This window comes from Myzus persicae, unplaced genomic scaffold (assembly GCF_001856785.1).
Source record: "Myzus persicae strain clone G006 unplaced genomic scaffold, MPER_G0061.0, whole genome shotgun sequence".
In the NCBI taxonomy this organism is placed as follows: Eukaryota; Metazoa; Arthropoda; class Insecta; order Hemiptera; family Aphididae; genus Myzus; species Myzus persicae.
The window spans coordinates 807422-879510 of NW_019103922.1; the positions used below are offsets into that span (position 1 = coordinate 807422).

Consider the following 72089-nt stretch of genomic DNA (forward strand, 5'->3'; position numbering starts at 1 on the left):
AAACCATCCGTCATCGTTACCGGGTCGTGACATTTCCGTGGTTTCGGCAACATCTTTTGCGTTACGCGCAGTGTCGTGCCGCGTTGGAGGTAACCGTGCGCCATCGACGTTGGAGGTTACCGGTGCGCCGTCGTTATTGGATATTACCGACGTCAGTTGTGGTTGCCTGCTGCTCCGTGAGCGTTTGTTTATTTATCTGTATTATCGTTTTATCACATATTGCATATCGTTTTTGTTGATATTATTATTTATTTATTATTTTGGGGCGTCTTATATCTATACCTAGTTGTGTGGTTGTATTTTGTTATTATTTATAATACATCTGTGTACTGTGCATTGCGTAGTACCTAAAATTTATTTATTGGTTTTTTTTAATAATCTACCTTATCGTCGTCGAGCATGACGCAAGCATACTGCGAGACATGATAGCGAACTGCGAAATTTGCAAGAGCCGTCTCGGCAGTTGGCGATTACATTGTGTTTTCGTCTGTATCAGAAATATTTGAAAAGTGCATGACATGTCTCATCATCTTTTAATGTAGATACATTATATCTGACTTGGGATTTGAGAAAAAATTAGTAGGGTGTCTCAAGTTGTACAAGTACAACTGTCACAAGTCACACACAATGATGACGATCAATATAAGTGATTAAAGGTGTTATTATAAAGGCATTATTTGTTTAATAGCCTTAAAATAATCAGGACAAATTATTTTATAAGGATATTATTTAGAATTAAAAATGTTTAAAAAATGAACTGATTTAAATACATTTTTTTATTCAGACTTTAAAAAAATTAAAATTTTGAAATTATAATAACTTGTTTTAGAATTTAAATGTAAAATAAAATTATGTGGTGCTCTAAATAATATTCCATGGTATAAATTCGAAAGATAGAAAATTCTTCTAATATTAAAAGTAAATGAGTAAAATATTATTATTCTGAACATAAAATGTACTGTTGTGCGTTATCAAGACTGAGACATTAAATGTTGGTATGATGTTCTCTTGATAGGTTATGAATAGACAATTTAAACCACATCGATTAAGATAACAAAATATAAAATAAATCTATCAAATGGTAACTATTTAAAAATTGTTTACTTACTGAGTACTTCCTTGATTACGACTTATATAGTTAATAACCCTTTTACATATATAAAAGAACAGGCCTTTTTTATGTACCAATTTTGTGACGACGCTATTTAACTTTTTTCCAATTTTTTTTCACAAAGTTGTTCCAAATACCTTCTTGAGTGTCAGCACTTCGCACGATTTTCAAAATTTAGATTTTAAAGGGTTGAAATCGATCAAAATAAATTGTTTACGTGCAAATTGTTTATCTATATATATATTTTACAGTTTGACGACCTGTGGGTTTCCATAGCGACATGCAACCATAACTTTTTGTTCTTCTAACTTTGTGTTTGATCGGCATGTAAATATAAATTGTTCCAAGAAGTAAAATTCCTGACCCAATACAAGATCCAATTTTACACGAAATGGTTAGAAAAAATATGATACATAGTTCATGTGGTACTTTAATGGAAACAGCAAATGCATGTCTAATGGGAAATGCACAAAAAAATTTCCAAAACATTTTATCACTACAACTATAACTGGAGAAGGTGGTTAAGAACTTATGACTAAAGCCATATTAAAATTAAGCAACTACGTATCATTTGTAAATATTCATAAAAAAAGTTATATATAATTATAGAAACATTTTTTAATAACAATATGTGTATAGAATCATTAGAATCATTAGTACCTATCATTTTTAACTACTATTATTATTATTTTTGTTGTATTTATAATTCTTTAAAACCCAACAATTTGTGTTGATTTAAGAATTTAATTTTGATAAAACAAAAACTACACACGGGCAAAGCCGGGTAATTCAGCTAGTAAATTATAAAATAATATCATATAATAGGCTTAAAGCACATTATGTTTTGTTTAAAAAAATAAAAAATCTACATTTTTAAGTATAATATTTGTATTACCTTAAAGATAACAAAAAGTAAGGGGTTAGAGATTTTAGGTTGTGTGCCTATTAGCTTACTTATAAAAATATTCATGACCATACAACATTTGAGTACTTAAGCCATCCATGTAAGACAACTCACTGCCTATCAGTTTGAATGTACTATGTATGTATGTATGACATGATTAACGATAATAGAATATCCAAGGCTGGGCATCAACGAGTTACAAAGTTAAAGCTAAGTTACTTTAACCAAGTCAATTAACGAGTTACTTTTTTTTGAGAAGTAACTTATAACTTAATGAATTACTTTTGTTCCCATATTACTTAGTAACTCATAAGTTAATTAATTTTATTTTCATGTTAAGTTAAATTTTTTCCTAAACCAGGGGCTTAAAATTCATTCAATTTGGAAAAATTAATTTTATAAAATAAAATCCGAAATATTAAATATGTCAATTAGAAAATAATAATTTATAATAATAATCTTATAATTTGTTTTATGTGGCCCTGTTAGTAGAATGCGCCAAATAATCAAAATAATAAATAAATCAATCCAAGATAGGAATCAAAGTCCCCTTTCAATATTATTAAAATATCTAGTCTAGTACTTAAATTATTCAGAATATTTTCAAAAATTATAAAAAATGTTAACAGATTAGGTAATAGATATAAGTTAGGTATAATGATTTTCAAATTATCTTTGCTCTTATTTTGTTATCCTATACCCACGTAACTATGGCTATCTTTTATTACAATTATTAGGAAATTTATTGTTTGAATTCTTATTTATCAACAATACAACATTCATCAACTCTAAAAAAAAAATCATCTGCTTCTATTCCTACTTGAAAAAATTGATTTGTACCGACACAATACGTTCCTTAAATGGAATAAATCATTCTAGCAGTCATAATGTGTTGAAATGCATAACTTAAGGGAAAATGGGGGCGATCATCATGCTTAGTGAATTACTGTATATTATTCTAACATTATATAAATGTTTTTAAAATCTTAGTAACTTAAAATCATTAAAATAGTATTTATAATTTACCGTTGAATAAGAATCAAGGATCATTTGTCTAACAGAATGTTACATAAGTATATTAGAACACAATAAATATTTAAATGTCAGTAACTATAATGATATGAAACAATAAAACAATTATAATTGGTTTGTCAAAACGAAAAAAAATCAATGTTACTAACATAAATTAAGAAAAATATTATAGTATTACATACATTTATAAAGACATTTGATTATCGAAATGCTTATTCATCCATTCACGAATTGATGAGTCAGCATACATCATTTCATAAATATGATTAACATGATAGCACAGAGATTCAATATTCTTATCCCAGGTTAGTATGGTATTGGCTTCAATTTGAGCTAAATACAAAAAATATTAATGAATAATAGAACATGAAATACTTGTGATACAAAAGCTTCACATACATTTAAAGTGAATAAAACCGTCAATCTGGTCAATTGAACCTTTCATGCGTTCTTCAGAAATCATTTTTGCTGCTATTCTTTCGGCTTTATACTGGTCAACTTTCAATAAACTCGCAAGTGACTTAATTTTTATATTTTTATATATTTTGCTGATCGATAACATGTTATGCTCAATTATAGCATCAGTCAATAAAGATGTATCTGTGAAATATTTAAGCATCTAACATATATTCAAAAATTGAATGTATACTACTGTAAATATTACTATATTTTGTTTTGGCCTTCTGATGTGGTAAAAGCATTGATTCTATTTGGTCAACTTCGTTTGGCTTAATAATACGACATAGGTACAATTTTTCAAGAATTGAAAATCTCATCAAGGTTTTACATCTTTCGTCTTTATACAACGTTGTCAACATCCGGAATCGTGGGGGACCTAAGAATAAGTACATGTATTGAATAAAAGACAGTACATCAACCATATTTTTCATATATCTTACCAGCAGGGGATAATATTGTACATACAATAGCGCTTTTTAATGCTGTTGTGCGTTCACTTTCATTAATATCTAGGCTGAGCGAACATTCATTATATTTATGTGCAGCCTCATTAAACCTGTGATGATAATCTAATACACGTGCATGTGTAAATTTGAAAGAAGTCATTTGAGTTTCATTTGTTATCATACTCTGGAAAAATAAAAACAATTACTATTTTGAAAGTATTATTGAATTTAACAACTGTAAATATATGGTCTACATAAAAAGTTACGTTCCACTAATGTAAGTATACAACAAATTTTACATTAAATTTAGTGATATAGCTAGATAGTTCAAACCTCTTGGCCATTTTTTTATGGATGCCATTAAGTTTGTTTTAATTATTTGATTGTATTGCATAATATTGTGTCGAGTTCATAAAATAATAAAAATCATTAGTAACTTTAGATTGCATGTACATAATTAGCTACAAGGCATGATTTTTTCATTTCTCTTGAGAATGAAATCAAAATATTATAATTTTTAATTAAAAAAATAATAATTAGGCTATTAATTTACTAGTATACAGTGGCAGAATAAAATCAGTTATACTATTTTGTGCATACCCACATCCAGAGACAGTTGTTAGAGGTTAAATAATTATATTAAAATTAATACAAACTGTGATACTATAAAAATATTGTAAAAAATAAAAATGTTTGACAAGTAACGACCCACCACCACTATAGATAAATGAAGCAACAACTTCAAAATTGATCATATCAGCGTGCCAATTCAACCTATATTCTATATTTCTATATTTTTGTTTTAAATAAAACAGTGATAGACCACATATTGTATAGGGATGCAAAATTTATTTGAATAAATCTTACTTTCAACATTGAAGCTCTATTAATATATGACTGCGCTTGCAATGCATCGTTATCTTCTAAGTACATACGTGCTATTCTAATGCATATTTCAAATCTGTGTTCAATTGTATGCATTCTAAAAGGTATATACAAATTAATACAAATTGCAATAATTAATAAACTAATTAAAGTTAAACAAAACTTAATAAACATAAGATACTTTTGTTCTGAATCGGTGGTACTTGCGATTAGCACAAGGACTGCATCTTTCCAATTTTTATCAGTCTCAAAAATGGTAGCTAAATGCATACGTATGTTGCACATTTGAGTTTCAAAACTGTCTGTCCTAGGATCCATCTTAACAGTAATTGAACAAAATAATAATTTTTACAAAAACTAAACACAAGGTAAAAAAAAAAGGTTTTACTTTATCCAGTATGAAGAGAGCCAGCTGTTTGGATTGTTCTTTTATCATATTAGGTAAGACTTCTGTGCTAAAATCATTAAATATCTGGCGAGAAATCCCCAAACTTACATTTTTATCAACAGCTGAAATCAATGACAGGCCAGCAGTTAGTTTGCACGACGAGACTAGTAAAGAGAAATATAACAATAGGTAGGTAGGTTTATTAATACTTACAGATTTCGATCATTACTTTCAACATCTCAATCACATCAGAACTGACTGGATTGTCTGAAAGCGACATGATGTCTTTCAACACAATCTGAAACCTGCAACAACCCATGTGAGATAGGAAATCAATTGACGAACGACAATATTATTATGGATATAATATTGTAGACAGAATTTTAAACGGTACGTATCTAGAGAGGATTTGACCGAATTTAAACTAGCAATCTGGTCAAAACGTCAAGGATGGTACCCAACTTAAGTGGTAAATATATTGGCTATAAATTAATCATTGACATCACTCACGCCTCTAATTGATCGTTGGTATTCATATGCGAACTGTCGATGATGTGCCTTAGCCGTTGATGAACTTGAGCGACTGTAAGAGACATGTTTTTCAGATAACTGAGAGGACGCGAGAAAGAATCCACAAAAAAATACGGAATTTTTTTTTATTTAAAGTTTTCTTGACATAGTCATCTAACTTATTGATTACAGTTTTTTGTTTTTAAAAAATACGGAATCAAAATCGGAAACGAATAGTACAATATATGTTGTTAATTACGTGCACTGACGACGGGCCTTGGACTAAAAACCACGAGCGTTCAACAGTATGATTGCCTTATATGATATTATTTATTACGCATCTTAATATTTCGTCTTATCAATAATGATTATTGGGGGCTGGATGTGGGGATCGCAGCTGCAGTAGTATAGTTGGTGGTCTGTCGATCATCGATGGGCTGCGCTTGTGGGCTGGGCGTGGGAGTGCGGGACAACAACCGGTGGTTTGTGAGACATCGCTTACAATATCAGCTGTTTGTGGACGTGTGACCAGGCACGCTACAAATCTGAATTTTTGTGTTGAGTTAGGTCAGGCACTGTCTCTATATTGTTGCTCGTCTAGCGGCGCGAGTGTTTTTCGTAAATATTTCGCGTGTAGACGAATAATAATAATAATAATAATAATAATAATAATATCACAATATTATTTACCATTTAAAAACTGGTACGTAGAACGCCATCTATGCGTGGTTTATTACTCGACCGGGTCGAACCTTGAAAGTTGAAATATCACGGCAGATGTCGACAGAATGACAGAATATAAAACAATAATATTTCGTGTGTTCCTAAATAAATTCGTTACCAATCCAGCGGATTGATGGAGAGTTTACTGTTTAGGAATACTAGCGGTGGGGCCGAAGTAGTTAAAATATACTGTGACATCAAGGACATCCTCCAATCTCCATTATTCTTCCCTTTTTTTTTTAATCGAACAATTAGTTGCAAATCAAAGCACACTGCACGCAATACAATGTATAATCATTTGTTTTTAGTTTTTAGCTGAAAAAATATTAATTATACATATCTTATGATTAATTATGATTCGAAACGCAACGATGAATGTATTGATTTTACAATGATGTTTTAAAATATTTGTGTCTGTTTACACAAAAAATAGTAGAAAATACTTTGATTATATACTCTGAGATTGGTTTCTGATAGAAAATAGGTTGTAGATAGGTAGAGGATATAACCTTAGTTTATATTAATGAGAACTTAAAAATGAAAACTTGGATGTTGAGAGAATACAAAAACTCTGCGATTTTATCATTTTCAATTTTGAACATATACAAAAAATATGGTTTCTAAGAGTTAAAAAATAACATAATTTCATAGTCAATAATAGCCAAATTTTATTTTTACTTATTTAATAATAATAATATAAGTAATACAAATAATAAAGTTAAAGCATCCATACTTGCTGATTTGAAATTGATAATAATTACAAATTAAATTGATATACCTACCTTGATATCTGCTTTCAAGTTGGCTTGAATAAAATAGTAGAGATTTCGTATTCTTACTATTTGAATATTGGTAGAATGTTTTTATTTTTAAAATTCTAGTTTTTTCGATAAGATTCTGAACAAAGCTGGGCTCGCCTCACAGCTTATAGTTCATTTAAGTTTGATATCCGTATAATTAGTGTAATAATAATTGAAAATAATAAACAAAAACAACATTTTGGCAACTTGGCATAAAATATTCTACGCTCAATCGTGTTGCTAAAAAGGTATATGCACGATAGTTTTGTTCTCAATTGTGCTTTATTGGTCTTAGGTAGTAATTAGGACAGGTAAGTAGGTGCCTACCTAACAGTCTTATTTTTGTTTTATTACATTTTAACATATTGAGATCAGACGACAATTTCAAGTAACATACTAAGTAAAATAAATTATAGTTTATTGCATAAAATGGTACTTAGTGACGATTTTGGTAGCACAGTCTTGTAAAAAAAACAATATGATACGTAATAAAAAAAAAATTTGCGATTAATTACTCGGATAATTTTCAATTCTATCTTAATTATTTTTCTTATTTGCATTTCAGAAAGCTCCAGCTAAAATTTGTAATGACTTTGGTATGAAAGTCCATCAATCATAATTTGCTGCAGCGACATTTTAAACTTCAAATGATTTTCTCTGCAGGTATCTATATTTTATAAATTATTATATACAATCTTCAATCATACTGATATACATTTTCATAATTATTGTTACAATTAAGAAATCAATACAATTTGTGGCTAATGTGGCCATGTGGCTTATACATGGTACTGATTTTGTAACATGAATATATTTCAGTATTACAGGCATTAATCATCATATGTATTTTTTTGAATGTGTGATGTTTATGGCCCTCCCCAAAATCAAACCCTAGAGTCGCCACTGTCATAAACTCAGCTTTGGTGTACTAAACAATATAATAATTATAATATTTAAGCCAACAATTAAATATTTGATTTATAAATTATAAATAATGATAATCAGTAGACAATGGCTATGGTAAATGTTAAGAATGTTTAAGGTCATCACTTTCTGAGATACGATGTGTAGTACACGAGTACTTCATATTTATATCTAGACAATAAATATCTAATAGCAAATAGTATATAGTATATGGGTACCTCTTACAGCCGTGCCTATAAAATTCAATTTAGGTATCTTATAGCTCAGTAAACACCTTTTTACTGGTTTCATCATCACTAGGCAAGTCATTCGGAAGTACATGGTCTTGTATTCCCGAGCATAATATTACAAGCGGGGAATCGTTATCATGTTCGGATGATGTGGATGGTTGCTGTTTACATTCTCCGTTGTATCCATTCAGATGCTGGCCCGAAGAAATTACTGCAAACGATGATGTTGGTTGTTCCATGTTGCTTGTCTGGAATCGGATTTAAAGTTTCAACCAAAATATAAAATAGAATAAAATAATGTACTAACCATTGTTGGCTTTACAATTTTGAACATCTCTGAACGGATTTCATTCATCGCCTCGTCGTATTCACTCAAGTAAACGAAGCATCCATTCTCATGTTCTCTAACTGAAGTCAATACAGTCGATCCTATTGAGGTACCCTTTCTTGACTTATCAAAAAATAACATATGAAAATTATTATAACTACACGAGAATGTGGACAAAAATGATTTTTAAATATTAATAGACTTAGATGTACTCTAGTAATTATTAAATAAGAATGATACTCACTACTGAGTTTATATTTTCATAGTCGTGGAAGTGAAACGTATTGAAATGTTCTGTGGTGCCAATGTTATCTCTATTATCCGAATAATACTTATTCGGCTCACAAGAATTACATTCGATAACGTTGGTTGTATAACTGCGGCAGGTGGTGAACTATAAATCAGGATTAGAATATTTTCCGATTGGTTTACGTATATAAATATACATTATTATATATCATATAGTAGAAGGTTTCTTCTATTGCCGTGTTTGAAATTTAACTTATTAAACCAGCGTTTTTCATAGTGGTAAAGCTCATAGATAGTGTGCTAAAAGAATCTCATTTTATAAAAAGAATGAGATGGGTCATTATTAACGTTAAATATATTTGGTTTATTTGATATTAGGTAATAATAATATAAATAATAATTGAACATATTTCATTTTATTTTTGACTTTTAAATGTTTATGTTATCATAATTTTGTAGTTTCTCAAATTCAGTAAATGTAAAATAAACTATACCTACACTTTTAATAAGCAAAGAAATGACTATTTGGTCAAATGCTACATGAAAATGTTCAAAATTTATAGGTTGAGAACCGCTGTATTAAATCAATAAAATATATTTATGAATCGACCTGTACAATTTAATACTTTAGTTTTTATATTAATATAACGAAATTTAAGGGTATATTTATGTATTAAACAGGCAGTGCAGAATTTGTGACATGAATATACACTCACATTTGAACTTGAATTATTTATCTCTCCATGGTTTTTGGTCTGGTAATAGTCACACACACTATCCTGCCGGCTAATTGGAGTAATTGTAGTCGATAACTCTGACCTCGCCTAATTACAATTTAAAGTTTCAAAGTTCAAAAAAAAAATATAGTTGGTAATTATTCTAACACGATGGAATATGGACAGATATCATATTTTAAATATTCATGGGTTAGGTTTTTTACAAACCATTATTAAGAGTGTTTTTAAATTTTTATCATATAAATATAAGTACTACAGTGTGTCATTTAAAATATTGGGACAAAACAAATATTTAACTTGTGATATGCTATATAGGTAGTAGGTACACTTACATTTGAACGAGACTTATTTATCTCCTCGTTGTCATTGGTCTGGTAATAGTCATAGCCAATATCCTGTTGTCTAAACGATGCGATTGCAGTCGATGACTCTGAGATAATCTAATAAAAAATGAAATTTAAAAAAAAAATGTATATAATTAATAATTATAACAACACTAAAGAATGTGGATAAATATAATACTTTCAATATTCAAATAGTTATACACATTTGTTTTTGAATAAGAATAATACGCACGGTGTTTATTTCATCATCGCTGTATTGAAACATATTGGTATGTTCGGTGGTGCTAAAGTTATCTGCAGTCCGTAATCCATTATCCGAATTATATTTATTGGGATCACCACAATCACATATACCGTTGATCGTATAACTGCAAGTGTTTTTTAACTATAAAAGTATAAACACGTTTGGGAAAATTCTGGTTAGTTAAAGTATATAAATATTTATAAATCATATACTTTAAAGTTTCTTCCATTATCATGTTTGAAATCTAACTTATTAAGCTAATAAAATATATTTATGAATCGAATTATATGTACGATTAAATACTTAAGTTTTCTTATTTATAATCAGTGCTTAAATGTCTGCAAGTAACTGGCCTATTTCATATGATAGTAGTATACTTTAAGTTATAAAAAAACCACTTCAAAGAGGGGGGGGGATGTCTAACTTGTTTTATATTTTAAATTATTCATTTTTTTTAACTAAAGCGAACCTACCACACACTTGCTATTTGTTACCTGTTATCTTCAATTTTTTTCTATATTTTATGGTATTTTTTAAAAATTGTTCAGTCATTATTATGCCATTAATTAACATACTTTATTATATTTATTATGTAAATTATACAATTAAACCATAAATTTACAAATTATTTTTATTGGATTAAAGAAATTAAAACAAAAGTTATCAAAAATTAGAATTTGTGAAAGGAAATATCGTATAACCCTAAAACTATCGTACCTATTTACTACAGTTTTTAATACTCTATAGAATAACTAAACCTATTTTCAAATTAAAAAAAAAACAGGCGGTAATTATTACAACACTAAAAAATATTGACAAAAAACAGTACGCACAGTGTTTATTTCATCATCACAAGCTCGGAACATATTGGTATGTTTGGTGGTGCTAAAGTTATCTGCAGTTCGTAGTACATTATCCGAATAATATTTATTTCGATCATCACAATTACATATCCCGTTGATCGTATAACTGCAGGTGGTTTCAAACTATTAACACGTTTAGAATATTTCCAATTAGTTTACGTATATAAATATTTAAACATCATATATTACAAGATTTCTACCATTTTCATGTTTGAAATCAAAGTTTTTCTGTTAATAAAACTTATGTATTTTGTATAGCATTTAGAAATATATAAAAGAAACAAGTCTAATCAAATTTGAAATTAAAAAAAAAAAAGACATAATAATTAATACAGCACTATAGAACAAGGGCCACTAACTAGCGGACCGTGGTCCGGATACTAACCCCGGACATTATTTTTATGAACTATTATCCGGAGTAGTTTTTAAATTGTTATTATATAAATATAAATACCACAAGTGTGTCATTTAAAATATTGGGACAAAAAAAATATTTATCTTGTGATATGCTATATAGGTGCACTCACATTTAAACGAGAGTTATTTATCTCCTCGTCGTTATTGATCTGGTAATAATCATCGTCATTATCCTGCTGGCTATCCAAAGTAATTGTTGTTGAGCACTCTGAGGTAGTCTAATCAAATTTGAAATTAAACAAAAATATATATGTATGTTTAGTAATTATAACAACACTAAAGAGTAAAGAATGTGGACAAATATAATATTTTAAATATTCATGTATTAATACACTTATTATTGTTATGAAATAGGGACACACTGTTCTTATTTCATCATCGCGGCGTTTAAAACCTGTTAGAATATTTCCGATTAGTTTACGAATATAAATATTTCTACATTATATATTATATAGTTTCTTCCATTTCTATGTTTTAAAATAAACATATGACACTAATAAAATATGTTTATGAATGGATTTACACGATTTAATACTTAAGTTTTTCTAGAAAGGTGGCTGGAGTTTGACGTGTTTTAATGAGCAATATTTAGGCATTTATAGCAATTATATTTGTTCTGTGTTACTTTATGAGAGGTAAATTAATGATGTTGCGTGGATTTCTTGAAATTCGTTATTGAGTACCGGACACCGATGGCTTATCGCCTGTATATATATTTCAAGCACATGTCAAATATACAGATTTTATGAAATATACTCCATGCTATTTAAATGATAAAATGCCAAAAAGTTAGACAAAATTGAAGGACTTGGATTTGATGGATTTTAATTTTGAAAATGGTTATTAATGAGTCATTGTGTTAGTTTGGGAGTGACCGAATGCATTTTATTTATTCAAATTCTTCTTTTGAAAAATAAGAATTTTGGTATTGTATATACTTAAGCACTCCATTCATTTTCGTTATAGTGATAAAATTCTACTGTTATACTGTAGTAGAGTTGTTGAAGATTTAAATTAGTTTTCAAAATTAATATCCGTCAAATTCAAGTTGCACAGTTTTGTGTACCTTTTGATCTGTTTTACGTGATTCTATGTACCTGCTCCAGACCCCTTTATACAACGTATTAAGCAATTACAAATATATTTATATTTAATAAAACAGGTAGGTAGTGCAAAATTTGTGGTATGCAATATACACTCACCTTTGTACGATAGTAATTTATCTCCTCGTCGTTTTCGGTCTGGTAATAGTCATAGCTATTATCTTGCTGGCTAACCGAAGAAATTGCAGTTGAGAACTCTGAGCTATCCTAATCAAATTTTAAATTAAAAAAGAGACATAATAATTATTACAACAATATATAACAGGGGTCACCAACTGGCGGACCGTGGCCTGGATACGGATCCCGAACACTATTTTCACCGAATTTTATCTGAAGTAATTTTTAAATTTTTCTAATATAAATATAAAAACTATAAGTGTGTCTAATATTGTATATAAGGCGGATAAACATAATATTTTAAATATTTATACCCGTATATACACGTTTAATTTCAAATATAAAATATTACTTACGGTGCTTAATTCATCATCGCTGTACTGAAACTCATTGGGATGCTTGGTGGTGTCGATGTCATCCATTAATGTACGTATTTCATTATCGGGATAATAATCACTGGGATCATAATTACAGATGACATCGTTGGTTGAATAATTGGAAGTGGGAACCTATAAATCACGCGTAGAGTATTTTTTAAATCTTATGAGTATAAAATATAATGCGATTACTAATGGCAATACAAAAATAACATATGTGACAAAATAGTGAACAATTTGTAGATTTTCAATGTACAAGGTTTAACCAGACAGACCTGGCAAATTAAATCTCTTTTTTTATTTTGTTTAAAATTATTTTTTTTTCGTGCATTTTATAATTTACAAACATTTACGCTACAAAGTACAGTTCAATATTTTTACTTTGTTTTAATAAGTACTGAAAAAAAATTGTATTAGTTTTTTTAATTATTTTATAATTATTTTTTGAAATAAGCAATTTTTAAACTGTTAAACACATTTTGATGGTTGAAACTCTATTTATGTCAAATAATTTTTAATTTTTTAAAATATCATTAATTTTTTGGTATAAATGAATTTGAAACAACAACTTTTTGCAAAATATTCTTTTTTTTTGAATTTACTGACATAATTATTATATTTATTATTCATATAAGTTTCATAATTTTAGTCTTACGTTTACCTAGCATCAAGTTTTTATTTGTATTGTTAAGTTTGTCACTCCTTGCTTAACGTTGAACTGGTGTCGTCCACCGACCAGCACGTTGCTTAAGGGGAACCATGAAGTGCCTGACCCACCCAAAGTATTCAGTGGAGGGCATTATCATACGGCGGCTTTCAATTTATGTTAACCACTTAAAAATGATCTAACCTTTGAACATGAATTAAGATAAACTTAATTCGTTTATCTAAATTTGTGCTCCTGTAATCTAGGGTCTTGCATTGGGATATAAATTATAAATTGATAACTACCTTTTACCTATAGTGAATTTTAAAATAATGAATGTTTAATGTTATTATTTTAATTATTAAAAGCATCTGTATTTGATTTGTATCTATACATTTAATTATTTATGTTTTTTGGTATTTTTTTAATTACATTTATTGGCGAAATTATAAAATGTGGTATTATTTATGAGGTTATATATTTGTAGTAATGATGTGCTGATAACTATTTTTTTATAATATAATAAATGTCGGGAAGAAAGCCCACCTAATCCGGGGGGGGGGGCACTTACCATTGGTCCAACTAATGAATATTTTCTAGCTACGTAACTGACATCGCCACATTAACCCAAGTAATGTAATATTATACATAGTTATATACATTGTCCTGCTAATTACAGTCGATCTATTTTATGAGTTAGAGCTATTCTAATCAAATTTAAAATGTTAACAAAAATATAATCATTTAAATTAAACTAATAAAATATATTTTTGAATTCAATGCCGTGATTCAATACTATTATGGGTAGTTCAATAGAACATAACCTAACGTCGCAACCCCTAAACCAGTACAGCCATATTTACTTCGACTATTGCGTTGTTGTCGAACCATGCGCTTGGCACGCCATTGATTTGTTCCTGCAGATTGGCCATATTTAGAACAATCGTAGGCAATGTGACCCGATGACTATCGGGCAAATAAGCTGACGATGTACCGTGAGTATATTCTGCAGAACAACATTAAGTAACAATTAATATAATAATATACATTACATTATTGATTATAAATACTAATCAATAGTTATGTCTTAATTAGCAGCACTAGTATCGACGTGTTTATATAAATCGACATTTCGTTATTATGTATCAGACATTAACTAAAACTCAAAGCTGTTTTTTCTGTCATATTCGTGATGACAGATGAACATAATACATTGTGTTTAATTAGTATGATCGATGTAAACTAAATTCTCGATTGACTTGAACAAAATTTCGACGGTTTAGAATTATCTAAGTATGAGCTATTACTGTACAGTTTATCAGATCGTAAAAATTGACTTGTACCTGTACCAGAGTTAGATTTTTTCGACTTCGTTCTGGCGTCGTCATAATTTGCTGAATGCTTACGTTTATTGTCCATTTCATAGGAACTCAGGAAACTTGCAACTGTAAGAGCATAATATTTTAACTATTAAGTAACTATTAAGCTACAGTCGATTTGTATAGGTAAGTGCATGTAAAGAAAACAAAAATGTAGAGTTATAATAAATATAATATGAAGTATGAACATTATACTGTTATGAAGTACATTTGTTTAGGTAGGTATGTAGAAAGTAACTAGTATTTACTCGTGATAGAAATTTTTCAGTGATTCTGAGTAGGGCCATGAATACATTTTTTTTACAATTAAAGTTAGTTTTTCTTTTGTTTGTTGACTGACGCCTACAATAGTTATTAGTAGGTCGCCGTAATGTATATGTAAAATTTGAATTCAATAACATATCACTCACCATTGTAACTACCTATATAATTATTTAAATTTGTCGTGTCGGGGACGGACCCAGGGAGGTACTTACAAAGTACCCTTTGTATAGGACCCAGCTGCCCCCCCTGCATATTATTTCCCAAATTTAATAATTCTACAGATTCCGATATTACTATATTTCAAATAACATGTATGTCTATCTTAGTTCATGGTGGACAGTGATTCCAATTTTTTAATTTTACATTAACAACATATTGTGGGCCCCACCCAGATCTTTGCTCTGGATCCGTACCTGTGTCGTATACACCGTAAAATATTTTGAGGGTAGACTGTCAGCCTATATTTATAAAAGAATATTTTATTATAGATTTATATTGTCATTAATAATTCATGTATATAATAGTTAAATATTACGGTACACCGAAATACCGTAGAACGGTGTGAACGGCTTCACTGTCTGAATGTACCATCCACTTTATGAATCTAAGTATATTAAGTCAGTAGTGGACTGAACAAAAATATGATGTGTCACGGGGTTTCACCAAAGCCACCACCTGAGCTACGTCAAAATTGATCCCTTCAGCTCGCCACTGTATTAAGTCCTATACTATTAATATTTTTTTAATTTCAACAAAACAACTACAATTGATATTATTGTATAATAATGACCTAATGACGTAAAATTTCTATTTCAATAGTTCAATATTTCGTAATAAATATATTATGTGACTAGTAAAATTATTTTTAATTCTTAGTAAAAATAACGTTTGAGTTATATTCTATTTAATCGTCAAACCTAGGTGTTAAAATAAAATATTGTATGCATTTTGAACTTTTGAACTATAAAATAAATAATAATCTTCATATTTTTTGATTTTGAAAAAAAAATTTGAAAATTATAACTCTAAACGTTTAAAATAAAAATCTTCTACGTTGTGACTATATTTTTGATATCCTAATTACTTTAAGAATATAATACGTTTATTCATTTTTGAATTGCAACAAAAGTAACATTTTGAAAATAGTACACCCCCCCATTCCCAAAGTACCAACTGGATCCAATTTTCCAGCAGAAATCACCCTCAAAATTGTATTTTTACTGATTTCTGCTGGTGATTTCAGTTAAAAACTAAAAAAAAACACCCATTAGTTAAATAAATAGGTACTTTTAATCACATATACGCTCAGAATCTATAGCACTATATAATATAGATAAGAAAATAAAAAAGGGTGTATGATAATTCATCAAATAAATAAATAAATTTCTATAAACTAATAATCTGAAATTCAAATAATTGATTAATAAATAAAATACCACATCGAGCGGCATCCATGCCCGGTCACCGGTCACTTGATGACGCCCCACCCGCATGATGTGTTATCTGCATTGACAAACACCCGTGTAACAGAATATAGAATATCTACGTATATCAGATTCTGACTAAGGTTTTTTGTAAATGTTAATATTAGAACAAATTATTTGCAAATTATCAAACTCACAAATAAAAATATAAACTGTGCCTATATTTTTTTCATATATTTATTTTAAAATAAGCAATAATAAGTGTTCAAATAATTATTTTTAAAATCATATACGACTCGTTTTATAACTGTAGTTATAACTGAAGTGATGGGTCAAATAACTGACTTATTTTACAAGGTTCCTCATAGGTTTTTTTTTCTCATACCAATTATATTATAATATCGAAATACTAGTAGTTATAAGTCATAACATTTTTTGATAAGCGTTTAAAGTTAGAATTTAGACGAAATCCGTCAAGACCTCAAGAGTTTGAGAAAATTATTTTGTAGTTAATTATTCATAAAATTTAAAAATTCAATATAAGATTTCTTATCAGCTTGTCTATCTTTATCAAAAAAATGTTTAACCAAAACGTTAAATTAAATTTTTTATGAGCGTTTTAAGTTGACATTTCTACAACATTGGATATTCAGTCGATTTTTCTTGAAATAATTTTCTTATTTTGTTGTGATTCAAATACAAATTTCTCTAGACATTTGAAATGTACACCATATGTTCATTTTATTAATTCATATGGGTGATATATTTTTTTTAAATATTTTGACTAGTTTTCAATTTTCATTCTTAAGAATTTTATTTTTTTCTATAAATGTCAATTAAATTTTATTGGTTTGGTTAATAAGCATGAAAATTTAATACAAGACTATTAAAATATTGTTAAACAGCAATTAAAAAATATTAAAAATATATGGCCATGTTTTTTTTATAAGCATTTAAAGTTGAAATGTTGACAATATTTATCTAATTGAAAATTGAAAATGATTTTGTAGTTAAAAATGTATAACATTTTCAATTTTTATAGCTAAGAATTGAACATTTAAACCAAGGCTCCACTTAACATTTTTTTCAGTAACTAAAAAAATCTATGACATTTATAAATACAGTTATTTTTTACAGACATTTTAAGTTCAAATTTGGACAATATTGTAATTAACATAAAGAATAATGTTTATCATTTTATTGTTATTCAGTTCCAAGGCAGCCCTTTTTGACATAAGTATATTTAATATTTTTCTAGCATCACTGATAATTTAAGAATAATATTAATTCAACTTACCGGCTACCATATTAATAATAAGTAATAAGAATATACAGAATACTCCGCTTAGAATCGTTTATCAGGTTTATCTTATAGAATGATATCATATCATTGAATTCAAATTTAATACCATCCATTACAGCGACCTCCTAGACACCTTATGTACAGCGGAGCGACTTTCAATTACCCGCCTTTTTTTTACTGGAATTAAAAAATAAAGCTTAACGTAATTTCAAAAATATGTCTTATGAGAATCTGAAGTTTGAATTTTGATTAAATTACTTAGTAATATAAGTCATATCATATAATTCATGATCGTCTTCGCTCAGAATCGTCTTTATGTGCCATGATTTAGCACTGGATTCAATTTTAACACATACATTACACTGACTTACTAAATGTCTATGTACACTCGAAAACTAATTAAGAGCAGAGCGGGTAAGAAAATGATCTGCGTTCTTACGGAGGATTTTTTACGATGATTACATTTTGAAGCAAGATAAGAGCATTTTCAAATCGTTACATTTTATGTGTTAATAAGTTGCATAAAAATTTGAATAATATCGTAAAAATTTCAATAAGCGAGAACATAAAAACTGTTCTTAACTTCAAGTTTGATACTAGGTCAATTTACGCTATACGCCTATACCTAATACTAAAGCTAAAAACACAAGGGTGGTTTTGTTGAACACAATTTTGATTAGTTTTTTGTGGGTCAGAGAGAAAACAAATAGTACCCGAAGACGTCTTGCACCTGAATTTGTTGTCTCCGTCCATCAAGTGCGTAACATAGCATATATTTACGATTTGCAGTTTTTGAGTTATCGTTAACTGTTTAGCATCGTTAGTTTAAAATTTATTGTGAATCATAATTTTATTAAATGTTGTGGTTAAACTCTATGACCATTTTTAAATTGCGCTATTGTATACGTGAAAAACTCGCTAAAGAGTTTAATGATCGTGAAAAACCGACGTATAAACCCAGCAGACAATGTTCTTACCGTTAAGTTTCATAACATAGGTGGATTCACTATAATTTGTAACCCAACGAAGCTGATTGTAAATTTGACATATTACGCACTTGTAACACGACGACAACAAATGTGGGTGTAGCGCGTCCACTCAATATTATGTTATTTAATTATTTAAAACCGCGAGTATTCGATTTTAATCGATTATATTGCGGGATGTTTTACTATTTAATTATTAGTTTAAATAACGTATACGTATCCCCATAATATAAGACTTAATTAATAGTAACTGTTAGGTAATTGTTTGGTGTACAATTCTAAATACTTATCAATGAAAACATCTACTGTTTACTTCTGTAATGTATATATATTATATACTATTCAAAATTGCAATAAGTATAATGTTTTGCATTTTTTCATCATAATCTATAAAGTATAATATAATAACTGTAGATCAATAGAACCAGCCTTGTGTCGTACGCTATAGTATTAGAGTACACTAATCTACTATGAAATATAAAATTAAGAAAACAATTTGGGTTTTTATGCAAGATTTTTTACGATAGTTAAATTTTAAAGCAAGATAAAAGCATTTTTAAATTGAATCAAACGTTTTACATATTCATATAACATTTAATAAAATGCTATTACATGAGCATTTGTTGTTTCAGTCTTAGGCAAGTGCGCAACGTGTAGCACATTTAAGCTATGCAGTTAACGTTTAGCTTTGTTAGACTAAAAATTTTAATGAATCAACTTATCAACCTATTATAAAATGTAAAGTTAAGACATGTATCTTTGTTCTTACTCTGGCATTTTTACGATGGTTAAATTTTAAAGCTAGGTAAGAGCATTTTTAAATTGTAACATTTTACATATTATAAAAAATTGCATACAAATTTGAAAAATATAGTAAAAAGCCAATACGCAAGAACACAAAAATGTGCTGAACTTCAAGTTTCACATTAGGTCACTCTATACCTAATGCTAAAGCTGCAAACACAAAGTTGGTTCTACCGAACACACATTTGTCATGTAGCGTGTGTGTCAGACAGAGAAAACAAAAAATACACTAGGACGCCACCCGCATATTATGTTTCCTAAAAAGTGAGTAACAAACCAAATTTACGTTTATTAGTTTATTGTTAGTTTAAAAACTTTAGTGAAACAACTTATTATAAAACTTAATAGTAAAAACATAATCCGTGTTCTAGTGTCGGTATTTTACGATAGTTCAGTCAGTAAGCGAGCCATGACCATTTTTAAATTGTGCCATTTTATAAGTTCAAAACTCGCTAAAAAATTGAATGATCGTAAAAAACCGCTGAACACAGCAGACAATGTTCTTACCATTAAGTTTCATATCATAGGTTGATTTGTTATAATTTTTTAACTAATGAACCTATAAGTGAACTGCTGATTGTAAATTTACCATATTACCCCTTTTTAACACGGAGACAACAAATGGGCATAGCGCGTCCTCTCAATATTGTGTTATTTAATTATTTAAAATCATGGGTATACGATTTTAATCGATTATATTGCGAACAACTTTATTATATGATTATTACTTATTAGTGGAAATACTATATAGGTATCCCCATAATATAAGATTTAATCAATAATAAATGTTAGGTTATAGTTAAGTGTTTATTTCTAAATACCTATCATTTAACATGTATACTGTTTACTTCTGTAATGTATTTATTATTCAAAATTACAGCAAGTATAATTATATGTTTTGCTTTTATTTTATCATGATCTATAAAGTATAATATAATAACGATAATAATAAGAGTACGTAATACGTACTTACAACTAAAGTCCAAATGATTTCTTCTTCTGTGTGCTGGCGTTACGATCAGATCTGGAGAGCTGGACTGAATGCCGCCGACCGGCCCTCACTGTGAATGTAAAATACGTGCTACTCCCACCTCCTGGTGTAGGTATATATTCTGTGCTATGTGCATAATATACAGACACCCTGTTTAACGTTTGGAATATTTGAAAATGGTACCACCTGCACAGTGTTAATCGGTAATTAATATTACTCTTGGAATTTATATTCTATATTTTACAATTAATAGGTACTATACGCTGTACATGATAGTTTATCTACATGACGCAACGGCGTTGGTCAAAGTTATAAAACGGTCGTCGGTCACGCCGGAGGTCATAGCCCATAGGATAGGTCGGTAAAACGGTTATGTACCTACTGGTCTGTAAAATAAAAATATATTATGAGCAGATCTGATAATGTGTTTTCGGATTGTTATTTTTTTAAATTGTATATATTTTTATTTGAGATAACCCTTGGAGTCCATTATGAGGATGGATTTACCTGCATATTAAAATATTAATTTTGATACCTAGAAATGGATTTTTTTTTGTTATCTATATATGTTGATTTTTTTTTAAAAACCCGTTTCTCATTACTACTGCACGTATAAATCTATAAAATGTTAAGAGTTATTAAATTTGGTTGTGTAGATTAAAAGACGTTTCAACAAAGTTTTTGAATTATATTCTTTCGACGAAAGAACAAAACGGATTGACAATTCACAAAATCGTCGCTAAGGTATATTATGGACGAATTACTTTCCAATCACGACCATATATATTACCTATCTATTATAACAACATAATATTATTTTCCATAATTAAACCAAATAACATCACACTGTAAAATTATAGGTACATAAAGAAAAATTCACAGACTGAATATAAATAATATTACTTTAAATAACGATAAAGAACTATACACTTTATTTTTTGGGAAATTATCATTATGATGGTATGTGTGTTTTTAGTGAGTCATTAGTTATCATCATTTGGAACATTTTTTCAACATTCTGATCACACGATTAGCACTTAATTGATAGCATTATGACTCATTCATTTAAGGTAGGTAGGTCATAAAAAAATAAAAATAATGCATAATACTGGAACTCTTCGAAATTTAATTTTTATGGGTACTATAAAATATTAGCAATGTCATATATTTTTAAAAAATCACCATCGTTAAAAAGTTAAATTTAAATAGTTCATAAAAAACAAAAATAATGTTAGCAGGCAGGTAAATAAATGTAATAAATATAATATATAATATAAAATTTACGAACAATAATGACTATTTCATACACATTGCTATATTATTTAAAAATTGTCCCATTTTAATTTCTGTTTAGTAGGTTTCACATTCGTTGTGTAGTTTGTCTTACGAAGTATATATATATATATATATTGAACTATCAGGCGTTCAGTTATTGTGTATATTTGATTCAAAATGGTTCTTTCAATCCGCATTTTCGCATCATCTTGTTGGATGCACTTAATTACCAACCAAAAAGGTGGATTATTTCACCCTTCACAAAAATTGTTTGTTCTGTTGCCATTATTTAAATTGATTTTGTGTACATTCCATTAGTGTGGAGAAAATATTGGGCTTCCAGGCTTCCCACTAACATAAGTATCTTCAACATATTTTAGGAAAGGTAAACATTGTAGTGGTATCGTCATAAATAAGTAAACCATTCTATCTATTACTTCACTAAGGGGTAAAAATGCTGAAGTGTTAATTGTACAGTAACTTATTCCAAAATCCATGTTATTTCTGTATGAGGAAAAAATACCTAATTATTGAGCTTTTCGCTATGTATATTGACATAAATTAAATATTTCATATTTGGAGCTATTTAGCCTTAAAGCAGAGCGACTATTTTTACTCGTGGTTTTCCATTAAAAATAATCCTTCATATTTTATTCTTTTTTTTTCATAAAAGTTTTGGGAAATCTTTAAAATTGAGGCTCGTACCAGTACCCCGCATTTACAAAGACCATACCAGCTTTCTGCTTACTTTATTTTATAGATATATATATATTATTGTTGTAATAAATTTATAAGTTATCAAATTATACGAATAGTATTATTTTTACATAGTTTAAAATTCTATTTTAAAATATTAATACTTTTTTAGATTGGATTACTTTTATTTTTTGACGACTAAAGGCAAACAACTAGTTTATGCACTGACCAGTTTACTAAACAACCAATTTATATTGAGTGTGTAAAGGAAGTTATTTATTCGGAATGTAATATTTCGGTTATATTTTGAAGTCAAAAGCAAAATATTCCCAGTATTTTTAAAAATAATGTAGGAAAACCGGAATTTTCACGCAATATCAGTTTTTAACAAAATTGATTTTGTCATTTTATCGTAATTAATAAACGAATAATAGTAGATAATTGAAATTATCATTAAATATTTAAGTAAAAGACATATAGCTGTATTTTAAAAATATTATTTTTTGTAACGAATAATGTATACACTTAATCATAATACACACATTTTTTTTTCAAAAAAATTTAAACTTTTTTAAATAATGAGTGTTGAATGATAACAAAATCACTGGTTATTGGGTAAATTGAAAACCGAAATTAAGGCAACTGTATTGTATACCTACATATAACCGTAATTTGTACGGTCCATTTTTAAAGCGCCCTACCTATAATACAGACTTATGACATGAGTGAGATTAGGACTTCCGGCCTGAGATTTATTGATACCTACGAAATTACTTACTTATAAAGTAAGGTTTATATTGATTACACCGGCTATTGATTCTGCCAACTACCGTTTATAATATTTAGTTATCGATCTCGTTGGCTACTGTTTATAATATTCACATAATTATTATATCGATTCTACTGGACACTATTCATCACCCCCTTGTAAATGTATTTTAAAATGTATAGTCTATTTTTAATAATTTATTTAGAAAATTTTAGAGTAAACAGTCACTTTGTACTATCCATTACTATCCTTAAAACGTTCAACATTGACAAGTGCCGCTGTCGACTTTATTTGTTCCCTCGTACTTACCTATAATACAAACTTTTGACATGGGACTTTTGACTTTACGGGGTCAATACTAATATATAAATCTGCAGGAACACGCCAAGCAAATAAAAAAATTACTAGAGCCCTAAAAAAAGAGGGGCCCAGTGGACATTTTCAGGCCGACACTGGGTCTATCTATTATATATTTACGTGTTATTTTATAATGCCCCTTCAACCCCACTGTAGCTTAGCAAAAAAACATTTGTGTTTTTTTCTAATGTAAATGATCATATAATATTTATATTAATATGTATGCCTTAGTTATATAAGTGCGCGACCTGACACATAAATTAAAGTACTCAGTGGCGACTATTAGTAGTTTGATATGGTAGTGCGATAAAATTTTTTCTGAAATGGCAGTTGCCCCATACCCCCACTGATTTTGGATGATAATAAATCTATATGATTGGCCAAACCTATACAATTTGACTTCGACGCCATTGACCAACATAACACTTATATTACTCATAAGATTATATAGTTAGTTACAAGATATATACATAAAAATAAATAATAATAATGCAATCCATTTTTGTTTTATTAATAAATGTAATAAGTACTTCACAATTATTGCTGTCGGTCGGACTTTCTTAAGCTATTATTTGACGTAAATATCGAACTCATCGCGGGTCGCCGCCGAAAATGTACGACGGTAATTTATTGTCGCACTATAATAATATATAGTATAGTCTCGCTGTGACCCTCGGCCCCCGTCGTTGGCGTCCACAAATTGCGTTTAACGCTTGTCTGTTGTGCTGTACAATAGCGTACAGGCCGCCGCCGAAAATGTGAAATACTATAGCTCTTAAATAATATTATTGTCCCTCCGCCGCCCATCACGGTATAATCATACTATTATAGTGTTATTATAATATAACCCGTGTACCACACGTTTGTGTGCGCCTCGGACCGCTGTACCATACAGTAAACACGTAAGTACAAAACTAACCTTACACTGTTACAGCTTTCAGGCGTTGGTCGCTCAGCTTTCGTTTAATTTTTGTGCGAATAATTTAAGCCTACCATATTCACTAGAATTCCGTTGAAAAGTTACAAATAGAATAAAGTTGTGATATCACTACTCTAAGGTTCAAAAACATATTCAGAAATGAAATAATACGTCTTAAATGAGTTTGGGAGTATCATAAATACTGCTGATAACCTTGCTGATCAAGGTTCATATATTATTGTATTTTGTATACCTGTATCTATAAAATAGTTTTTAATTTTTACATAACTCTTAGATGGTCTTGAGAATGATGTACTGTACTACTGTGGTTAAAAAATAATCACAAACCCGTGGATGTTGTTATTGATAAATGGAATAATACTAAGAACTATAGATACAAAGAAATTATGGCTTACAAAGAAGAACTGTATTATTTTAAATAATTTCCATCTATTAGAGATTGTCAAGGTTATCAGTTGGTAAGTAAAACTCAGTTTGTTCTAATTAATCTTATAAATATACATGTAAAACATTATGTAGGTAAATTAAAAGCTAAAATTTGCAAGAAAAACAATAATATATATATACCAAACATGGTAGGTTTCATGTATATATTGTTTACATCTTACTTATTTAGAATACAAATATATATATAATATAGTACTTTTTGATGTGACTCGTTGGCTAATTGGCTAATTGTCTATCAACCATAGGAATGTGTAATAATTTATAACAAATTAATATTATGACTAGAGTTCGGAAGTTATAGGAGCAAAAAAAGGCAAAATATTATAAAATATGCATGAAAAAATGTGAAATATACAACAAAAAAATGTATTTATTTATTAAAAGTGTGTTAATTATTTATTAATATACACGAAAAAAATTCTAAAAACTTATATTTAAAACTTTTATGTATAAAAAAAAATAAAAAATATGGCGCTTAAATAAATACGACAGAACTACACATCACGGTGTCTAAAACACAACTGTCAAATTTCAATCTTATTCACGATAAGAGAGTATTTTGGCGTATGGTTTTTCGAGCGCCATAAGATTCAATGTGAACTGCACTATTAAATGTAGACACTAGACATAATATATATCTTTTAGTAGAAAATAGAAAATAACAATAAATAACAACGAATGGCGCACGTTTTTCGCGTTATTTTCGTTGTGATATCTAACATTATTTAAAATTGGTTAAGAATGAAAAATATTATTTTTTGTAGAAAATATTAAATAATAAATATGCATTAAAATGTGCGAAAATCAATGAAAATCGACGAAATATTTACTTTTTCTCTAAAATTATTGAAATATGCAAAATTTGCATTTTTAATTTTCAATTTTTAAACTCAACATTGTATATTTGTATAGCTCGGATTTCTAGCTTGGTCTGCTATAATTCGACACCATACAGACAATATGCAACTCCCGTAACTTCCGAACCCTAATAATGACCAAAAAAATTTTTTTTTCGGTATATAATTTATAATACCTACTTTAAGAACATAAAATTGGTAGCATTTCAAATTAGTTTGTAGTATAATAATAATAGTTAAACATTGAAAAACAAGAAGTTCTAAATTTGAGTTTGGAAGTGTTAAAAACCCATGATTTTTAGGCACTTTTTTAACATCAATTATTCTAGTTACATAAAATGTATATAGTAATTGCAACTAATATAGAGAAAGCATTATTAGAAATTCCTCTACACAGTACTCTATGTTTATAAATATAAATATTATATGTTATACGAATTTAGAGGCGTTTCATGATCGTGGGACCAGGTCAAAACGCAACAACTTTTTGAGTACGGTTTAGGTCGTAGATATTAGACATGTCATTTAGACATCTCCGACTGGCCGTATAGAGAGTGTTTGGTACATTAATAGTGATGATGAATTAATGGTTTAAACAACCATAAAAATCAAAAAATCAGAATTAGACTTTGGATTATAATATTACGTCTTTCTTACCGACTTCTTTCGTTCCATTCAAATCATAGGTGTGCGCACAGGGGCATCAGGGGCAGCATATGCTGCCCCTGGACTTTCTTTGGAGCGACTGCGGCCGGCAAATATTGAATAATGGGCCTCGGTAAAATTATATTTCCACAAATGATGACTATTGTAGATAAAAAAATTATAAAATTTTATTTTTTTTATTAAAGTATAGATAAATATTTTATGGTTATAGAATTTACCAGTATAAAACTAATAGACCTGCAGTAAACCTTTACATTTTTTTAATTCGAACCATTAAAGTACCTTAATTTTTGCAGCCAGTCGCTAAGGTTAGGTTAGGTGAAAAATTGAAATGGTTTATTAGTCGTATTGTAGTATGTGGCCGTTTAATCGTGCAACTCATTTCGGGACGTCATAAAAACCGGATTTGGGGCTCATAATTTTAGTCTTTATATATACGATTAAACATACAGGTTAAAGATGACCAATGATATAATTTATTTGTCAAGACGGCCAAACTGACTTGCCAAAACAGTTATAACCTACAGACTGGCGGTATTTTGAGGAAAACTCAAAAATCCAAAACGAACTTCTAGCAAGGGTGTAAGTCGTATTACCTTTTTTTTTAATGTTCTATAGTTTGACGGTCTCCATATCACAATTCTTTGTGTAATCAATATATCTTAAATCGTGTTTATGACACATACCACAGTCTAAAAATATATTCTTATCAGTCTTATTGTGGAGGTATCGCGACTACCTCCAACTACGAAGTTGACCAGGAGAGTAAATATAACGCAAATAATAGCAAAAATGTTAATATATTATGTTATAATTGAAAAGAGAAATAACACAAGTCGGTGCCCATAGCATTGCTCGTTATTTCGGACTCGCAGTCAGCTATGTAAAACTGATCACGAGAAGCCCAAGCGAATCGCTTGTTCGGTAATCGCTTAAACGACGGTGTAGGTTACTAAACTCAGTGTACGAGCATGGCGTCGGTCACCAAAAGTCATGTACGTGTTTGAGAACAGTGCCGCCGATGGCAGATAAGTATTAGTGCCTACTAGACTCTAAGGTACTAGTCATTTAATTCAATCTGTTCTGTGCTAACGAATGTGATTTGATTTTTGATTTTTATTTTATGATAACGGCATATTGAGAAGCCATCGTGATACGTTTTAAAATTACGCAGCGCGGCGTTTAGTACCATAGTCACCGCGTCACGACAGCTGCTAGTGATACCAACTATAAAAAGGAGTGTGAGTACTGTAATGTTGGTGGTTGTTGACTACATTGTCTACGTGGCACATTACAGCGATGGACATCGCTATAACAGATAAACGAATAAACTTAAAACATTGAAAATATTACCACGGATTGTTTAAGGCGTCATAGTACAATAATTGTGAAGCTCTAGTATTCGGAATTAATGTGTAACCGGTTTTAATTTTAGTATCATTATTATTATTTTTTATCAGTGCAATAAAACACGTTTTACGAACGAAAAAAAAGCGTTCCAAATTTTATTTGTGTGTCTATAAAACTACGTTTTGGAAAATTAGTAGGTAAGTGTACACTATTTTATGCAAAATTGATCAATGGAAACCCGTCGGTAAATAATCAAAACGATTTTGGTATATATATATTGTGTGTGAGTGTGTGTTTTCTGGTCGAAGTAGTAATCCAAGGACGGGAAAAAGAACAGAAAAATAAATAAACAAAAACAAAAGATCCACACTGTGTTTGCCCCAAATCCGCTGCATTCGAGGTAAATGGCTGCCACCCCAATGTCGTTTCCTTGATGTATAACCCTTTTATGTACACACTTTTTCGTTTTCTAATGTAAAGACCAAATGTGCAAACCGAATTTATTAGAACCACTTTATACGTGTATAAGTGCGGATCCATTTCATTGCGTCGCGCATACTGCACTATCTGTTATAAAAGTTACATTATAAAAACGAATATATATAATATATATAATTATATTTATGTATAGCGACAATAAGGATGTTAAGTGCAATACTATAGTTGAAACGTGTGTACGTGTCCATGGTACAGAAAAATAAAAATATCATAATTTTTTCTTACTGTTTCAGACTTGCTTGTGGATTTTTAAAATATATATTTCTACTGTAATAAATATATATATTTATGTTACACATAATGTCTTTGAATATAACAACGACATTTTACACTGTACGTATCATATGTGTGTGTGTGTATAATATATATAATATATATATATATATTGTATTAGAATAAACACAAACTAATAGTCGTTTTATCGTTATTTTTTTATTCAAAATAAATTGAAACATTAACATTAGACAAACTATTGACGAAAAAAATTCGGATAAAATTTTTTTGTAATGAAAATGAAACAGCCTATTTGGGAATCCATAAGAAGAAATTGGATGTTGTATAGTTATGAAAAAATCACTATAAATCAATAAAAAACGGAAAAAAAATTTTAAATTGCACTAAGAATAGATTTGTTTTCCCATTGAACCAAAAAAAATGCAATATTTATTCTATTGTTGTAGCAATGTATCTAAACTTAAGTTTTTAAATACAATTTTTTATCAAATAAAAAGAGGTTAAAAATAAAAATAATTATTTATAAACTAATGCATGATAATATTCAACTACTTTGACTGTGAATAAAAAAATAAATATTAATAAATGTCAAGCATAATATAATTATTTCCTCATGACCAGAGTGCAATACTGCAAAATGTGTACCTAGTAGGAATTTGAATTCTTTAAATTACAATCATACATTCTAGAAAAAAGATTAATTTAGAGTATTATTATTAATTATTATCTTGAAAAACACCAAATGCATATTATGTAATAAATTATGCATATTTTATTTATTAAAAGCATATACCTACCTAGTTTTACTGGTGTGCAAATTGAATATGTATAATATGTTTTAATGAATAAAACAAAGCTTACTAGCTTTAATCCCAGGAGGATAGTATTGATATTATTAAACTTATAGTAAAACTGAATATGGTGTTTGTTTGACTAGCATTTGTAATGTAGGACGGTACCTTTTTAACATAATATAGGGCTATACAAATAATAGGTATTATGTAGGTATGATATATTTTGTTGATAATTAATGACTTCCATCTATTTTGAAAGAATTACACTTTCTGCAAATGATTTTTAACAGAAAACTACACTTTTAAATCAGTCATTTTTTAGAAAAATCTACCAATTAAAATGATTTATATTTTTTTAATGGGTATGTACTATATTACATAATAATTGTGACAAAGTAATAAAATAAAATATAACAATTAAAAGCGTTATAATTGTTATACAATTTAACAAAAAAAGAAACAAATTATTTCAAATACATTTATGTAAAAAAAAATTAAAACTACATCAAAGATAAAGTACCATTTTTTATACATAATTGTATATTAAATTAATATATTGTTCATTCTATTGTGAGCAATAAGCATAAACTGAGTTAGCACACATCAATGAATTTTTACACTCGAATTACGTACATAGTAGTTCCTCTAAAGTACATAAAATTTCGAAAAATGGGTGTATTCTATGTAACGACCTAAGATATTTGTAATTGTATCATTATTTTTATAGAATTAATGCAAGTTGCAGGTAAACAATACTAGTATACAAACAATTAAAATAAATATATATGATTTATTTTTATTTGTAATTATTTGTATCCTGATTTCATGTAGGTAGTACACAACATATCATTTTTTAATGCTATCAATTAGTTACTCATAGACTACTGTAAATTGTTCGTTTAGTTTAATTGAAAATTGCCCATTGGTTTCAAATATAAAAGCTATATTATGTTAATGTATCATATGTTATTCGTGTGTGTGTGTGTGTGTGTGGCTGTCTTCTTAAATCAAGTATGATTAAAAAATAGATCAGTTTTAAACCTACAGTTGTTAATAAGTATTCTATAGATTTCCATTAATTAATATTTAACATACATTTTTATTATAAATAAAGTTTTTACAAATATAAATTGATATATTTGGATTGACTTATTGAAGTATGATGTAGTATTAAATTTAAATTTAATAAGTATATGGTTTTTTGAAAAATCTATTGATTTTATGTATTAAATTTAATTTGTTTTAAAATTTTATAGTTGTTTAAAATACTTGGTTTTGCAAGACTCCAACTCATTGAAATACTTTTGAAACAGTGTTTAACGACAAATAAAAAAAATCTTTGCCTTCTATGAACTTGAATATGAAAATTAATGTATAGATTCTTTTTAAAATATCAGCTCTTAATTATTGTATTCATCACTTTAAACAGAAATGGAAAAAACACCAAGACATATGAAACTTATTACTATTGAAACTGAAGAAGATAAATTACTTAGAAAAGAATTTAAAAAAGAAGAAAAGGCTTACCAAAAAATAAATCGCCTGCAGAATTTAGATTCAGATGATGAGATTTTAAAAATGGTTTCAAAAACGTAAGTGATATAAACAGGTTTAATCTTCTTTAATTGTAAAATAAAATGTAAAATTATGGTTACTGTATTAAAGGACAAGTGCAACAAACTTTCCTGAATTTATTGATCCTAAAAATAGAAAAGCACCTGCAGCTCAGAAATATCCCCATGTATATGATATGAATTTAGAATCAAAAGTATCAAGTTGTAAGTTTTTTTGTAATTATAGATTCAATTTTATGTTTTTACAAAACAATATGTTATTTACCAAATAGGTTTCATAGATGAAGAACCATGTGTTATCCCTGCAGGAGCCAAAAAAACAGCTTTTAAAACACACACTGAAGTTTATATCCCAGTTGCAAATATGCCACAAGAATTGACTGTTGGAAAAGAATTGATTTTCATTAAAAATCTTGATGAAGTTATTTGATTGTTTTCTAGGCATTTGATATTATAACTAATATTCATTTTTATGTTTAAAGGTTGGACAGAAAGCATTTCATGGAATTACTAATCTTAATAGAATACAATCAATAATTTTTGATGCAGCATATAACACCAATGAAAATTTACTAATATGTGCCCCAACTGGAGCTGGAAAAACTAATGTTGCTTTGTTAACCATAATCCATCAAATTAAACAACACATTAGGAATAATGAAATAAATAAAAATGAATTTAAGGTATACATTTTCAACCTTGTCATCTCATCCATTCTCACTATTTAAAATTGTATTTCAGATTGTATATGTAGTTCCTATGAAAGCTCTCGCAGCTGAAATGACTGAAAATTTTTCTAAACGCCTTTCTAGCCTAGAAATTTCTGTTCGCGAATATACTGGTGACATGTCACTTACTAAAACTGAAATTCTCAACACTCAAATATTAGTTACAACTCCTGAAAAGTGGGATGTAACTACCCGTAAAGGAACTGGTGAGGCATTTTTATTAGATACATAGATTTATATTAAATTCTCATTTGCTTATTTTTTTAGGAGATATTGCATTAACAAGTTTAGTTAAGCTATTAATTATAGACGAAGTACATTTACTGCATGGTGATCGTGGTCCAGTCCTTGAAGCTCTTGTAGCACGCACTTTAAGACAAGTCAAGTCTTCCCGAAGCATGATTCGAATTGTTGGATTATCTGCTACATTACCAAACTATAAAGACGTAGCATGTTTCTTAAAAGTCAATTTTTATAAAGGACTATTTTATTTCGATGATCGATTTCGACCGGTGCCATTAGTTCAAACATTTGTTGGGGTTCGTGGTAGCGGGAAAACATTATGTCATGAAATGGATAAAGTTTGTTATGATAAAGTGTATGATATGGTGCAAAAAGAACATCAGGTATGCCAATTGGGTAGTATTGATTAATAAATATTAATTTAATTTGTATTTATTGTGTATAAAGGTTATGGTGTTTGTTCATGCTCGTAATGCTACCATAAAGACAGCTAATGTTTTTAGAGAATTTTCAATTCACAGAAATCACCAGACTGCATTCCTACCCCAAGACTCTAACACAATAGGTATAGCTAAAAAGGCTTTTGAGAGTTGTCATTCAAAAGAATTAAGTAAATTATTTAACAGTGGATTTTCTGTTCATCATGCTGGTCTTTTGAGATCTGACAGGTAAATAATTTATTATTTTACATGTTTATCGCATAGGTCTATGCAGCTTTATCAGAATGAAAAATGTGGATAACATGAACAACTGAATGTACATAAAAAGGTTTATCTTGCCTTTTTAAGAATATTCTGAAAACATTTAACTATTTTTAAAAAATAACCATTTACTTATTTTTCTTTTATTATTTTTTATTAATTTTCTCAGTAGAATAATTTATAAAACTGTACATACTTAAATATTTTACATTTTTTTGGTGTATAATTGCATCAGATCTATATGTTATTAATATGTACAAGTTATACAAGGCTAGACTAATCATAATATCGTTATTATTGCTTATGTATATTACAGAGACCTAGTAGAAAAGTACTTTGCCGAAGGTGCTATCAAAGTATTGGTATGCACAGCAACTTTAGCATGGGGAGTAAATCTTCCAGCTCATGCAGTTATAATTAAGGTAAGTAATATATTTTAATAAACCTATTACATTTTCATTATTATTTTTTAAGATAATACAATATTATAAGATTTTAATTGATTTTAGTGTTAGAAATATAATATCATAGTTGATTATAAATAGTAAATACTATAATATTTGGTTTAATGTTCTTAAATAATTTATAGGGGACAGATATACGTGACTCAAAACAGAGTAAATTCATAGATCTGGGTATTCTTGATGTTTTACAAATATTCGGTCGTGCTGGAAGACCTCAATTTGATTCTTCTGGGCATGGAATGATTATTACCTCACATTCCAAACTCCCAAAATACTTATCGTTACTTACCAACCCAATACCAATTGAAAGTTGTTTTGTAAAACATCTTGCTAATAATTTGAATGCTGAGGTATACATTATCAAATAATAAGTTCTAGCTATGTTTCCATTAACAAATATTTTGAGAATAGCATTGGATCTAATACATTTTTTTTTTTCATTTGTAGGTTGTATTAAGGACAATATCGAATGTCGAGGAAGCTGTGATGTGGCTTAGTTATACTTATTTATTTGTCAGAATGCTTATAAATCCTCAAGTCTATGGCATATCGCTTGAAGAACTTGAAGTATATACCGTTTAGTATTATTTGTATGTAAATTTTAATAATTTATTTTATTGTTGTTACTTACAGTTAGACCCAATGTTGGTTGACAAAAGAAAAGAATTGATTATCAGTGCAGCAACGGCTCTAGATAGGGCACAAATGTTACGTTACAATGAAAGAACTGGAAATCTCTCGTTTACAGGTTCATTACTTATTTCAATTGTTTACTAAGAATGTTTTTATGTTTAAACTATAATTATTTCATTTTACAGATACCGGTCGCACAGCTAGTCATTTTTATATTACCTATGACAGTGTTGAAATATTTAATAAATGTCTAAAGCCTTCTATGAATGGGTCAGAAATATTTCAAATGATTTCTGATGCAAAAGAATTTGATCAGATACGGGTACATTATAATGAATATATTATATTATATATACATACTAAATTGTTTTAATGAATATTAATATTAACCTTAATTATATTTCAAAGGATCGTGATTTTCGTGATAATGAATTTCATGAGTTACATGCATTACATCGTAAATATTGTCGAGTTGAAATTAAACTCGACAATCCAAGTATGTTCACGTTTTTAGAACGTAAAGTTAATGTACTTTTACAAACATATATTGGACGTGCTACAACTACATCTCCTCCATTAATATCGGACCTGTTGTATATCTCACAAGTAAATCTAATGTTAATATTAATAATGATTTTTTTTGTTGTCTCTTAACAAAAGTATGCATATATAATTTGTTTTCAATAGAATGTGACAAGAATTGCACGGGCATTATTCGACATGGCTTTGCATCGCAATTACGCTAAGGTGTCATCTATATTATTAGAACTTTGTAAAATGTGTGAAATGACTCAATGGTCATTTGAATCTGGATTACGGCAATTTCCTGATGTTCTTTCTCCTGAAATAATACATACAATTGAGGAAAATAAAATACCATATACCAACATTATAGAAATGGGTGCAAAAGAATTAGGTATTTTACTAGGAAATCAAAATGAAGTTGCTGCTGTTAAAAAGTGTTCTATGGAGATTCCATATATTGAACCTTCTTCTAGTATTCAATCTATTACTAGAACTATTTTAAAGATGAATGTGGAACTATTTCCAAATTTTGAGTATGTAACTTACATGATAAGTTTAATAAAATTGTGTTTTTATATCCTATTTCTATAAATTAAATTTTTTTATAATTCAGATGGAATGATGAGTTTCATGGCTTAACAGCAGTTGCGTTTTGGATTTGGCTTGAAGATCTGGAAAAAATTTTCCGTTGGAAACGTGTTCTTATTACCAAAAATCAGGTATTGAAAAATATATTATTATTTCCATTCATTTCTTGTGCATTGTCTTAAGATTATGTGTATATTTTTAAGGTTATTAGAAAAGAAACATATAAGTTCATGTTTAAAATACCTTTAGTTGAACCATTACCATCACAACTATGTTGCACTTCAGACCGATGGTTAGATTCAACTTCCATTCTACCATTAACTTTCCCACATCATTTAATACCACATTGTGATGCTTCAATGACAGGTATATAAATCAACAATCTTTTAGTACCTAAGTTTTTTTAACATAAAAAAAATTGTGTTTTAGATGTATTGGAACAGAAATTTGAATGAATTTAATTAGTGCGATAAATACCTGGATTGAAATTTATGAGTGAGATATCTAATTAATAAGTTATACTGCAAGAACCATATTTCTATTTTAAAATAGCAACCGAACATTTTACATAAACAACCAGAATGTTTATCATCATTATTGAAATACTTTAATGAGCAAAATATAAAATCAAAATAGCCAACTATTAACGCCCCAATAAAGAGCTGTGTGTATATTTACTGTAAGGAAATCATCATCTTGTGAGCTTTTAATTTTATCATAATATATGAATAAATGTGTACATACAATTTATTTTGTATCATATACTGTGCAGCGAACACATAAACGGAAACATTGTCTCTAGTTTCTACACAAAATAGTATTATGTTACCATGAAATATGTATTTATCTTGTACTATAGTTTAACTTGTATATTTTAATTGTTAACAATCCCTAGCTGTTGCTAATATTCGTTTTTTTAATGAATTATATGTTTTATTTTAAAGGACTACACTTTGGGAAAAGGAACACGTTGTTCCATTAAAAATTGCTTTAACAGGCGTTCAAAGTATCATCTTAGTCTCTTTACCTATCCTAGTGATTACGTATTGAGAAAAACGAGAATAGAAAAATATGGATTAGAAGTTGCATTTGCTGAAGAAGTAAAAATGTCTGAAAGAGTATGTTGTATTCATTTTGACGATTGTTTCAAGAATCTTGAAAAAAAGAACAGATTAATACCAGGTGCTGTTCCATCATTGTTTTTAGGCAGTGGTAAGAAAACAATGAATGATTTTTTATTTTATTTTGTATTTATTTTTTAATTAATAATTATTAATATTTAGGATTTCATTATTATAGTTTAGGAAAGTACAGTGTTTTGTTTTGTTTAAAATGTAAAAATCTTTTAACTTTTTCATTTAAAAAGAAAAAAATGAACAATATTATTAACTTCTTATGCTTTAATATAAGAAAAAGAGATTTCATTAATAAATTTGAGTACAACAATTTTTATACCACAGATTTTTAATTATATTATTGCTAAACTAAATGATGAATATGATGATTACTAATTTTAATTTGATACTATATTTTATCATCTGATATTAAAATCATCAAATACCTCTACCTTTATTACGATTGATAACAAATTGCACTGAAACTACAGTCTTGTCTATTATCTCATAAGTCAAATTTTATATTTTACTCTTGTTAACTTCCCATTGAGTTAACACTCTTATTTTGGATTATGAATAAAATATAATAATTAATATATAAATTATAAATTCATATTTTGTTTCATTAGTTTAGAAAAGTTTTATTCTTAAGTAATGGACCTATGTCCTAAACTGTTTGGTATAAATTACAATAATTAAATACTGCATGACGTGTCTATTTTATATGATATATCTTTAAAAACAATATCTTTTATTACATAAAATAGTTATTTTACGTATAAAGAATTTTTTTTTCATGTTTAAATTTCATTAATGATTAATATTGATTAAATTTTTACAAAAGATATCAGTTGCGGCTTATGGATGTATTTTTGTAAAATAAGTATACATCTGTGTTATTAATACATTATTTTAAAACAAAGAAAAAAACTATTTAATTTTGATAATTTTTATAAAATGTAACCAAAAAAAAGTATATAGAACTATACACTCCTAAGCAAATCGCATTAATTCCTTCAAATTTAAAATATGTCAAAACTTACTAATGGATTGAAATGGTACATTTTGGCACATTCAATAAGCTTAGACATTAAATTGATAAAGGAATACACTATGGGAGTCACACTACAAACGTTTACAAAAGAAATACTAATAACTAATTAAAATTGTATTTTTAAGTTCCTTTTATTGAATATGTATAATTGTTTTGGGTCTTTAGCCGCCTCGTACCGGGTTCATAACTTAATAAAAAAATTATGAAAATAAATATTAGTTTGATTTCTAAAATATGACTTATGATTTTAAAGGATATAATAAAAGTAAGAAATATTCCATCAACAAGTTTTATAGATAATAATGGGTCTGTTCATGTAAATAAGCCATCGTGTTCGTCTTAAAAATTATGTTATACATATGAACAATGGAGAAATAATTTGCTTGTTGGTTTACATTGATTTGATTGCTCTTAAAACCAATGTTTAAAGTATAATTAATATTATATTTAATTTAAAAGAACAATAAATTTTTACTTTTTTTCTTTTTTTATTTTATCAGCTTTAGAGCTTATTAAAGACCAATAACTGCAAAACAAACCTTCAATTTCTTTCTATCTAGAGCTACTCCTGGGTTATCTTTTGCCTTGCAATAAAAAATAATTTTTTTTTGTCCAAGTATCAAATTTGTTACCAAACTTAATAAAAAAAAATTGTACCTACAATTAAGTAACAGTTTTTTGAAAGTGTAATTGTATACTATTGTAAATGGTATTAGCCTTAGTTCTTTTAGATTAATGTTATGTTGTTTTAGTATTACATTATATTGATATATACATAAATGAAAATTTTATTTTGTTTTATTAATTTAGGATTTTGAACCTTATTACTTTGTATCAGGATGCATAACTAATCACGATGAAGAAGTTAACAAAGTCACCCTTTTCACACCACCAATGGTAACTTTTATAATTATTAAGGCAGAGGACTTGTAGCTCTAAAAAATCACCAAATATGCACTAAAATGTACAAAATATCCATATTAAAATGCATTAAAAAATAATATTTTTTGTATGAGTATATTTTATTTGAATTTTGATGTCTGCGACCAACATCCCCATTGCCCGTATTGATAATATCTTATGCAGTGAACAATATATGTACATAAATACAATTAATAACCGAAAAATAAGTCTAATCGGCAATTCTCGAAAAGTGTTTCTAGGAAAAATATGTTTGTGGAAACAGTCAACAACCACATTAATATGATCAAAATGTTAAATAATTTTAAATTCAACATTATTTTGGTTGTATATAAAATATTTAAATTAAATAAAAACTTAAAAAATATTGATAAAATGATAAATTATTGAAAATATGCATCTTAACATGTGGAATTGAAGAAATATTCACTAAAACCAAAAAAAACTTGAAATATGCATTTATTTGCAAAATAAAATTTTAAAACTACCTTTGTTTCAGCAAAACGTATTTGTTTCTTACTCTTCTATTTTTGTGATCAAGCAAAACAAATATGCAAATGCTACAAGTCCTCTACCCTAATAATTATTAATAAATTCTGTTTTAAAACAATTTCTGATGTCAGTTTATTGAAGTTCTTGTTGCTCATTTTGTAGGAATGTGTAAATAAATGGAGTTCAAGTTTAGGTTTTTAGTTAACTGTAAACAGTATTCTGTGGTGTGAAAGACATTTCACCTCAAGACATACTTCATCCCGAATTACTGGTAAATGATAAAAATAAAATAGTAAAATCATTAGTACCTACTTGATTGTTTGCCAGACGCCAGAACCTACCAATGAATGACCAGTTATCAACAAAATAAATAAACAATGTTCCAGGTATGTAAAATATTCTTACTAAAATACATTTCAACTTGTGATTTATTCCAATATTAAAATCAACTACTGTATAAATTAATAATTTTTCAGGTTATACAGATGATACATCAAAATCAATTAATGACTTTTCTTCGTATGATTCATAGGTTCAGCAAAAATTCTTTTTATGAGTCATAATTTATGACTTATAATTCAATGTCCGTTGTGTTATTTTGAAAAATGTTCTGATATGAATAATGAAAATCTTACATCTTGAGACATATCTCTCACATGATGTCAGTAATTGAATTTATTATATTAATTTTCATTACCTATTTTTAAGTATATTTATTAGGCATATTTAGTATTTTATGTAAAAAAAAAACTATAATTGTATGTCATGTATTGTTCACAATTTTCAAAATAATTGTATTTTATAACTCACACTTATGTAATTTAATTGTATGAATAATAAATGTAAATTGGGCTCACGCCCGTTTTGTATGCTAAAAATAAAATAAAATAACAGTATCCACATTTTAATTGCTCAATGTCTTAATGTTAATATTTTTATTATTTTTATGTAATTTAGTTAAGACTGGTGTATCAAATAATATAAGATTTTACTTCTAACTAATGTAATTGTATTATATACACACATATATATTTCTTATTAATGTTTTTTTTCTTTAAATATTACAATATGTAATAAACTTTATTTTGAAAACTGTAATTATTGTAATTTGTTTCAAGCAGTACTAAACTGTTTTTTTTATTGTAGTGAGTATAATATACTAATAGTTATTATTTTGTTTTTTAAAGCAATTTATTTCCTGCTGGAATGCAAATGCGTATTTTACATAGGGCAAAGAGGGCATTTGCCCCGGCAACGATATTTGAAAATATTTCATAGGCGGCATTCATATACTAATTTTTCAAACATTTTTTTGCTGTTTTGTAATAAATCAATTTTTTCACCAGTTATTGAATATATTATACAATTTAATGTTCAAAGGTTTAAGTATTATAAGAAAAATATTTGTAATGATAATAAATCTTATTTACTTATACCCACGGACTAAGATATACAGGACTGGAAACGAATGAGCTAGCCCGCGACCGATCTGCCATCTATTGGCAACTATTATAAGCCTATAAATAATCCCTATGTTACTGTATGAAATAATGAAATATATAATAAACTTTAGACTTGTTATACACATCTTGTATCTAATTTTGTTTCTTGAATGTGTATAATATATTTTATGCTAAAAAACTTAATCTAAGATATATTATACTTTATTTGTATGTATATGTTATTAAATTAAGTAAAGAATAGGTACTGAGCAAGTATTGACCATACATAAAAGATTATTTTAGTCTATTCTGTGAATCCTATCTAAAATTCATCAGCTTTAAATATTATCAGTACTATTATATAATATATTTATTATTTTATGATACTTATATATATGTTGTACTTTTTTATTACCAATATTTTAATAGTACGTTACATTTATTTATTATAAAAGATAAATTACCAAAATGCATGCCTAGGCGGTGTAGTGTAGATCAATGCCATATTTTGAAAAACAAAATTAAATGTACATTGTTCAAAGCACCAAAAGAAGTTAATATTTTAACAGCATGGAACGAAGCTGTTCCTAAAGCTAATGGTAAAAGTTCCATTGCTCATTATGTTTGTCAAAATAATTTTTCAGCTGCAGATTTAATAAGTGTATATAACAACTATCCAGGAGATTTAAATGTGTGTTAAATTTTATATTTATGCAATTTATGATCTATTTTACAATCAAGTTACTATTAATTGTAGTTAGTAAGTAACATAGCAATTTGTAGTGTTGTAAAGATAATTTTTAAAAGTATTTAAAATCTAACTCAAACTACTCAAATATTTTTCATACATAATATATACCTACTATTAAACCAAGAGAAGTATTTAAGTATTAAAAACACTACAAAGTGCAAGTGAATCGATACTACCAAAATAAATTATGAACTACTCTTATAATATAATGAATTACAGACTAATGAAATTGGTCAACATAAAATATGTTCTTTAAAAAAAGGTGCCATTCCATCAATTTTTGAGAATTTGTTTGAATGTCATTCACAAAATGAAATCTTTAATAATATTGAACAGGTGAAGAATTCTTCAAATAGATAGTAGGTAATTATTATTTTTACAAATATTTTATTAACTAGGTATGAATATATTTTAGTTGCTTCCGAATGACAAAGAACACAAACAAACTTGCAAGAGAGAGTTATTATGGAAAGATAATTCACCAAAACAGTTATCCAGTATTGTTGATGTGGTGAATAGTGTTTTTAGTTATTAAATTACCTATTAGCATTTACAGCCATTCTAACTTATTTGCTATATTTTATTTTATAGAAAGATACATATGTAGATCAGGATAACAATGAAAGTGCAGTACTCAATAATTTTTATGATGTATTTACTACCTATAAAAATATTCAGTTACCAGTTGGTTGGTCATCTTTTAGAAATGGGAAGGCTGTGACATTTTATTCAGCACAACATACAAACAATAATATTCAAAAACTTATAAGTGTCATTGATAAACAAATAACAATCACTTCAGAACTTGAAATCGGAATTTATGTTTTGAACAATTATGAAATAAAATATGATGACATTGGTATTGACACAAAATTAACATTTCCACTTATCATAAAAGATTTTGAAAAGTTAATTGAAACTTCAATAAAAAAGTGATATGCTATGGTGGTCCCAATGCATCAAATTTTCCTGGTAATGGTACCTACTTATTAAATGTATTTTGTAATTCATAAGAAAATTTAAAAAAAATCTATTCTATTTTTTGCCTTAGGTATAAGAGTTAAAACTGCATCATTAGGTTTCAACAATTTATGGCGTCTTATAGAATGTGCAATAATAATTAAATCTGGAAATAGGTGTACATTTTGTGAACGTTTATTTTCATTATTTAGAGGATATAAAAAAAAGAACTTTGGAAGCAAACATAGGACCCTTTCAAACTCCTAATAGTAGAGAAAAATATTTGAATATCTTAAAAGTAAAAAAGAAACTACTGAAATCAAATTCAAGGTAATTATAAGATTGTTTATTATTCTCATCAGGTCATTATGGGATTTTGAATGCATCTATAAAGATTAAATAAATACCTGATACACATAATAAACTAAATATATGTATATATAAATAAATAATTTATTGTATGTCAATATTTTATGAGTACTTATAAGCTATACCTTATAAAATTGTTTAGATTGCAGACAAGTATAAACAAATTAAATACTCAATTGAACAATATTCACAAAAGAACTAGAGAAATGAGTGACTTATTGAATTATAAAATAAATAAATAAGCAAGGAAAACACATCGCCTTTAGATCACTTTAATAGTTTATTTTTATTATAACATAATAAGACAACCGTAACTCGTAAGACACCACGGTCTACGTAACAAAAAAGTAACGAACAAATTACAACACGAAGTAGGTCCATCATAAAAAAAAATATAGAAACATAACCTCATAAAATAAAACGTTTTAGGAATTGTGTCTAACTTCAACATGACTCAGCTGTTAACAATGTTCTGAACAAGTTAAGTGAATCTCAAAAAACGATTATTAATGAAATAATTACTACAAGTAAGGTAGATAATCCCAAAAGTAGAAGGTATACAGAAGATTGGATTTTATTATGTGTTTTATTGAAAATCCGGTAAGAACTAAAATATATTATTATACCTACTTTTACTAATTATAAATATAATAAAATGTGACTTACATAATAATATATTCTTAGATCTTCATCTACCTACACCTTTTTGAGAAAGAAAGATATATTGCCATTACCGTGTACACGAACAGTTAGGAAATATCTTTCTCTTATAAAAACAAAATGTGGTTTTGATGAGAAATTTTTTCAACTCCTAAAAAAGAAGCTAGCAATGTTAAATCCACAATAGTGACATGGAATGCTTATCTACGATGAAATTATATGACGAGAGAGTATTGACGTAGATTCTAAATCGTTAACCTATATTGGATTAAAAGCTTTTGGGGAAGATATGGAAAACACTTGATTAAAAGCAAACCATGGCCTCGTCTTTATGTTTCAAAGTTTATGTACTAATTTTTCCCAACAAGCTTTTTGGATAGCTGTATTTGCTTCCAGAGGACCCGTGAAAGCCGAAAGATTTAATTGTTTGTTCCAATCAAAGACTAAGATATACTCTTTCAAATATCTTATTCAGTGGTTTACTGTGTCTTTTTTATTGTTGTATGTTAATAATTGATTGGTACATGTTTAGTTTGATTTAATTTGTAGTGATAATTAATTAATGTTTTACTTGTTTTCCTTTTATTTAGTGCTTATAATATTTGTCTTAGTTTATTACTGATAGATTTGTGTGTTTAGCCTATATTTTAATAATTTACAGTTATTATTGCCAATAGCTAAACAAACAAAAAAATGTTCTATTCTTCTAAGTTCTATTTACGTGGTTGTGTTCTGTATACATGTATGTGAGTTTTTAAATACATTTTTTTCAATTGTTTTTTTAATTAATCGTATTATTCTTTAGGTATGGTTCTTGCTCAGTTGGTAATAAAAGCTATTTCTATCCTTGAAAACTGGAGCAAAAATTGATGGTATTGTTTCTGATGGTGCCTCAACAAATAGGAAATTATGGGTAGAATTAGGAATATCTGGTTCAATGGACTGTGTGCAAAATTCTATTATTCATTCTTTAGATGATTCCAGACAAATATTCATGTTTTCGGATGCACCACATTTGATAAAGAATGTGAGAATCCGATTATTTAACAAAAAATCATTGGGAGTGAGTTGTTTTTAAAATTTTAAAAAGATTTGAATAATAATACGTAATTTTTTTTTAATAGATTTCTCCTCAAAAACCGTTTGTAAGGTGGAGTCATTTTATTGATGTATTTAAAAATGATAATAAAGGAAGTTCTACGGCTCCAACTAAAATTTGTCCTAAAATCACAAAAAAACATTTATTTGTAGATAACTTTTCAAAAATGAGTGTTAAATTAGCCACCTAAGTAATAACTAATAGTGACAAAAATATTTATGTAATTCAAATTTGAATATATTTAGTATTTATTTTTTAATTCATTTTAGGTTTTAAGCGATTCAATGGCCAAAGGCATTGAGTTTTATAAAGATCATGAGACGGTTGAGTCATTAAAAAACAGCAGTGAAACACAGAAATTTGTAGATATTTTTTATAGAACATTTTACGCACTGAATCGCAAGTATCCAGCTGAGGAAATACGAAATAACAGCCATGATTTTGATGTTTGTTTTAAATAAGATTGAATTTAAATATGTAAAATATTTACAATGATTATTATTTTAGGTTTTAGAAGAGACTTATGCTTGGCTCAATTCTTGGGAAAATTTTGTGAAGAATAAGCTTATATCAGAAGATGAATATCTCACAAAAAATACGTCTGATGGCTTGAGGGTTTCTATAAAATCTACCATAGAATTATCTAAATATTTGTTGAAAGATTGTGGTTATAATTATGTGTTGTCATCTAAAATGAATCAAGATCGATTGGAAGTAAGTGAACTTAAAATTAATTTAAACGTTCAAGTATAATTATTAGTATGTAGTACCTATTTTGTAATATAAAATGAATTTACTTGTATAGCAATTTTTTGGAATGTCGCGGCAAGCCACTGTTCCAAACGATCATCCTACGACCCCAACATTCTTACAAATACATAAAATGTTATCTATTTATTCAATATTAAAGCCTCCAAAAACAGGCAATTGCAAAGTTCTTGCAAAAAATACACCAAAAATAACAATAAATGAATTTAAAAGTATATTTGTCAATGATGACAAATTAGTTAAAGGGGATAAACTTTTAAAACTACAAGAAAATTTGGATATAATTGTAAAAGAAGGTAAATGGGTAACAGAAGACATTTTTGAAAGCGATATTCATAACTATTGCACTCCTAACAAAGCAGAAGTTACAGATTGTGTTATTTATTATATTAGTGTTTTTGTGTGTTGGCATATTATATTAAAACATACAGATTGTCATGTATGTATAAATGCAATTATAGGTAATCCAAAAAGGTATACATTTTTAATTAAATTATAACATAAGTTTATATTTTTAGGAAAACTTTACTCAAGTAAATCTGAAGCAGCTTTTACTAATTTGAAATCAAGAGGAAAACTGATTCATCCAAATTAACATTTTCATAATATTATAACAGCAATAGAAAATGCTTTCTCTAAGTATTACTGTATGCCCAGTGTATTTCAGGACACAATTGATGATTTTTTAGAAAATAATAACAATTTACTAACATTTCCATGTGATGAACATAAGACTGAAATACTCATGTTCATCGTCAGGTATTGCATAACAACAAGGATGAGACAGTTTTTAAACATGGGAAATAAAAATCAAAACAAAATGAATTTGAAGAAGAAAAAATCTGCTAAATTAGTCATTACTTGAGTACCTTATACATATAATATTTTTAATTCTTGTTTTTATAAATTTAATTATTGTTGTTATTTTTTTATGCATACCTACACAAATATCTGCACAGCATTTGAATTTCGAAGTAAGTGTAGGTACCTTTAGGTATGAACTTCAAAATAGAATATTAAATATTCACAACAATTATTGTTATTGCAAATCAAGTATTAACAGGTATGTCATACTATAGTTTTTAGTTATTACATCAATAAATTAAAACACTAAAATGCAAATATGTAAAAATAATATAATGTATTAACTCTAATATTGTGTGCTGCTTGTAAGATGATAGTTGTATTGAAATTTGCTCTCGATCTCATAAACTACTTGTCAATTAGTGTTGTATCAACAAGCTTTGTACATTAGTTCCATTGATAACGTCGTCGTTTCCAGTCCTGTATATCTTAGTCCGTGCTTATACCTATACGGCTGTACATAGATCTTATTCGAATAATTACAATATTAACAGGCATTTGCGGAAACACAGTCGAGACTCGACGGACGAGGATATTGCTGTACGCCTGTTCAGACGTACAGTTGTAGTAAATACTAAGTATAAATAATATGTATCAACACTCAACACTATTAACTACAAATAGTTGATAGTTTCTCCTCTAACTACCTCATCCTTACTAGGCATCACCTCAAGGATTCGACCTAAACTCTAAAGTAGTGGCGGTGCAAGGTTATCTTTTATAACCACCATGTCTCCAACCTTAACATTCTCTTGGCTTGACAACCAGCGACTCCTAGTCTGTAAGATGTTCAGATATTCCAACGACCATCTTCGCCAAAATGATTGAAAGGTTTGTTGAAGGAGCTTCCAACGTCGCTGTAAGTTGACAGGCTTTTCATTAAGTTCTTCCTCAGGAACTGACATCAATGGTTTACCGATTAGGAAATGACCTGGAGTTAAACAGTCCAAGTCCTCCGGATCTGGAGAGACAGGCGTTAACGGCCTGGAGTTCAGTGCAGCTTCAACCCGACACAGGATTGTAGAAAACTCCTCCAATGTCCAAGTCTGCGCCCCCAACGATCTTATCAGTAATGATTTGGTAGACTTTACCGCAGCTTCCCAAAGTCCTCCGAAGTGGGGAGCACTAGGGGGATTAAAGTTCCAGTGACACATCAGACGACTGAAACATTGATCCCTATTCGAGGGCGAGTTGATCAACTCTTTGAGTTTCTACGCAGCTCCAATAAAGTTTGTTCCACAATCAGAGTGGATGGATGTTGGAACACCTCGCCGGGCAACAAATCTATCAAGAGCAGCTAAAAAGGCATCCGTTGATAGGTCCAAAACAACCCCAAGATGGATAGCTTTTGTACTCATGCAAACAAATAATGCTATATAAACTTTGTATTCGCGAGCTTTGCGCAACTTGGTTTCCTTCATCACCAAAGGGCCCGCGTAGTCAATCCCCACTGCTGTGAATGCCCGGCAAGCTTGTGAACCCTTGACACAGGCAGATCTGCCATTTTAGGTTGAGGATTCACTGCACTTAGTTTCACACAAGTGATGCAAGACTTGATGACCTTGTGGACAACCCGTCGGACTCCCATGATCCAGAAGCGACCATTGACTAGTGATATCAGAAGTCTTGTTCGGGCGTGACAAGCACTCAAGTGCCAGTGGCGTACAATCAATGCAGATAAATGGGAATTTTTCGGCAGTAGGATTGGATGTTTGCGATCCCAAAAGCACATGGCATTCTGCAGCCGACCACCCACACGAATCACACCAAATTCATCAATAAAGGGGCTAAGTTTAGCATACACTCTGGAAGAGACTGATCTGTCACTTGACAATTCTTGGAGTAGGGAATTAAACATGAATTTCTGGGTGCATTTGACTACCACGTAGAAGGCTGCATCTAACTCTGAACGTGTCAAATGTCCGGAAACTGTTTCTTGCCGCCTACATTTGGCAATAAAACGACGACGTAGTCGCGCGATGACACGGATCATGACGCTGTATGAAGAAAACCGAGAGAACCGTTCTTCATTCTCTGATGGTGTCGTTATCACAAGAGACACTGAGCAGACTTCCTGTAGCTGGTCATCTGGCATCGTAGTTGGACGGAGATCCCAGTGATCAACTGGAAAGCTTAAAAACTCCGGTCCTGACCAATACAACTGGGCTTTTACTAGCTCTGCCGGATTCAATCCCCGTGACGCGCAATAAGCTGGGTTTTCATCAGATCTGACATGAGCCCACTTACAGGCTGGAAGCAACGTCTTAATATGATGAACTCTGTTGGATACAAAGACCTTCAAAGCCACATGAGGATTTAGTATCCAAGACAGGACTATGGTTGAATCTGACCAAGCATAAACTCCTGTAATATTTACATGTGCCGCGAGTATCCGGTGCATGCGCGATAACCATGACGCCAACAACACAGCTCCACATTACTCCAATCTGAGTATCGTGGATGTCTTGATTGGTGCCAGTTTGGTTTTTGCTCCAAGAAGATACACAGTCACCTTCTGAGACGAATCAGTCACCCGAAGGTACAACACTGCAGCATAACCTCTCTCAGAGGCATCACAAAACCCTCACAATAAGTACCGTACCCCGGTGGAACCACCAATGCAACGTGCAATATTGATCTCCGCCAGCCAACCTAACATATCCATGAATTGTTACCAATCCTGGGCGATGGCCGGAGGTAGCGGCTCATCCCAAGACGATTGAGTGGACCATAGACGCTGCATAATACACTTCGCATGAAAGATGACTGGTGACAGAAACCCTAACGGGTCAAAGATCCTCGCAATTACTGACAGCACTCCCCGCTTAGACGGAACTGATTTAATTGCCGTAATATCATAAACAAAATGATCAGCAGCTGGACGCCACTGCATACAGGAATGCCATCGCCACGGTCGAACTTGAGGGGATCACCTGCTAAGTCTTCCGGCGCAAGATCCGATTGCAACTGTGGTTCGTTGCTAGACCATTTCTTTAACATTGGTTCCGATCTGGACAATGTTTTAATTAAATCGGACTTCAAGGATAGTGCAGATTCCAATGTTGGTGCACCAACACAGATGTCGTCCATGTACGTCTGGAACTTTAAAGCCTTGCTAACTTCAGGGACTTCCTTACATTCAGTATCAGCTATATGACGAAGGACCCGAAGCGCAAGATAAGGAGCGCTGTTTACAACATAGGTAATGGAGTTCAATGTGTACTCCCGAATATGAAGTTGTGGGGAATCTCTCCAGAGTATATGTTGGTAACCACGGTATTTTTCCAATACCCAAATCTGGCGGTACATCTTGCAAATGTCAGTGGTAAATGCAACGTTGTGAACTCTAAAACCAGTTAAGACATCAATTATATCTTGTTGCAATTTTGGACCAACATGGAGACTCTCATTCAGCGAAGAACCAGATTGACAACGAGCCGAGGCGTCAAAGACAACCCTTAATTTCATATTCTCTTCTTCGACTTTATAAACAACATGATGTGGAATGTAGTAGTCTCCTGGTAAATCTGCTTCTGTCATGTACCCCAACGACTTATATTCTAGCATAAATTTTCTGCAGTTATCATACAGCACAGGATCTCGAGACAGTTTACGTTCCAATTGTAACAGACGGTTCACTGCAATTTGTCACATTCCAGGAAAGGCAGCAGGTTGACCATCACGGAACGGCAATGGGACCATGTACTGTCCTTTGCCATTTTTGCACATCTCTGCACAAAAGATTTCTTCACAATGGCCTTCTTGAGTGAACACAGGCGGAGCAGCTTCCGGTTCCTCAATACTCCAAAACTTCTCCAACAAAGACTCGATTGACGACGATATCTGAACAGGTAGAGCTCTAGGATTTGGAGCATTTATGTGTTGAAGTGGACCTACTATTGCCCAACCAAAAATGGAGTTGAATGCAGTTGGATATCCATGACCTAATGAAACAGCTTCATGAGACCAAACCATCGGATATATGTCTGCACCCAATAACATTTCAATCGGAGCGGGTACATCAAATAGCGGATCAGCTAATGATAAGTTACCACATTTTTCCCGAACCGTTGACGGTAGTCTTGAAGTAGGCATATCTGAGGTGATGGAGGACAACACCCAAGCTTTTACAGACATTGAGGGTTGGATTGAATCTCGGGGTTGAATATGTAGATCTACGATACCTAAAACACTTGGGACGGGTAACTCCGATAACCCAGTGACCGGTAATGTCCATTTCGACACTCGAAGACCTAGCCGACGACAGCAACTCGCAGATATAGCACTGATCTGTGAACCACCATCAATCAAGGCACGAACTGTTTGCAGACTTCCGGCTACATCTTTGACATGAAGTAATACGGTCGCTAGTACTACCGAAGGAAGCTGACTTCGATGTCTGGTAAACATTGACACTTTGGAATCCTTAGACAACGGATCAGAAGTAGAAGGTTTCTTGTGCAATAATAACCCATGGTGACGACGTTTACACACACTGCAGGACGACTTGCATTTATATGACATATGACCACTTTCGAAGCATTCCAAACATAGTCTGTGAGAGCACACAATTTGGTATCGCTCATCTATAGAAGCTTCCAGGAATTTTGCACAATCTTGCAATGCATGAGCTCCCCCACAGCAGTGACACTTTTCGGAAGGCGTAGACTTGGGTCTCTGGACCTTTGCTGAAGATATCAACGCTGTCTGGCTAGACGAGGGACGGTTACCTTGCTTAGCTGAACCTGAGTTTGACTTCTTGGTGCTACCACCAAACGGTTTCCCAGTACTTGAAGTACCACCAGCATTCTCCAGCACTCGCACTCTATTCTTTACAAACTCCAACACACTGTCAACAGAGGGATACTCAGCAGAATTTTCTGTTTCAAACAAGCGTCGAGTATGAGTTGGAAGAGATTTTGAAGCGATGGTGAACAATAAGAACGAACACAGGTCTGGCAGGTGCAATGATTCCAATATTGCTAGTCCTTCATCGAATACGCTTAAAAAACGTTTGAGATCCATCAGCGATTCTGAAGTGGACACTGGAGCAACCAAAAATCTCTCAATGATTGAGGAAGCCAGCTTTCTGGGTTTGTCGTAAGACTTTACCAATGTGTTCCAAGCTATCTGAAAGGTATCCTTCGTCACTGGAATCCCTTTGAGTACTTCACTTGAGTCCGCTTGAAGGCACCCAAGTAGGTAGTAAAATCTGGTACTATCTGAGTCAATATTCTTATTGCGAATTACTAAGTCCACAAAACGGTCCCGGAAATCTGGCCATGAGCGGAGATCACCATCAAATATTGGCAGAGGGATTTCCGGAAGGCGCATAGACACTTGTGACATGAAGGAAGCATCTGACGACGGAGAATCACTCACACGAGACAGAGGCTGTGTTTCTATGACATTAGCTGCCTGGGAGCATGGCTGAATTGCTAGTTGGTGTAACCGACTGATGATCTTCAGTACCGTTGGGCACAACCACAACGTCACTAATCTGTGTAACTGGTCGAGAGTCCTTTGATGACTTTAAAGTTTCCTGCTCATAATTATTGACAATAGTTTTGATCTCTGCCACCAATGCATAGGTAGCAGCATCCTAAGGAAAGGGGTTATCTCATTGAAACTTGAAAGTACAACCCCTAACATGTTCATGTATAATAGATATTGTGCTCGCAAGTGATGTCCTTTATTATATAAAATCAGGTACGCCTCTACGCTACATAATATGTAAATAATATGTTTAAAAAAATATATAATATATTTGACCTATGCCGGCTCACAAAGTATAATAATATATTGTTGGCTTATGCCAGCTCAACAAGAGTAACAATAATAACAAAAATGTTAGAGTAAAATAAATTGGCCTATGTTGGCTCACTATAATAATGTATATAAAAAAGGTACTATGCAATAATTTAATGTACAATTTAATGCGGCTCGTCAGCCGATTACCTGGGAACTGGTGTCTGTTAACTGGCGGCTTTGAACCAAACTCTACCATCCCGGGATGCCCACACTTGTACAATAAATGGAATGCAATATCAAATAAAATGTGTGACAGTCCCGAGACGTACGACCAACAAGCCACCAGTTCAGAAGATTAACTCAAAAAACAACGAACTACAACACAAATGACTTCACGTGGTTCTGCAAGTATGTCTTATCGGTCGCTCTGAATTGGGGAATAATATTAGCAATTTTATAAAATAATGATGACGATACTTACAAAAACCAATACATATACACGGAACGTTGAAATAATGAAAAGCACTTGAATGATGAGAAATTATGTTTATATGAAATAATAAAGGCAATATGGCCGCTGGCTGAGATTGTTTCTTACAAAGCTCGAATGGAAAAGCAAAAAAACGAAGAGAGCGAGGCGCCCGTGCGAGCCGGCTTTTATAACCTTTTCAGCCGAGTTCAATCACCACAGTGTCAACTCACACCAAAGTTCAATAAACCTGAACTTGGGCGACACTGTGAGAATGACTTGACTGAATTGGACACTGAACATTGAACATTTAAGAAAAAAAACACGGACACATAATTGAAATTGTTTAAAATAAAAAAACTGGAAAAACGGTCATTATCATGAGACTGCTAGTACCACACCGCACAGCTGGCGGGCACGACACTAATATATAATATTGTTTTGTTATTCTAAATCACCTACAATGATAACACAGATTAAATGAAACCTAAATTAATTAATCTGTGACGATAACATGAAACAAAAAACGGCATGAAGTGGCGCGAAATTCAAATTCACATACGTCGCGAACAGATATTAAGATAATAGATATGATAGATAATCTGCATAATCGCGGAAAACATCTTATGTAATATGATACCTACCGAGATTTATGTAATAGTATATGATGGTAGCTAATCTTGAATAAGTATAAAAATAATAATATGAATTATTAATAAAATAACAAAATTAAAATATTAATGAACTGGCATAATATCCGCTTGCTATTTGAATACCTACAAACTATTAGCAAATAAACAACCATATTTAAAAAAAATAATTATTGTACGCGTTACAATAGCACGCGCGGATGAAATGGAACTCTTCCCATTAGATATGAAAAGAAGGTTTATCACGAACACAAATTTTAGTATGAATTTATTATCTATAAGTTGAACCAAAGCCTTTTTTTCGTTACATGGACCTTTATATTCTTCCTCGTTCCTACTAGTTGTTGTATTAGTGTATTAATGAATAAATTGAAATATGTAGCAACAGAAATGTTAATATTTACGCATCAGGTTAAAAAAACAATTCCAAAAGAGCCATACAACACATAATAAGCTAAGTAACAACACAACAATAATTAACATCCCATCAAAAAAGGGGAGATAACAGTTAGCAATAAAATAACAATTTGTATAACTTTATGTAGGCATAGTCAGTAAGCATAATGTAACTAGATTAAAATTTAAAAGTAATAGCAATAATATTGATGGGACTACCAACATAAATTATTTTATAAAGTATACAAAAACACTTAAAAGGGAGCCAGTGGTGGTGATCGTGTGACTCGATTACCACCAGACACCAGACCTCATTAAATGTGCATGTGCTTATAATATTTGTTCGAACACGGACCATGTAGCGTCAGTCTCCTCGTAAGAGAAAGATATGTATTGATATAACACACTAAATAATAAGATAGGTAGTGCCCAGTGGCAGACCAATAAGGCATGACGGGCAAGAGCCACGGGCCCAGGGCCCCAGAAGGCCGGGGAGGGCCCTTCAAAAAATGTGGTGATTTAAAAAAAACAGATTACCGTTATAACAGAATTTTAGTTATTAATCAAACTAAGTTCTAGTAAAATTAAATCTCTTGAAAGTAAAATAAATGTACCTAATAACTAGGAAAATGACTGATACACGTAACACGCTTATAGATCGATTGCAGTGGTGTACACGCGTGGGGGGGGTGTAGGTATTCAACCCCCCCCCCCACCTTTAGTATTTTTTCAGTTTACGTAATTACGTAAAAATGTATAATAAAAATGATGACAATTTAAAAAAAAATTAATAGTATTAATAAAAATAAATACAAAATTAAATTAAGGGAATTTCAGTGTTACCGTCACAATCGAGTTTCGATTAAAAATGTACGGCGAGAAGACCGTCGTCACCGAAGTTATTATTTAATAATTATTATTATTAGATATGGGATATTCCAAATTATACTCCATTATATTATAACATTATATTTTAAACTGAAAAATAATTATTTACACAGGACAGATTAAATGGATTGACCATGTTGTCGGTATACCGTGATATAAATTTAACTCCTGAAGAAGTCATTGATGAGTTGGGACAAAAACCCAGGAAAATAGACATTGTTTTATAATGAAAATAAATATTAGTTAAACAACATATTATTTTGATTTATCAATGTATAATATATATGTATATAATTTTTTATATGCCCCCCGCCATTGAAAATAGCTGTGTACGCCACTGATCGATTATAGATTATATTTTTATGTGCAGCGTTTGCCCGCATACGCTCGGCGACTGTGATATTACTATATCAGTATAGATTTATAAATATAATAATTATTCTGGACCAGAAATAACAAGAAAACGCACTCTATATTTAGAGTATAAGTCTAGGATACCGTATTGACGTCTTAGAAGTCTGTCGATTTCTCGATTAATTATCATTTATCAATTATAATACGTAATAATATAATAATAATAATAATATAATATATATATATAATAATATATTATATACGGTAATTATACTGCCCGGCTGAAAATTGAAATACCCGTCGTTTTTCGATATTATTTTGTCATTAGTTATTCTGTTGTCAGTCATGTGTCGTCCTTCGTTGAATCAGATAATTAATATCGTGATCATGTCGAAAAAAGTACCTAGTGGCTGTGAAAAGCGTAAAAAAAATTGAAGAACAAGAAAAAGTATCAAAGCTGCCTAAAATAAGTGGTTATACCTATATATTATTTTTAAAAAATGATACATGTTATAATGTGTATTAAAAAATGACCATATTATTCATAATAGTATAATAAATATATTTTTAATTATTTATTACCTTTTATAGCAGAGGTGGATCTAGATATAAATTGTTTGAGTAAATGCATGCTCTTCATATTCCAAATTTGTAAGACGAAGGCCCAAGGGCCCGCTGGATTTTTTTGCTACGGGAAATCGAAGTTTTAGTTATTTCCACACAAGATGATACAAATACTATAACAATATGTATAACGAGTAATAACTCAAAATATGTCAATATGATTATAAAGGATAATAAATAATTATTAACTAATTGACAATGTGACACATCACTTACAACAGTACAATACCTAACCAACCTATTGCTGGCGTGTTACCCTGAACCATTATTTAATGTAACGTAAGACCTGACTGATGACACTCTCGGGTCGCTATAATAGTCCTGAATTGATTTATTGAATCTGTGTTCCGTGATCTCCGCAACCGTAGATTATATACGCTATAGGCCGGAAAGGCGACGGTATTGGACTGGTCCTGGGTTTGGAAAAATTGAGGAAAAACCAGTTTTCGAAAAATCGATTTTGGTTTTTAGGGTATACCTATGAGAAAATATATATATTTAAAGTCATGAACGTCGAACTATCGAAATACGTCGTAATAACTAGGCACAAAAGACAAAAATAAATAATTTCTCACAAAAATGTCAACAAACTACATTTCTATAGTAGCTTATATTTTAAATATTATAGCAAAATGTATATACAGACTAGTAGTGTATCTACTACATGTCTACAATTTACAAATTATATTATTATTACATGTATACCGTATAGATAGAATTACTGCTACTTCAATAACCATTAACCTATGACTATAATATTATAGTACTGGTAAGTGGAATGATTCTACATCAACAATTAGGTTACAACTGAAATATATTAAAATGACACGCCCTTTCTAATTTATAAACATGTACCTAACAGTTAACATTTTATTAATACTTGGAGTTGCGAATATTGAAGTGGGTGGCCCGCGTTTTCCACAAACATTCAGTGAAAATTGCATGTATCTAATGTAATTTTTTTAAGAGTTACACCAAAAACTACAATCGGTTTTCCGTTAAAATTCCAGTTTTTTGTTATTTTTTTTTTTTTGTTATTCCATGCACTTTTGAAAATTGCTGAGAATTTTAAATTTTTACTTCCTGAATTCACAAACTATAAATTTACTTTCACACAGGAAATCTTACTGAAGTTGAAAATCAAAGTATTATTTCGACTTCTTATTGTGTACACACACACACACACACAAAATCATTGTATGAAGTAATGAAACGAAAGATATTTCATCGTGTTTTTGATGAGTTAGCTTTTTTTTCAAATAGATCAGCGGTTCTCAACCCATGGGCCGCGGCCCACTTGTGGGCCTCGAGCAGCGTGGAACTGGGCCGTGAATCATATAAATATATAATATTTAATACTATATATATAGATTTTTAAAAATATTATCATATATTTTTAGTATATACCTAATAATATTTCTGGTTATAATTATATTTATCAATATTACCTACACTCTATAGTCTATAGTGTTAAATTTGTGTATAATTAACGCTAAATATAGGAATAAACTGAACGTTGAAAGTGATTTGATTCTAAAACCATCCAGTTTTCATCCCGATATTGACTCTCTCACGAAAGACCAAGTAATTTAAAAAATCACATCAAATTGTTTAACTTGTGATTAAGTTAATATATGTTTAATTTCATGATAAAAAATTGATTTTAGTTCTGAGAACTGGCGTTTGTTTATGCATATATATATATATATTTATGCATTCGTATATAGGTGAGCTATTTGTGGGCCTCAAAGATTATTTTTCAAAATTGATGGTCCTTACAGCTAAAGTGGTTAGGAATCGCTAAAATAGATACTAATTTTTTGTATGTAAGTAGATTTTTTAATTTACTTCAAAATTAAATGTTTCTGATTACCTACTACAGAACAGGCTAAATCATAGGCTGCAGCACCCTATATGTCTCAATTATATAACCTTCTCATATATTTTTCATAATTTTACATAAATTATCAAATTTAATTATTTTAGATATTATAAAAATGGAGCCAAAAATGTATAACAATTCATCAATTGAGAATGGCTGGGCCGATTTGGCTCAAATTTTTTTAATTGTTCGTAATTGCCAGGAGAAGGTTTTTACGAAAAAATATTTGGAAAAACCCTTTTTTTACATTTTTTTTAAAAATGTTTTTGGTTGATTTATGTTTTGAGTTCCGGAGTATTTTTTATAATTAAAAAAGCTACAGCAAGCTTTAGCTTATAAAATTATTCACATGACATAATTAATCGTTAAAATGGGGGCCCCAGCCAACACCAACACGGAGAAATATGTCGTGTATTGAATATTAGGTATTATATTTTATATTATGTTTCACTATATTATAAAGTAAAGTTTAAATGTTGTAAGTGATAATTTTCGTATCATTCGATTTTATTTATAGCCGTAATATTCTATTTACATAGAACGCAGCTGTCGATAGTAGAGATAACATTTTGGTTTTATCTATATGAAATATGATTATTCGATTATTACGACTTCATTTTCCATTTTCCGTTGTTAGAGTTACCAGAAAAACAATTTTAGTTTAGATCCACAATTGGACCCGATAGGTCCGACCCGGGGAGTTGCTCAAACAGAGATTTTAATATCTACGAAGAAAATATTTGTTTATATACGATTGCTATTGGTTATAGGAAGAATATAAATGTATTTAGTAGAAATGGTTATTTTTTTGTTTATTGGTTGCCTGCAGTAGTACATCGTGCAGATCAGGTATAGGCATGCATACCTACTATTGAATTTTCGCACATTGCCTACCAAGGTGGCTGAGTTGCGCTTATAGCCGCTCATCGGCGTGTCTGCAATCAAAATAAATATGAAACATATTATTTCGATAATACACAGCAGGTGGACATAATATACTGCTCGCATTATCACCATTGAGTCTCATATAGAGTTGGCATTTTCAACGAGCAACAAAATGCACGGGTCAGCTAACTTTAGATAACATTTTTAAAGGGAATTTGAAAAAAATTGAATGATGATTCACTATGTGCCCTCTGTAGTTTAATATATCGTGTATCAATATAGAGGGCTTCAAAACATCATTTATAACTAGGACTCTGTAGTTATAGAAGGTAAATTATGCACGAAACAATTGTAAAAATGCACGGGAAAATGAAAAAAAAATGTAATCATGAATATGCAAAAAGCAAAAAACTATTCCAGGTTCATTATAATCATTATTCCAAAATATGAAATGTCGTTATAAATTTGCACAAAAAAAAATTCATATTATAGAAAAATAAAATATGACGCAAAACCAGTAGGCATTTTGACATTTTATTGAACTAAAAAATACTTTAAAAAAAATAATATAGCATAATTATACTTATACGTCAGATTTCTAGCATTGTCAGTAATAAATCGAAAGCATACAGACAAATATGCAACCCCTACAATTCCCGAGCTCTTTATAACGTTAAAAATTTCAAAAAATTAATTTAGATGTAGTGTTGTATTTATAAAATTGTTAACTAGAGGGACGATGATAATAATATATTGGCACCACCTGTTTTTAGAGTCAGCACAAGCTTATGACAGGAATATATTATATAATATAAGCACAATGTTTAAATAAATTGTATGTACCAATTACTATGTATTTATCTATTACCATTCTTACCTATTCCACATTTTAAATATACCACAGTTTTGTACTTTTCAAAATATTCTTGATTATAGTTTATAATACATTCATTGTTCAGCTCGAATCTAGTCACTTAATTTCTGTATTTAACAGTGAACGTGAACCCATATAATACAATTTTATAACTACACAGTACATTAATGTACCTAGGTACCTATTGATTTTATAGATACATTTTGTTGTTTTATATTAAAATCCATAATTCCATTAACTAACCTACATCTATGTATAAATTATTTATAATTTGATGGATTTATACTGTGGTACATAATTGTTTATAATTTTCAACACTTATAATTGAAATTAATTTTAAATCATCTAAAGAAAACTCAATTAAATTTTTTTAGTACCTACCAAGTATTATATTTTAGAAATAAGTATAATGATTCTTATATTCTGAAGAATATATTGATTTTACAATGATGTGTGTTTTTTATTTGTGGTTGTCATCGGCTTTTGAGGCAGTAAAATTTTTAATATTTTTCAAAAGTGCCCGGGAAAACAGAAAAAAAAATAAGGAAAGCAATAGACTTTTACTCAAAATCAATTTTGTTTTTTAGCGTACCTAACTTATGTAAAATGTATTGTCGGGCAAATGGTGTTGGAAAATTAATGTGTTGGATATTTGAGTGTCGGCCAAACATATCAGACCATGAAGATTCTATAAATATTACAGTATTACTTCATTAATTTAAAAAGTGGTAACAGTACATGGGTTACAATCAATATTATAGTCTTTTATATGAAATACAAATTTATTGTAATTGCTCTTAAAAATAGGTAATTACAAGGAATATAATGAATTTAAATAAAGATGTGGCTTCATAATATTTGAGAATAGGTTTTAAAAACATAATTTTACTGTCAACAAATTCTGAACGAATTAAAGTATTAGAAAACAGATTATCTTAATGTTGGAGGTGCTTTTTATTCATATACTGTAACAAACTTTGTTGTATTAAACATAGAACAACTTTAATGGACTTGTAGCCGATGTTTTTGAAAATAAATCTACTGATGTATGGTTCTTTGATGTATGTCTTGGCCCAGGGGGTCTGAAATGTCTTTCACACACGATACTATGCAGCATCCTGGTAGTAAGGTTCAAAATCCTAAATGACTAAAAATAAAATAAAATAAATTTAATTTAACACTAAAATAACGAATCATTTATCCATAAGAACTAAGACTAATTCCATTGACAGTGGTATTTGATTATACTTTTAAAGCTGATCTACCTACTTAAAACTAGTTTAAAATTTTAGATTCTGAGCGGAGCAATGAATGTATTGATTTTACAATGATGTGTGTTTTTATATATTTTTTTGTGTCTGTCATCATGGTTTCTTGCATTAAAAGTGCTTCGATTTTCTTCAATAGCTTTTCTTGCAGGAAAGTGAATCTAGTTGGTGCATCCGGGAGGTAAAAAAAATTGAAATTCGCAATAGTTTTCAAAAGCAACGGGAAAAACAAACAAAAAATTTCTGTAGACACTTGAAATTTACACCAAATATTGCGACGTAATACTAGCTGTTTTGTTTTTCGCCGCGTCGCGTTTAACCCGTGTCACGCTGGACACAGCGTTATGTTATCTTAGAACAATATAATGTTAATGCGATGCTTATATACAGCATATTTTATAGTCGATACCATTTTTACTTAAGAATAAATTTAAAATAATTACATTTTTTCGTATAGGTACCTAAAATATTAATAAACAAAAAACTAAAACCAGTAAATATAGATAATATGTGCAAATCAATTTCAAAGAAGGATTAGGTAGGTCTTACATAATTCAGAGGTGAATATGTATTAGATAGTATTTTTGTTACATGGAAATTTTCTTAAAGGCTCACCAAACGGAAAATAATTATTTATTCAATAAAACAACTTTATTACTTCCAAATAAAAAGTTATAACAATATTATTAAAACTATACAAATCATCTTTAATTAATCATTATTCATTTTTTTATTAATTTACTCTTAGAAGCGCTACTTAAATATGTATTAATTATATAAATATAAATTTTTACACTTTCTATATTTTAGTTTTAAAAAATCACGTTCATAGCTTACTTGAGTGACAGACCGAGTAAAAAGTCATTTGTAAAATCTGTATAAGGCCAGCCATCGGGATAGAGACGTTAATGAATAAATTATATATTTTGCCAAGAAATTTAAAAAGCAAGCCACACAGACACACTATTATAGGTATACTTCTCACCGACTATAGAGACATTTGGATATTGAATAATAGTAATAATTAATAATTAAATAATAATCAATAATAATTTCCGACAAATTTAAGTTTCGTATAGGGATATGACCATATGAGTATATGACTGTACCGTACGTGTTCGTAGTCGAATATTTCGGTCTTCGGTTAAGATGACGTCTCACCCGCATATATTATGTGTTGTATCCGTCTTACAAACGTCTTAACATAGCAAAAACTGTTTTGAGTGGGATAGAAGTATATAGGACCTCTCGTTCTGTAGTCTAAGCTAAGCCACCAAATGTGTGCACTTTTAGCAGGTGAACATTTACTGTTCAACATAGTTTTTCGTTATCACAAATACAAGAAAAGTCATTATTGTTTAAAAATTCATTATTTAAAACTCGAATAACTTTTTTTGTACTTGTGATGGCAAAAAAATAAGAATAATGATACACAATAAATATTCTGCTCTTAATAGTATGAAAATTTGGTTGCTTGGCTTGGACTACACTACTACAGCCTGATTGGTTCTAACCCGCTCAAAACAGTTTTTGCCATGTTTTACATTTGTATTTCTCAACACATGCGAGTAGCGTGGAATGGAAGGAATGGAAAACTGCATAAAATAAAAACGATCATCAGTCATCAGAATATTTGTAACAGGGACTTATGCTGTGGTCGTGATTTCCAGTGAGACGTCGCTTCGACACTCGCCGCCGCCTCCGACGTGAAAACTGGACAAACGAAAGCATATCGAGAAGCTACTAGTACATGCATACGACCCTAGTCGATGGGAGTCCAACATTCACTGCTGAGTGCTGATGTTAATATTATATTAAATTAAATTAATAAATTATATTTATTATATCACTGCGGCGAGCTCTGTCGGTACATGTTCATGGCCTAACCATTTTGTATTATGGTTAGCCGTCGTGGTAATATAGACACTTTGTGTGGCAATTGTGTTATGCCACTCATACCAAAGCCATAAGGCGTAATAATGTGTATTAATGTATGATAACACTATAACCGTAGTTAGACCATAGAGTAATAATACTCTATGAGTTAGACAAAATCAACAGTAGTCAGTGGCTTACACAGCTATTTTCAATGTGTAACCCTCTTATACACAAGGTCGTCCTGATCTATACTTACTAAAATCTATGACTAATATATTAGGTAGTAGGTACATAACATTATACAAATTGGAAATTAATTTTAATTTATATTAGTGCTTAATTTATATACCTATATATTTTTATTGAACTATATTTAAAGAATATATTATTTACACTTTTCGAGTTGCTCATGTGAAGACAAAAATACTAACAATTTATCAACTATCATAGGTACTTGTATAACACCCACGGAGCTGTACCCAAATTACATTTTTTTATCAAAATTTTAACTTCAGACGATCATAAAAAATATGAAAATTTGGTTGCTTAGCTTGGACTACAGCCTGGTTGGTTATATCCAGAGCAAAACAGTTTTTGCCATGTCTTACATTTGTAAGGTACATGCGTGGAATGGAAGGAATGTAAAACTGTATAAAATAAAACCGATCTAACATCATCAGTTACAGAATATTTGTAACAGGTACTTATGCTGTGATCGTGTCGATCGTGATATCCAGCGAGGCGTCGCCGTAGACACTCGCCGCCGCCGACGACGTGAAAACTGACAAACGAAAGTATATCGAGAAGCTACTGATACATGCATACGACCCTGGTCGACGGGAGTCCAACATTCACTGCTGATGTTAATATAATTATTATATTATTAATTATTATATCACTGCGGCGAGTTCTGTCGGTCCATGTTCATGGCCTAACCATTTTTTATTGTGTTTATCCGTCGTGTTAATATAGACACTTTGTGTGGCAATTGTGTTATGCCACTCATACCAAAGCCATAAGGCGTAGTACAACTGTCGCAAATGCTGGCCAACGATAACGCCCTTAAAACGCATTGAAAATGTGTTAACTGTCTCGACTGGATTTTGCCATTTTCGGACAAAAAACGTTCTTACGCGATAAAAAATTTGGATGGTTATGTTGAAAATCGACCGTTTAATTTATCAGTGGTAATTTCCGAAGAAGGCTTTACAACGACTCGACGGCAATAACTATCGATATTTGGTGTTTAGTAAATTAGTTAGTAAATATTTAAAAATAAAAACAATCAATAAAACTAGTGTAACACATTATGGTACATATGGTATTTATTATACAATACCAAGACGACCGGCGTTTTTCTTTTATCGATCTGCACTACGATGCGGCTGACGTAGGGACTAATAGAGACATAAGTTTTTGGGTCAGCCGGAGAACATTTAAAATATATATCACCCAGGTAAATTTTTCTTTTTATATCCAAGATTTTGAAATTAAATACAATATTCCTTAGAAATTTGTCTACCTTTATTGAAAAATATTCTACAGAAAAGTCAAATAAAATTTTCTGAGCTTTTGAAGTTGCAATGTTTACAACATTGAATATTTACTCGATTTCTCAAGTAGCGATTTTCTTATCTTATTTTAATTCAAAAACGAATAATTGTAGATACTTGTAATTTAAGTTGCATGTTTATTTTATCAATTCATATACTTGATAACATTTTCAAAATATATTGACTGGTTTTGAGCTGTTTACGGACATTTTCAATTTGTTTAGGTTTTTTTTCTGTAAATGTTAATACACATTTATTTGTTAAGTCAAAAAACTTGAAAATTGTATACAAGGCTAATGATAATTTTTTTCAATATCCGTTGACAAATATTAAAAATTCATAGTTAGACGATTTTGTTTTATAAGCATTTAAAATTCAAATTTTGACAACAATTATCGAATCAAAAAAGTACAAATTATTTCGTTGTTAAATATTTATAAAATGTTCAACTTTTATAGCTTAGTAAAATGTTCACTTTGGTGTGGTGCTAGCGTAACACTCAAATTCAAATGGACAAATTTGCATAACAATCGTGCGAATTTCGGCTAAATGAAGGCTACCTATGTAAAAAATATAAGAAATTCAGTTTTTTCGTGATTGGGCGATGCTGGTAAAACGTTTCACCACTCGCTGCCCTTTGATTTTGCGATTCCGGAGACACCGATGTTGTGCAAATTTCGAAATTGGAAATCTGAATTCATGCAGACCGTTGATAAAATAAAAAATAAAATACTTAAAAAAACAGATCGAAAAGTATTCGAGTTTCATTATTTCTAAATAAGCAAAACTGTCTACGGGATGTGCGAAATTAAATAAAAGAAATTGCTTTTTCTCATATTAGGCCCGTTCCACATGGATGCGTATCATACGCGACGTACCGTACTTGCGCATTTTCATTTACATTGGTTAAATTTTTACTAGCCTCTGCGACGATGGCGCTTTTCCTTCATGGAAATGAAACGTATAAACTCAATCAATGTAAACAAAAAACGCGAGAGAACGATACTTCGTCCATGTTAGACGGCCCTTATTGTTCTCATGGCTCATCTTATCTCATCTAATTTATTGATTTATTGAAACAATTATCTAGGTACCTACTAGCTAGTACCTACCATTTATTACTTTTAACATAAAAATGTTTTATTTTTTTATATAGGAGGGTTTTTAATAATTTATTAATGTAATATTAATGATTTTAATAAGAAATATAAAAATGCAAAGACGTGATGCCCGAAACTCGTGAAATAAAAATAATATTCACATTACCTTATATTATTATTATTACTTCTGATAAATGCTAACTATCGTGACTCGTATTAGGAATACCTATCGGCTATAAGTTTCCAGTGCCTAACAATATTGCAATTATTACTTATGATATTAAATTTTAAAGTGATCAGTGGTGTGCATAGCAGGTTGGCCTGTTTTCAAATAGTTATTATTAATATTTTTTACATCATTAACTGTACCTATATAAATTAAAATAATTATAACCTGGCCATTCCTACATTTTGATCCTGGGCACTCATCTGGAAGTGATTATTTTGAATTTATTTTAACTCTCTCGTGGCCTCGTTAATAGTTATCTATTAGATATTCAGATAACACTTTGTCGCGACGTCGCTACTCGTATTTCATTTGCATATTGCCATGTATAAAATATAAATATAAATAGTCGAATCAATTCCCGAAAGTCAACCGGTGCAACAGACACCGACTTTCAAAAATGACTACTGACTAGGTTCGATTTTCACAGAATCGAAAACTATTCGACGATGTACCTACAACCTTTTCAACCTATATAAGCGAAATAGCAAAATATAACATTCTGATTTAATATTTAGATTGAAAAACTTATTTTGTAACTATAATTTTTTTCATATTTATCATTTAGCCTCTCCTAATAACATTTTCTAGTTTCAATTATTATAGTCAATTAGTATTTTGAGACGGCATGTTTCCTCATAGCCCCTCAATACAAAAATTCCGGGTGGCTGGAAGTACCTTCTTAAGATTAGTTTTCAAGTGTATTCAGAACGCGTATTCAAATACTTGTGATTACAATTACGTATTCGAAATTCGAATACTGTCTTTCAAAAAAATTGAAATATATAAAGGTACAAATATATTTTAAAAGTATTCAAAATACTTTAAAAGTGCTATTTTTGTATATTAAAATATTTGTACATTTATGACAAATGCATATACCTACACAAAATTACTATTAAATATTTGAATGAATTAATTAATTAATTCAAGAAATCAAGAATTTTAAATGGATAGCTGATGCCTGATAGATATACATTTTAGGTATTAATGTATTATGTCAATGTCATCTACGGACTTGATGACGTATTTTTATTTTTTATGATCAATTGGCAACAATGACCATCATCATTTGACATTTTGTAGGGGGTTACTATTGGTTTAGGAACACCTTAATGTGGAGCTAGGATTTGTCATGAAAAAACCTAGGTGGTCACTCATCCGAGAACTAAGTATTTACTACAGTATTTATTATTTTTTATGGTCGCTGGAAGTAAGAATTCTGGTAAAACTCTTTAAAATCAAGAACATTTTCAAATTATTTTGAGCTAAAAATTCATAAAGTTGTTTCTATCTATAAAACTAAGATATGAACATTTAATACAAGATTAATTGTACGTTTTCCTAGTCTTAACACAAACCACCAAATACGTCTACCTAAAAGAAAAATTAATTTTGTAAGAGTGTTTGAAGTTCAAACCAGATTAACACTATCGTAGGCCCTAGGCACAGTTCTTTATTACCCATCATGTACTAATACGGTTCTGTAGTGTTCAGTATTTAAATGATTAAGAAACCTAATTTTTGGGAGAGGTAGTGTTTTTCGCAGTGTTTTAAGCCTTTAAAATCAAAAATATTTACAACCTGAAAATCAAATATAATCTTTATAATCATAACTTTATCTAATGACAATTTTAACACATCTAAAAATACATTTTATTTTACTCAAAATATATTATTTAAAATGAAACTGCAGGAACCATACAAAACAACTTATTTTATACCATTTTTCATTTTGTTCTTTGTATTTAAATATAAAACAAAAGATAATTTATTGTAACAAATTAAAAATAACAGTATTATGTAGAATATCTCTTAATATAAATTTATAGTTACAAATGTTTTTTACGATATTTTTTGTTTGCAAATGATTCTATAACTTTTTCGGTATCGATGTCTTGGATTAATTCGTGTTCAATTGCAAGTATCGATAATGATGATAATTTATCTTGTCTAATAGTTGACCGCTGATAGTTCTTAACCCTCTTTAGAATTGAAAATGATCTTTCACCTTCGCACGAAGTTCCAAAAATTGATAAATATATTCTAAAAGCAATGTTTACATTTGGAAAACTTGTTACCATTTTAATATTTATTTGTTTAATTAGCATTTCATTAACAGACATCCCAGTTTCTCGAAAGCTCTTAAAAATCAAAAACTCATTAACAAATGAAGATTCTAAATCGGTTTTATAGGCTTCAACTAAATTATTTGCCTTTATTTTTATTTCTTCAACTTTTAAACTCTCGTTAGTTAAAAAATTAAATCTTTCGTCTAATTTTAAATAAGCTATTTTTCCGTCAAGGTTTTCATTTTCGTAGGCCCTAAAATGTTCGTAGGCCCTAGGCACAGTGCCTATAGTGCCTATTGGCTAATACGGCCCTGGTTCAAACCATATTTCAACATTATTTTTCAGTTTCTGATGGAACGATTTTTTTTTATTTTGTTACTATTCAAAAACGAATAACCGTAGATGCTTTATTAGTTGTTTTCTATAAATGTCGTTAATTTTTTTTTTTTTTGGTTAAATTCGAAAACCTCGTAAATAATAATATATACTCGTAATACAATGTTCCTCATACATCATTACCAAAGTAGTTAAAAAATATTAAAAATACATAGGCATAATTTTTTTCAGTATATAAATCTTAGTTACACACTTGAATTTTATCAGCGTATATCTAGTACGAGGTATACCTATATATTACTTAGGTGACTACTACGATTTTTACTATAATACGCGAATCATCAATTATTGATTGTACCCATTAATGTGATCAGATTCTCATAATTTGGATAGTACGTACAATTTGCTGAAAACGACGGCTGATGTTTGTTTTTTACTCGATTGCCATTTGACAGTGTAGGGACGAAATCATGCGGAGGACGATCAGAATTAAGAAATATATGTAACAGGGGTGTATGCTGTGATCGTGATGGCCCGGAACATGTGGCTACAACTAACGCCGCGAGCCGCGACCTCAATAATTATTACTTGCACCGACGCTGCCGCTACCGAAAATGAAAAACAGTAGCGACTAGTGCGTGCGACCCTGATACGCGTGGACTCTTGTAAAGTACATACAGGGCGATGGTATTAGACGAAACGAGATTCATGTATGCTATTCACACTGTTTTCCAATAATAACAGTTATTACCTTAAAACAGTTAATACATCAGTCATTTCTTACTTTAAAGTTTAAATAAACTATACTTTTACATAAATCAAAAACCGATATCACATCATATTCAGTACCTATTCACATCATCCTATGCAATCTATGCGCGTTATCGATGTACCCATAGAACGGGGATGACAAATGTCCGAGGTGGCACGTGAAAATATATTGTGAGCAAGGGAAAATGTTTACTATTATATATTATAGGTAATAGGTAAAAAGCATACGGCTTTTGTCTGTCATTAACGATTAACTGATGAATGCAGTGCCGCATGTATACTTTATTCAAAGTTACTAATTATAAACCAAATATCAACGAATTTTCATCAAGTCCAAACCGCTCGGTCTTGAGACTTGACATTTTATACAGAGGTTTGAGCAATGGAGGGGCGCACTAAGAAAGGATTTTTCAAAATTCAACCTCTAACGGGGTGAAAGGTCATTTGTTTTATATAGCTATAGGTATAATAAACGAGCAACGTCGTGACGGGACAGCTAGTTTAAACATATTGAAAACTCATGGAAACAATTTGTTTTTACAAGTGTATGCAATTCATATGTTGTCTGCACAATTTGTCAAAATTCCAAAGATGTATTCATTATTTTGGGGTCAGAGACGTTTAAAATATTCAATTTTTATATCTAAAGCTTGAAAATAAAATACCTACAAAGCTCTTCGTAAATGGTTATTACTGAAACACAAAAATTAAAAAAAGTATTTATGCACGAATTTTTTTTTATGAAAAACGAAACTTGAACATTTTACGTGCATTTAAGTAAGTACATGATTATATTGTGTACTATTAAGTGTTGCCGCCGAAGCGCACAAATAATCACATTGTATTGTTTTTTTTTTTGTTATAATTATTATTGAATGTGTCTTATGAGTTATATATATTATGTAGATAATCAACGCGATATCGCATACGACCGCGCCGGCTGCGAGAGTAAAATAATAGCACTGAACGATGTCGCGATAGCACTCAATAGCGGCGTGAGCCAAAATATATTATTATCTACAAAATAGAGAGAGATATTGTTTTTTATAATTGTGAGCACCAGAAGGGTCTATTGTTTTTATAATATTATTTTGTGTTATTTTAGATTAAATTCTATAAATTGTGGGCTCAAGAGGTTACCGCAAACCACGTCGGCGTAAATCACCACTTTTATTGTTGGTAGGTCCATTAATATTATAGGTATAGGTAGCAGCTGACCAGCAGTGCAACGAATATCATTGGAGTTTTTTTATTATTATTTATTTCATATATTTACTTGTTGGGCCACAAATGTCTAATCATTATTTTGTAAGCCATAAATGCAGTGCGATATCATACATTTATTATAATTTATAATTGTATCATTGCGGAAGGAAGTAATTGATTGCAGATCATTTTTATATATTATCATCTTTCCTGATGGGCCAGTAAGGCCATATTATATTATAATTCTATTTTGTTTGGCAGCTTATTATTTTTGTATTAACATTATAGCTACGCGGCGACGCCTCTAATAGCTGTAATTAAATTATGCTATTATCATTTAGGTACTGTGTTTAGCCATGAAGGCCGAGATTAATTTATGTTACAATCTTATAAATTTTTGTTTCTGTGATTATTTATATTCCGTGTAATTAATTATTATTCTATATTATACTATACAGTAACTCATCTTTTACCTGCAACCGTGCTACCATTTTTTTATTACCAGTTATTTGTAAACACACATTAGACACAAATTATACACATATTGCACAACACGCGCAACGTAGTTCGTCGGTATTTGCCCGGTGATCCCGACCACTGCTGAAGGCCCGCGCACTAAGCGTAGTATTATTGAATTATAATTTAAATCTGGTTCTCAAAAAAATTTGTTTTAACAAAAAATGTCATCAAAGAGAAGTTTGTTGTGTGAAAGTTTCATTCTATAAATCTATAATGTACATATTTTTATAGTTCGTTATGAAGTCCTTTAAAAGTTGGTAGTATTGTTATCATATTATTTGTCGCCTATAATATATAATATTTTAATATTTTAGATTCTGAGAGAAGCGATGATGTGTGTTTTTAAATTATTATTATAGTTATTTATTTATTATTTTTTATGTCGGTCATCCCGTTTTGAGACACTAATAGTGCTTCAATTTTCTTCAACATTAACTTTTCTGGTAGAAAAGTGAATCTAGTTGGTGCATTCGGGAAGTCAAAATTTAAAATTCCCTATAGTTTTCAAAAGCAACAGGAAAAACAAACAAAAAATTAAGGAAAAATTATTCGAAAAATTCGATTTTGATTTTTAGTGTAACTCTAACAAAAATGGCCGTAGATACAGGAAACTTTCACTGAATAAGCATTTAGTAACCATTTTCTATTCACCATAAGGTTTTCAAAATATTTTGATTTGTGTTGAACTATTTATAGGCATATCAGATTTTCGATTAAGTTTTTAAGTACATCAATAAATTTATAGATATTTGGATGAGCAAAATAAAACATACCGTTAAATTTTGAATGGAAAGCTTCACAGCTATTTGTTGTCCCTATAATATTGATCCCGAATACATTACCCATAAAGAAGGAGGAAAGTCACAATCGGGGGTTATATATGTGTTTAAAATATAATCTGTAAATGTTTCTACTTTTTTATTCTGTGGTAAAATTGATACTATATCAGTGGCGTAGCCAGGGGGAGGCTGAGGGGGCTGCAGCCCTCCCCCCCCCCCGAAATATTAATAAAATTCAAAAATTATTTTAATGTTCTATGGTATTCGATCAAAAACTAAACCACCGCTGTGTAAAAAATTGATCAGCCCCCCCCTCCCGGAAAAAAATCCTGGCTACGCCACTGTACTATATCATCGGTAAAACAGTTTTCTACATCTTCAGGTTTCAAAAAAGGGAGACCAAAAAATATTTTTAGGTAATTGCTTATTTCTGAATTTAAATTATATTCATTACTCAAACCTAGAGCTTGAATTTTTCTCCACCAACTCTGGCCTAAATGGAATCGGCATACTTTTAATTCGACAGATGACCAAACAAATAATGCGGCCGAGTGAATTGCTTTTTCGAAATCAGCAAATAACATTTTCGGTAAAAAATTAATATTATTTTTTATACATTCTGAATTTAGATGAAAAAATGCTTACTTGTAAGTTTCAACATTTTTGTCAATTAATAAAAAAAAACTAATGGTATGTAATTTCCAATTGATAAACCGTGAATTGTGAATAATTGTGTAAATAACTTAGGACAACTTTTAAAAGTTCCATCAACAAATATTGTGTCAACTTGACCTCAGAACTTCAAATTAGTTATTGTTGAAAAAACTAGTATATTATTTTCATAGTCGTTAACTAATAGAAACTTTTCATCCTGGTTACTTTTAATGTTTTCTTCTTTCAATGAATTATGTAAATCTAATATATTATTTGGCAGCTTGGGAATTACAGATGCTCGGGCGTGATGCATATTTTTGCGAATTAAAGTTAAATCATAACTGGTCAATGTCGATACGTCATTTGACAATTCCCTATGAATGAGTTTTGAGGGCTTATCATAGAGATCGTCTATTGCCTTTCGTTTTAAATTATTGCTTAATTTTTGTCTATTTAATATTTCTACAGAATCGTTTTCATGGTTATGTTCAGTAGGACGTCCCAATATTTCATTTTTATCGTTTAATTTAGCATATGACTTACATGTTTTTTTGAAATACTTCCAACGTTGTATATCATTTTTCAATAGTTTATAGAAACAAAATTTAAAATCGTTTATAAAAATCAATGTTTTATTTTTTTCACTTATCATAACGTCACTTACAATTAAACGCATATTTTTAAATAGAAATAGAACAGCGCACAATTGTCAACGAAACGGAATCGAAAGACATACCAACCGATTACATTTATTTCCGAAATACTCATATAGTCGTGTCGATTATTGATCGAGATTATCAAGGGTATATTCTGATAACAGATAATCGGGAAGCAATTAGTATAGTCGGATCGAAAACCCGGGACGCAATAAGTAAGTCACAAATCACAATTTTTATTTCGGGGACGCAATTCGTATGCAGCCGTTTTTAAAGTTCAAATGTTGACAATATTTATCAAATTGAAAATTGAAAATAATTTTGTAGTCAAAAATTTATAATATTTTTAATTTTTATAGCTAAGGATTAAAAATTGAATACATTGTCCCATTTATGCAGTTTTTTCAACCAAAAAATCTAAAAAATATATAAATACAGTTATTTTTTACAAACATTTTAAATTCAAATTTGGACAA

At 29.8% G+C, this 72089-nt stretch overlaps 5 protein-coding genes across 5 annotated transcripts; 2 read left to right on the top strand and 3 right to left on the bottom strand.

Annotated features, from left to right (window-relative positions):
- Nucleotides 1-3167: 3167 nt before the first annotated feature.
- On the bottom strand, nt 3168-6048 carry LOC111036364 (COP9 signalosome complex subunit 4-like). Its single transcript, XM_022318370.1, has 9 exons — nt 5736-6048; nt 5439-5530; nt 5226-5347; nt 5019-5155; nt 4820-4934; nt 3947-4136; nt 3712-3882; nt 3447-3647; nt 3168-3380 (listed from the first exon to the last, which is right to left on the bottom strand). Exons 1-9 carry the CDS (start codon nt 5819-5821, stop codon nt 3232-3234), a joined length of 1263 nt encoding a protein of 420 aa, XP_022174062.1. The 5' UTR covers nt 5822-6048; the 3' UTR covers nt 3168-3231.
- Nucleotides 6049-31302: 25254 nt separating this feature from the next.
- LOC111036352 (activating signal cointegrator 1 complex subunit 3-like) lies at nt 31303-38394 on the top strand. The gene is made up of 19 exons (XM_022318349.1): nt 31303-31463; nt 31537-31649; nt 31718-31866; nt 31928-32128; nt 32187-32379; nt 32441-32799; nt 32864-33084; nt 33434-33539; nt 33707-33931; nt 34029-34148; nt 34215-34329; nt 34400-34536; nt 34623-34820; nt 34902-35272; nt 35353-35458; nt 35531-35693; nt 35757-35822; nt 36272-36539; nt 38307-38394. The coding sequence occupies exons 1-17, from the start codon at nt 31303-31305 to the stop codon at nt 35780-35782; spliced, it is 2964 nt and encodes a 987-aa protein (XP_022174041.1). The 3' UTR covers nt 35783-35822; nt 36272-36539; nt 38307-38394.
- A 2429-nt stretch (nt 38395-40823) lies between these two features.
- LOC111036363 lies at nt 40824-41637 on the top strand. The gene is made up of 3 exons (XM_022318369.1): nt 40824-41042; nt 41322-41438; nt 41518-41637. The coding sequence occupies exons 1-3, from the start codon at nt 40824-40826 to the stop codon at nt 41635-41637; spliced, it is 456 nt and encodes a 151-aa protein (XP_022174061.1).
- Nucleotides 41638-46511: 4874 nt separating this feature from the next.
- LOC111036353 lies at nt 46512-46976 on the bottom strand. Its single transcript, XM_022318350.1, has one exon. The coding sequence runs from the start codon at nt 46974-46976 to the stop codon at nt 46512-46514; it is 465 nt and encodes a 154-aa protein (XP_022174042.1).
- A 2494-nt stretch (nt 46977-49470) lies between these two features.
- Nucleotides 49471-51171, bottom strand: LOC111036354. The gene has a single exon (XM_022318351.1). The coding sequence runs from the start codon at nt 51169-51171 to the stop codon at nt 49471-49473; it is 1701 nt and encodes a 566-aa protein (XP_022174043.1).
- Nucleotides 51172-72089: the final 20918 nt, after the last annotated feature.

Coding starts and splice junctions, on each gene's coding strand:
- LOC111036354 (XM_022318351.1), bottom strand. CDS start 51,171: ATGTCACAAGTGTCTATGCGCCTTCCGGAAATCCCTCTGCCAATATTT.
- LOC111036352 (XM_022318349.1), top strand. CDS start 31,303: ATGGAAAAAACACCAAGACATATGAAACTTATTACTATTGAAACTGAA. Junction 31,650..31,717: donor AGAATCAAAAGTATCAAGTT/GTAAGTTTTTTT, acceptor TTTACCAAATAG/GTTTCATAGATGAAGAACCA. Junction 34,149..34,214: donor TATCGCTTGAAGAACTTGAA/GTATATACCGTT, acceptor TGTTACTTACAG/TTAGACCCAATGTTGGTTGA.
- LOC111036353 (XM_022318350.1), bottom strand. CDS start 46,976: ATGTGTCACTGGAACTTTAATCCCCCTAGTGCTCCCCACTTCGGAGGA.
- LOC111036363 (XM_022318369.1), top strand. CDS start 40,824: ATGCCTAGGCGGTGTAGTGTAGATCAATGCCATATTTTGAAAAACAAA. Junction 41,043..41,321: donor ACTATCCAGGAGATTTAAAT/GTGTGTTAAATT, acceptor AATGAATTACAG/ACTAATGAAATTGGTCAACA. Junction 41,439..41,517: donor TCTTTAATAATATTGAACAG/GTGAAGAATTCT, acceptor AATATATTTTAG/TTGCTTCCGAATGACAAAGA.
- LOC111036364 (XM_022318370.1), bottom strand. CDS start 5,821: ATGTCTCTTACAGTCGCTCAAGTTCATCAACGGCTAAGGCACATCATC. Junction 5,531..5,735: donor ACCAACGATCAATTAGAGGC/GTGAGTGATGTC, acceptor GGGTTGTTGCAG/GTTTCAGATTGTGTTGAAAG. Junction 4,935..5,018: donor ACCACCGATTCAGAACAAAA/GTATCTTATGTT, acceptor TATACCTTTTAG/AATGCATACAATTGAACACA.